The sequence below is a fragment of the Indicator indicator genome, chromosome 23, assembly GCF_027791375.1.
Source record: "Indicator indicator isolate 239-I01 chromosome 23, UM_Iind_1.1, whole genome shotgun sequence".
NCBI classification, from domain to species: Eukaryota; Metazoa; Chordata; class Aves; order Piciformes; family Indicatoridae; genus Indicator; species Indicator indicator.
Genome location: NC_072032.1, coordinates 7,336,059 through 7,407,028, shown reverse-complemented (window position 1 = coordinate 7,407,028; position 70,970 = coordinate 7,336,059). Strand labels below are relative to the sequence as shown.

At 44.1% G+C, this 70,970-nt stretch overlaps 1 protein-coding gene and 1 non-coding gene across 2 annotated transcripts; both read left to right on the top strand.

Moving 5' to 3' along the window:
- The first annotated feature begins 11,445 nt into the window (after positions 1-11,445).
- Positions 11,446-69,681, top strand: NSD2 (nuclear receptor binding SET domain protein 2). The gene is made up of 22 exons (XM_054391503.1): positions 11,446-12,042; positions 22,167-22,332; positions 25,011-25,177; positions 26,780-27,271; positions 32,893-33,037; positions 34,193-34,270; positions 35,721-35,839; positions 39,157-39,238; positions 40,256-40,380; positions 53,348-53,479; positions 54,599-54,722; positions 55,738-55,938; positions 57,584-57,763; positions 59,070-59,226; positions 60,324-60,529; positions 61,538-61,641; positions 63,178-63,447; positions 63,546-63,662; positions 66,110-66,251; positions 67,525-67,631; positions 68,034-68,238; positions 69,416-69,681. The coding sequence occupies exons 1-22, from the start codon at positions 11,446-11,448 to the stop codon at positions 69,679-69,681; spliced, it is 4,182 nt and encodes a 1,393-aa protein (XP_054247478.1).
- On the top strand, positions 65,207-65,337 carry LOC128974944 (small Cajal body-specific RNA 23). Its single transcript, XR_008489323.1, has one exon. It is a non-coding gene; the product is annotated as a small Cajal body-specific RNA 23 (non-coding RNA).
- Positions 69,682-70,970: the final 1,289 nt, after the last annotated feature.

Genomic DNA, 70,970 nt, shown 5'->3' with positions numbered 1-70,970 from the left:
TGTATTACTGTGCTCACAAGCAACTCTAAGCTTTAGCACCAGATAATCTATTGACATTCTGGTACATTTAAAAAGTTGCTTCTGCTTGAGACAGATCATAGGTTAGACCATAAACTGATTTTTTTTTTTTTTTTTAACACATTTTGTGTTTGATAAACAAATACCTGTTAAGGGTGGCTGAACCCAAAGCAAGCTCTCTACTGTCCATCTTGCTAATGTAAAGAGATAATGCCATTACATGGCAGTTGTGCTGATATTACAGGTGGGTGATGAGTTACATGTGGATAGGAGAGGTTTGAAAATTCTTTTTAATGCTTCATAGCAATCCAATTGAATGTCCTAAGTATGGAAAAGTGAAGCACTATCCCATACATACTTCAGAGTATTTTTATGCTAGGCAAAATCACTTGGCCCTGGGGCACCATTGGTGTAGGTTCTCATATTTGACATAATATGAAAGTAATAAAATATTTAAGTGACTTAAGCATGATTTAAATCACAAGGGTTAGTCAACAGGTGATGGCTCAGTTTCTGGTTTTATCTCCATCCTTTTAAGTTGTCCTATTTTTATCTTAGTGCAAGACAGCAATTTGATCTTGTTTTGAACTTTGGTATTCACCTCCCCAGCACAAATTGGAGCTGCTTTATATTTGTACATATTTAGACTTATAGAAATAAATTTGTTTTGAAAAGCCTTTTAAGATCATCCAGTCCAACCATTCTCTAACTCTTATCAAGGCTGCTGCTAAGCCATGGCCTTCAGCACCACATCTCTGCCTCTTTGAAACACCTCCGGGGATGGGGATTCAACCATTAACCATCAACCCATGTGGGCCAAGGATCAATGTGTGGCAACAGAGTCAAACTACAGTGTGATGTGCTAGCAAAATGGACTTTCACAGAAGTTTTAACATTTCTCATCAGTTTTCTTTGGGGCTCTTTGGAGAAGCATGAGGTGATCTTGTTCTGTTTGATGACAGAGATGGACATCTAACTGTCTTTGTAAAACCTTCTTTGGCCTGTGCCTCATATCAGGCTACTAAAATACTAACATCTTGCATCTGTGCTAAAAGACATTAAAAAAAAAATGTCATCTTCAAACATCCTTGGCCTTGAGGGCTAACATCAGAATTCCACATTTCCATTGCTGTAGTCAGAAACAGAACAGAGAGTGAATGTTGTCCTGTTCCCCAGGTGCTGCCTTGCTAAATAAGCGATACACCGAAGAGCAAAGCTTACATATTTTGTGATAACAGTATTTTAAAGAGAGCAGGCTGAAGTTAGGGGAAGATTTTATTAGAAATGTGATCTAAACACCATTGGAAATGTTTTGAACAGCTACTGTTAAAAGAAGCAACAGAAAGGAGATGCAATGGTGCAGGCTCCTTTTGTGGCATTTGGGACCCACTGCATTTATTTCTTCGTTACAATACGTTGGAGTATAAATGTTCCTGCTGTGGCTTGGGGTAGTCAGTGGAGCTAAGGTTCCCAAGAGCCTGTATCAGATCAATCAGTTGTGGAACTTGCCAGCCTTGGGGGTTGCCACTGGAGCAAAGAACCTGGCTGCACCAGCACTCAAACATCTAAAGTGGGGAGCTGTCTCTCTAGTGAAGAACGCCTAGATTCTAGTCTGATAAGAAAGCCAGATGGATTTAAGCCAAGGCATGAACCTTGGAGAGGAATGTAGGATGAAAGATATGAATATGGATCATTTGGCTGTATGGAGAAGTTGCCAAGAACTTTCAATCAGATACTTCAGAGTGAAATTAATGTTGTGACTTTTCTGTGGATGCAAAACGCAGGCCATCAGAAGCTGTTTTGTAGTAGCACTTCTCAACAAACCAGAAACAAATGCTGTGATTACATGTGGAAGATGACTGAAATTCAGCCATGGTGCAAAAAACTTTAAATGTGTAGCAGAAAGTGTGTGTGTGATAGCTGTTCATCAAATGAATGCTTGGCTTCAAAATGGTAACGGCAACTGAGTCCACAGAAACTCTGCAGGTAAGGAATGCAACTACAATTCCTTAACACAACTTATTTCTACAGTCAAAAATCTAGATTTCCTCATAAGCAGATACAACAAAAGACACCAAGCTGTGTGGGCTGGTTGACATGCTAGAGGAAAGGGATGCCATCCTGAGGGACTTGGACAGGCTTGGGAGGTAGGCCTGAGCCAACCTTGTGAAGTTCAAAAAGGCCAAGTGCAAGGTGCTGTACCTGGGTCAGGGCAATCCTAAGCACAAATATAGGCTGGGTGAGGAGCTCAAGAGCAGCCTTGAGGAGAAGGACTTGAGGATGCTGGGTGATGAAGCTAACTCTGTCCTGGGCTGATCCCCAGCAGTGTGGGTAGCAAGTGGAGGGAGAGTTTTCTGCCCTTCTGCTCCACTGTGCTGAGACCCCATCTGGAGTCCTGTGTCCAGCTTTAGTCCTCAGCACAAGAAGGACACGGAACTGTTAGAGATACAACAGATAATCTTGAAGGTCCTTTCCAGCCCAAACCATTCTAGGATTCCACATCTAATGTTGCAAGTCTTGGGCCTTGTTCAGGTCTTCTTGGCAAATATCTGCCAGTTGTGTGGACAGTATATCTCAGAATGAGTAACATAGTTGCATGGATGTAGTTACAGTCTGTGTTCAAATAGCCCAGGATCAGCAGTTTGGCCAGGATTTCATTCTGGAGATAGTTACAGTGATCAGATCTGTACAGCTCTTCAGGAAAGCTGCAAGTCTCTGCGTTCAGTTCCGTAACACCCTTGAGTCAACATTAACTACCTCTGAACTTTACCTTCCAGCCCTTTACAAAATGTTATGGGATGTGAAGTTGAATGTACTGGCCTAAAGGACTTGCATTTCTTTTTACATGTTACCTGGCCACATCAGAGAGCTGCATTATCACTGCAATGGCAAGCAAAACACAGGCCATGGCCAAATGTTGCTCTGTAGGAAAGATGATGCTCTGCTACGTGTACATCTAGATGGGGTGTGAGACTATTGACCAGGCCTCATATGGTACCAGTGTCACAAATGCTGCTTTGCACAATGATTCCAACACACTGAGTGTGCCTCTGGCATCTGCATCCACCCACCTGGGTGAACTGATTGCAGTGCCATGATAGACAAAGACAGCAGAGTTGTAAGGTCCTGTGCAAAATGATTGACACAAGTCAATGGCACTAAGCTAGGAGGCAATGTTGGATCTGCTTGAGGGTAGTGAGGCTCTGCAGAGAGATCTGGACAGGCTGGATTGATGGGGCAAGGCCAGCTGTATGAGGTTCACAAAAGCCAAGTGCTGTGTCTTGCACTTGGGTCACAACAACCTCATAAAGGCTCCAGGTTTGGGGCAGAGTGGCTGGAAACTGCCAGCAGAGAAAGACCTGGGGATGCTGGTTGACTGCTGGCTGAAGATGAGCCACTGTGTACCCAGGTGGCCAAGAAGGCAGCATCCTGGCCTGGATCAGCAGTAGTGTGGCCAGCAGGACCACAGTGATTGTCCCCCTGGACTCGGCACTGGTGAGGCTGCATACCTTGAGTACCTTTGCCCTCAGCTGCCAGGGTTGGTGGGGAAAAGCTTTTATTGAGGAGGAACGAAAAGTTGAGTCCAGTTTTGTAATCTTGCTTTGTGCAGCAGCAAGGAACATTTAGAGTGCAGAAGTTCTTTACTTGCCATTCTAAATTTCTTCGCTCTACAAGCTGGTATTGCCAGTTGCCTTCATGAAAAAAGCAATAAATGCTTCTTTGGGCTGATAAAAATACAATTAAGTAACAAAATTACAATTAAGTAGCAATTAAATTCTGAAATTTTATCCATTAGATGGGGGGGGGGAAGGAAACCCAAAACAGATTAGAAAAGATCAATACTAATTTATTTCACAGATACTGGGTTGTAAAGAAGTGTAAGTACAACTAAGTTTATTAACCTTTTTCACACCATTCTCCATGCTTGATCTTTTTGTGCAAACGTATATTATGTGTCTCTACAAATGTTATTTTCTACTGAAAGTGTGAGGAAGTTGTCAGATACTCATTTAAAAATACTTTTAGGTCGGTCTTGACAGCTGACTGGTTTGTAGAATTCTAGAATCACAGGCTGGATTGGAAGGGACCTTCAAGGTCATCTAATTCCAACTCCCTGTCTCGGGCAGGGACACCTCCCATTAGAGCAACTTCCTCAAGGCCTCATCCAACCTACCTTTGAACAGGCATGGAGCCTCCACAGCATCTCTGTCAACCTGTTGCAGGGCCTCACCACGCTCATGGGGAAGAATTTCTTCCTTGTGTGTCATCTAAATTGAGCTGCTTCTCATAATTGTATGCTATTTTAAAATTATTTTAATCTCCTACAAGGACAGGCTGAGGGAGTTGGGGTGGTTCAGTCTGGAGAAGAGAAGGCTCCAAGGAGACCTTAGAGTAGACTTCCAGTACCTGAAGAGGGCTACAAGAAGGCTGCAGAGGGACTGCTTGCACTGTGGTTATAGGATGGGAGGCAATGGTTTGAAATGAGAGAAGAGCAAATTTAGATTGGATTTCAGGAACAAGTTTTGCACCATGAGGGTGGTGGAACACTGCAACAGGATGCCCAGGGAGGTAGTTGAGGCCCCATCCCTGGAGATATTCAAGGTCAGGTTTGACAAGGCTCTGAGTAACCTGATCTAGTGGAGGATGTCCCAGCTGACTGCAGGGGGTCTGGACTGGATGACCTTTGGATGTTCCTTCCAACCCAAACCATTCTATGTTTCTGTGATATTTAGGGGGTTTATCCAAGCCAGTGCACGAATGTTCAAATGAATTAGCAAGAAAGTTGCTTTACTCATCTCTTCAAGTCTTTTGTCTCATTCTGATCTGAAAATAGGAGCAACCTTTGGTCTTAAAGTCTTCTCCATTCTCCCCTCAGCTTTAGCAGAAAGTTGTTATTGCAGGAAAGAGCATCAGCCACCTCTTAGCTTTTTCAGTGCCAGCTGAAAGCCTGATCTGTAGGTATCAAAAATAGCTTTTGTGGATGAAGTTATCTTACTGTGAATTTGTATTCAGGTGAGGCATCTTCCTTCTATTCACCCCACTCCCCTGAGTAATTCACCTGAGAAATGGCTTGAAGAAAACCCTTAGAACAAAACTGGTGTTTAATAGTGATGCTTGTTGGTTACTGCTTCTGTTCAGTTCCTTTGGCAGAACGGGGCTACTTCATTATTTGTGACACAAGAAAAGCATCTCTGAAATTGCAGGAGAATAAATACCACAGAAATGGTAGTGGTCTGGGGAGTGAAGGAGGAATCTGGCATGCACGCTGTTTGGCTCATGACTCCTGTTAGGTGATTTACCTTCTAGTCATTAACAACTTGATCAATAACATTAATAACAATTTGCTTGCTGTAGAACCTGTGTTTTTCCTATGAAAAGCCATTTGCAAGGTTTGTCCATTTGTCTTTGTCCAGTTAAATTATCTAGAGACCTTTCTCCGATAATCATAGACCTCCAAAGGTCATCTAGTCCAGCCCTCCTGCACTAGATCAGATTGCTCAGAGCCTTGTCAAGCCTGATCTTGAATGTCTCCAGTGCTGGGTCCTCAACTATCTCCCAGGGCAGCCTGTTGCAGTGTTCCACATCATCATCTTCTTCCAGTCTTCTGCTTCCTGAGAACTATTTGTTCACCAGCCAAAACACCACGGTTATTCAACAGACTCCTTGGCTGTTATGTTTTTTTTCTTTCTGTTAGGGCAAATGGTTCTTGTTGCATCACCAGACAGACAACATGGGATGATAGGAGCTTAAGCTCATTAGCTGCTACCAGTGTGTGGTGCTTTTGTCCTTTTCCTTTCCCCACCTTCCCCCAGTTTCCTTTTCTATGGATACAGAGTTATTTTAGAAAAAGATAAGGGATTGCTTTTGCTTCTCTGTGATATGGTGATCTGGCATGAATGCACTTAACTACCAAATCTAATCATATGCTCAGCTGCTTCAAGACCTTACTCTTACAACTCTGATCAACCAGACCTTGTCTGGGAGCTATCACACTTCATTCTTTCATGTCCTGTCTTCCAGATTTCCTTGCATTAATTCTAAGCTCCTAGTCCTGCTTGGTTATCTGGTGCTGATCATTTTCTTTCCTTGCCTCTTTTCTTCTTTGCTGCTCTATTGTTCTCTTCTCACAAAGAGCCTCGTCCTTTTCCTTGCTTATGGTATTGTGCTGCCATGAATTTTAGATAGCAAAGGTTGTGCAAAATTTAACTAGCATCAATTTTGCCCTTCTTTGTTGAAACCCTTTGTTATCCCTGCATGTAGATTTGCTGCCTTCCATTTAAGTGGTTCCCACACATAGCTTATTTTTCACGGGGAGAACTGAGATGCCTATCAGCAGCTTTCCCTCTCTTGGTTGTCCTAGAGATGGTGACTGACCTGCAGGTTGCTCTCTACAAGTCTCATCTCTCCAGTGGGATTCTATTTGCTTGCAGGTGCTCACACATATTATCTTTGCCCATTATGCTGCCTCTTCCTTTAAGCCTCTTCTCATCTGGCTCCATTAAGTCTTCATACAAGCACAGTCTGTTTTCCATCTTCTGTAACCTGCTCTAACAATCTGACTGTCTCAAATTTCTGCCTTTGTCTGCATCTCCCCATTTATTCTTGGCCTGGGTACTCTGGCTTCATTTTGCCCCTTGTATTCCTGCATTTGTTGTTTCTCTAGGCTCCAGAGATTTGAGGGGCCTTCTTCAGGGCTTTCATCTGGTTTTCAGTGACCTGTATTAGTGAGAAGCTTCACTCACTGAGGTTCTAAAATCTGTATGCTCTGTATCTTCAGATGTCTGAGGTAAATCAAGATAACCCCTAAAAGATTAGGGTCTTGCATGGTGTTACTAGTCTTCAGAGGTAATAGCCAAGTACAGCCACTTTGCTTTACAGGACCTGAAGGGGGCTACAAGAAAGCTGTGCAGGGACTTTTTACTTGTAGTGACAGGATGAGGGGCAATGAATGTGAGCAGGAAAAAGGGAGATTTAAACTGGAGATTAGGAAGAAATTCTTGACAGTGAGGGTGGGGAGACACTGTAACAGGTTGCCCAGGGAGGTTGTGGATGCTCCCTCCCTGGAGCTGTTTGAGACCAGGCAGGATGTGGCCTTGAGGAGCCTGGTTGTAGTAGAAGGTGTCCCTGCCCATGGCAGTAGGTTGGAACTAGATGATCTTTAAGGTCCTTTCCAACCCAAACCATTCTGTGATTCTATGATCCATGTCTTTGTGACATGGAGTTAATACCTTTAGGTTCATCAGCTAGAAAGAAATAACTTGATTTCTGTAATTTAGGCCTTTCCACTTATTTATTTGCTGGGCATTGTCTGGAGCAGGCTTTCAGCAGCTTGATCTGAGTTGGCAGAGGGGTGGAATAGATGACCTGAGGAAGTCCTTTCCAGCCTGAGTTATTTTGGGACTTGGATGATTTTTGTGTTCTGAAATGCTTAAGCTATCACTTTTTTTTTTTTTTTTTAAATGCATCCAGCATTGGGATTGAGTGTAACAGTAACAGTCTGATGGGATTATTTGGTGCCTTTTTTGAGTTGTACTGCTCTGGCTCATGCTTGATGGCTTTCTGGCTTGAAGAAATAAGTGATGAGAGGAAGAATTACTATTAACAGGACAGCCTCCCCCCCACACTTAGTAGAATGAAGTTGGGCAGGAGTGTTGATAGCTGGGGGTGACTTGGAGGTGTTGGTTGAAAGCCAGCGGAAGATGAGCCAGTGTGTGCCTAGGTGGCCAAGAAGGCCACAAGCATGCTGGCCTGGATCAGCAATGGTGTGACCAGCAGGATCAGGGCAGTGATTGCCCTCCTGGAATCAGCACTGGTGAGACCACAGCTAGAGGATGGGGTTCAGATTTGTGCCCCTTGCTACAAGAAGGACATTGAGGGGCTGGAGCAGGTCCACAGAAGGGCAATGAAGCTGGTGAAGGAGCAGCTGAGGGAACTGGGGTTGTTTTGTCTGGAGAACCTTCTGGCTCTGCAATTCCCTGAAAGGAGGTTGGAGCCAGGTGGGGGTTGGTCTCTTCTCCCTAGTAAGAAGTGATAGGGTGAGAGGAAATGGCCTCAAATTGCACCGGGGAGGTTTAGGTTGGACATTAGAAGAAACTTCTTCTCTGAAAGGGTTCTCAAAGACTGGAACAGACTGCCCAGGGGGGTGGTTGAATCCCCATTGCTGGAGGCGTTTCGAAGAGGCAGAGCTATGGTGCTGAGGGCCATGGTTTAGCAGCAGCCTTGGAAGAGTTAGAGAGTGGTTGGACTTGGTATTTTCCAGCAAAAATGATTCTATGAGTCTGTGATTCTAACTATGGATTAAAGCAGAGTTACAAACTGCAGATGTCCCAGTCCAGTCCCTGGCAAGCAGCTAATGCAGTCACATTAAAAAGCATTTCCTCAGCTGCACCCTGTGGTTGATGGCCAGGAGGAAGTGAGAGAGTCATTTTCGGTGCTGGCCCTGCTGGGAGGAGCTGTGGCTAGCAGCAGCCTGGCAGGCAGGGCAGGGGCAGCTGTTGCCCTGGCAGGGTCAGGCTGCCACTGGAGGGCGTCTGCAGACCTGGGAGAGCTGCTTGAGATGGAGGGGGTTGGATGCCCAGATCTCTGCTGGGCATTCTGGTTTGTTCTGCTCAGAGTCTGTGGGAAGGCAGTACAACAATTGAGTGTTTGGGGTGGTTTGGTTTTCTTTCTGTAAGGCATTTTGCTGTCATCTCTGTAGCCGTCAGTGTCACGTGTTCCGCATCAGGTTTGCCTTTTGCCTAGAGATTTGTAGAATTTGTCATCAGTTGTTGCTTAATATAAACCTGATTTCAGTTAAATCTCCTGAGTCACAGCCTGAAACATTGTCATACTATTCATTGGGCTGAGAGTGTCTTGGAGAGAGCTGGTGGAAGTACATGAGTTCACTTTCGGTTTGATGAGATCTTCTGTTCTCTTTCTGGTGGAGCTTTAAGTTTCTTTTTACTTCTGACTCCTCTTCAGAAGGGTTAACACAATTGGGTGGGTTTCCCTCATCTTACCAGAGACTTTATTGGTAACTCAGACTTCATCTGGCTAAAGAAAGACTAGAACCTTTCCTGTCACAGATTTGCTTGGAGTTCAGGTCAGCTTCTACCTCTTACCTTGTTTAATACCAGCCTTTCAGGCTGCTGTTTGTTGCTGGAGGTTTTTCATTTCTCAGATGAGTCTGCACAGAGATTCATAGAATCCTAGAATGGTTTGGATTGGAAGGGACCTTGAAGATCATCTACTTTCAACCCCGCTGCCACGGGCAGGGACACCTTCCAGTAGACCAGGCTGCTCAAGGCCTCATCCAATCTGTTGTTGAACAGCTCCCCAGAGGGGGCATCCACAACCTCCTTGGGCAACCTGTTCCAGTGTCTCACCACTCTCACTGTAAAGAATTCCTTCCTAATACTTCCCTTTAATCTTGTAGGTACCTTAGAGCAGTACCTTGGGGGGCTGAGAGCATTTGCCATTCAGTGACTGAGTTAGGATTTTAAAATTTATATTTTTTTCTCCCTGCATTTTTGTGCTTGCCAGTTGCTTTGAATTGAAGCTTGACACCCTTAAGAATCTTTGCCCAGCTGGCAGAATGCTCAGTTAGCAGCATTTGTACATTTCTATTCCTGATTTAGAGGTGGCAAATACACCAGTTGTAAGCTGTGGGCATTAATAAACAAGGTGGTGAGATTCAGAAGAGATTTCTTCCATAGCAACTGGCAATTCAATAGTTATTCATCATGGTTTTCAATGCACTTTCTTGGGAAGTATATGAGACTAGATTTGATGAATTTCTGATTCAAGATGACAGTTCTTGGACTTAATCATATCTGAAGTTGGTTACCTAAAGCATGGATATGATGATTTCTGTCCTGAGCTTTCACAATATCTATGGTGGTGGATTTCTCTATATCATGTCTACACTGGATCTGGTAACAGGAAGTCTTTGCTTATGAATTCTAAAAATGAAAACAATCATCTTGCCTGCTCTAGCAGCATAGAGGAGTCCTTCTGTCATTTGCTTATTTGCTGTGATAGTTAAATGTAGAGATAGGGAGGGTTACCTTTGTAGAACCTTCACAAAACCTGTCCAGGGCAGATGATGGTGCAATTTTAGCTGTGTGCCTTCAAATTTCTGTGGGAAAATGAGTGTTAGATGATCACAGAATCCCAGTGTGGTGGGGAATGGAAAGGACCTCTGGAGATCATCCGGTCTGACCCTAGTCCAGGGACACCCACAGCTGGTTGCTCAGAATCACAATGTCCAGGTGGATTTGGAATCTCTCCAGAGAGGAGACTTCACAGCTTCTCTGCACACACCCTCAAAGTGAAGAATTTTTTCCTTGTGTTTACATGGAACCTCCTGGGGTCCAGTTGGCACCTATTGCCCCTTGTCCTGTCATTTGGGCACCACTGACAAGAGTCTGGCCCCATCCTCTTGCCCCCATCTCTTAGCTCTTGCTGAGCACTGAGAAGATCCCCTCTCATGCTGGTCTTTTCCAGGCTTAACAGCCCCAGGTCTCTCAGCCTTTCCTCCTCAAAGAGATGCCCCAGGCCCCTCAGCATCTTCATTGCTCTGTGTTGGACTCTGTCCAGTAGTTCCCTATCTCTTGAACTGGGGAGCCCAGGACTGGACCCAGGAATCCAGCTATGGCCTCACTAGGGCAGAGTAGAGGGAGAGGAGGACCTCGCTTGACCTGCTGGACACAATCTTCTTAATGCACCTGAAGATACAATTGGTCTTCTTAGCCACATACCCTATATCTGTCGTGACTGAGGAGATCTTATGCCCAAAAATAAAATAAATACAGCAGTGCCCTGTTCACCTCAGGGCAGACTACAGGGAGAAAGCACAACACAAGTGCTGACGACAGCAGGAGCTCCCTCTCTATTCCCATTTACTCCTGCAGTGATGGAAGGTCGGGGCCTGTTAGTAGAGCCAGAGAGAGAAGCTGGTGGTGCTGCTGTCCATGGTGTAGGTGCTACAGCAACACAGCCTGTGGGGGTTTGACTCTGGCACAACCTCTTAGAAATCATCTCTGTGTGAGGTTGTTATTAATGATAGTTTCTTCCACCTGACTCTGACCTGTCTTAAACAGTGCAATACCTGTGAGTAGCTAGTGTGGGTATGCCTCCTGCTGTGGGTTGTTAACGGATTGCTGAAATGAAAGCTGGAATTTTGCTCCTTGCTTTTGCTCTAAGAGAGCTGAAGGTTCAGCAAGCTATTTTTCTTGACCTTTTAAAATGAATATTAAGAGATGTTGAAGTGTTTTGGTTATGAAGTTTTGTAAGCAGCACTTTAGAGTAAAACTGGTGTGAAGCGCACTGAGTGTTGCATCAAGGGAGGCATCTGTCTGAATTCTCAGTAGCTTTCTGTGTTATTAAAACTGTTCTCTACCTTTTTGTCTTAAAACAGCAGTGTAAGACTGGAAACATCTGGGCTGAATGGACTTTAGCATCAAAAGAAGTTCTCAACTCTTAACTCGTAAAATCAACTACATCAAAATGAAGCAGGTGCCGGAGATCCTTGGCAATGCCAATGGGAAGACTCAGAATTGTGAAGTGAATCGGGAGTGTTCTGTCTATTTGGGCAAAGCACAACTTTCTGCCACCCTACAAGATGGGGTCATGCAAAAATACAATGGCCATGAGGGTCTTCCATTTATTCCAGCTGACAAGTTGAAAGATCTCACCTCTCGTGTGTTCAATGGCGAGTCCGGGGCCCAAGATGCCAAGCTGCGCTTCGAACCCCAGGAAATAAAGGGAGTTGGGACACCACCCAACACGACTCCTATCAAAAATGGCTCTCCAGAAATCAAGCTGAAGATCACCAAAACCTACATGAATGGAAAGCCTCTCTTTGAATCTTCTATTTGTGGAGACAATGGTGCTGATGTGTCTCAGTCCGAGGAAAATGAACAAAAGCCAGCACACAAGGAGAGGAGAAGCAGAAAAAGAAGCATAAAATATGACTCCTTACTTGAGCAGGGTCTGGTTGAAGCAGCCTTAGTATCAAAGACTTCAAGCCCCACTGAAAAGAAGGTAGTACCTTGTTTTACATTTCTCCTTCTCTTAGCTTTGTAGTTTGTGCTGAGATCTCATTTGTTCATGTGCTAACCTTCATTTTGGGTGTTTCAGTTAATGATTGCCACAGACAGGTCAGACACACTCCCTTGTCTCAGTAGGGGACAGATGCGCTCTAGTTCTGTCCTTGTTCCTTGCCTGGGCTGGGAATACCCCCTGAATCCTGTTTCCATACAAGTGAAATAAATCTTGAGAGCAAATCAGGGCATGTGGTAGTATGGGAGGTATGAAACAGAAACTTCTTCCAGACAGGAAGCCAAGACCTAGTGGTGTGCACCTGGGCAAGGGAGCAAGGAGACTTCTGAATTTAGAGGTGACCTTTAACTGTTGGAGCACGAGATATTCTGGCTTCCTGTAAGAACCAGATATTTCAGGAGAAAAACAAACTACTTCTATAGTCCTGGTTCTGAATTAAAGAAAAATGGACACAGCTGTCAGTTGGCTGATAAGCAAGGCTTTTCACCTTCAGATTCTGGGAGCTGGAATGTTGTCCCTACCCTTATTTTTCATCTGGAAAGAGTTGCATTTCCTTGCTATAACCTAGGGAGTTGTATTCATTGAAAATAGCTAGATAATTTTGTTAAATGTTGTTAAGTCTTACGGTCATGCTTTTTGCTTCTTTTAAACATGGGCAGAAATGGAAATCTCACTTTTATTTTTTTGTTTTGCTTTCCCAAGCTGTAAATAAGAACACTTCTGGGAGGCCTTTTCCCCCTTTATTTAGTTGGTGTTGCTAGTCTCCATCTAAAGGAATGTGGTTTGCAATCATTTTGTCTTGGAGGAAGAAGCTTAGGTCACAGGGATGCTCTGTGTTTCTCAAAGTTTAATGCTGTAGAGCAATGGTAAGCGTTAATGAGGGCTTTGGGTAATGAACAGGTGCTGGTTTTGCAAACCTTAAACCTGAAATGGTGTTAGAATCACAGAGCAGATCAACCACCTGCTTGATCTCAGGCTTTGCAATATCCTAACCCTTGTCTTTCCAGAGCACTTGAAGCAGGGTCATGCTTCTGACTTATTTTTTCTTGCCTAGTGCACTTTAAAGCACAAAGGGCAAAAGGAAAAGTGTTTGAAGGTCACAAGATAATGTTTTATGATCTAACTCCTTGACTGTAAATGCCTGGGATCGAGAGAACTGGGGCTGTTCAGTCTTCAGAAGAGAGGGCTGAGAGGGGATCTTATCAATGTCTATAAATAACTGAGGGGTGGGTGTCAAGATGAAGGTGCCAGGCTCCTGTCAGTGGTTCCCAGTGATAGGACAAGGAACAATGGCTACAGGCTAGAACACAGGAGGTTCCACCTCAACTTGAGGAGAAACTGGAAGGGTGCTGGAGCCCTGGAACAGGCTTCCCAGAGAGGTTGTCTCCTTCTCTGGAGACTCTCAAAACCCACCTGGACGTGTTCCTGTCTGACCTGCCCTGGGTGATCCTGCTCTGGCAGGGGCATTGGACTCGATCTCTAGAGGTCTCTTCCAGCCCCTAACATTCTGTGAGTCTGTCTTTCAGGAAGGGTTTGCGACTCTGCACGTTTCAGATCAAGAAAGAAAAATGTAGCAGTAGGGAACATGCTGAAGGAGGTTTTTCAACTGTTTGTCCACATGGACACTATACATGTGTTCTCTGGTCACGGCTGTGGTGTCTTGATGTCAAAGATTCATAGAATGGTTTGGGTTGGAAGGGACCTTGAAGATTATCTAGTTCCAACCCCCTGCCATAGGCAGGGATGCCTTACACTATTACAGATTGCTCAAGGCCTCATATCCTGTTCTTGAATACCTCCAGGGAGTGGGTATCCAGCATGTGTCAGTGTTCTTTGGTTTCACACCCCTGCTCTGGCTGTTATTTTATCACCAACATCCAAAGCCTTAATGTTGATGCATCACACTGTGGTTTTCTGTAGCTGATTGTGGCTGCGAAGTGCAAGTTAGAGAAACAGACTTGGAGTAAAATCTGATTAATTTTGCACTTGGTAATCTCTTTATTGTAGGTTACAAGTAAGTGTAGAACCTGTTTGTCTGGTTTTATTTCTGGGCTGGTTTCTTTTTGTCCAGGCTCTTTCTCTTTTGATTGAGCAAAAATTGCCATGGTTCAAATGCTGCTTTTTGTGTAAGGTAATTATATCTCTGCTTGATGGACACAGCAGATTGCTATCTTGCTGAGGTGAGAGGCAGATCGTTTAACAAATGTTCCAGTGCTCAGTTGCTGGCTTGTCCTCTTGTTTGGGAATGTTTTGTTAAAGTCAGAGAAGGCTGTTTTAATCCTTATCTGTAGCCAGAGTGTGGCCAGCAGGACTAGAAAGGTGATTGCCTCCCTGTACTCAGCACTGGTCAGGCTACACCTTGAGCACTGGGTTCAGTTTTGGGCCCCTCACCCCAAGAAAAGCATTGAGGTGCTCGAGTGGGTCCAGAGAAGGGCAGTGGAGCTGGTGAACGGTCTGGAGAACAGGTCTGGTGAGGAGCACCTGAGGGAACTGGGATTGTTCACGGGATTAGGTTGGACATGAGAAGAAACTTCTTCCCTGGAAAGGTTCTCAAAGGCTGGAACAGGCTGCCCGGGGAGGTGGTTGAATCCCCATCTCTGGAGGTGTTTCAAAGAGGCAAAAATGTGGTGCTGAGTGCCACGGATTAGCACCAACCTTGGTAAAGTTAGAGAATGGTTGGACTGGATGCACTTAAAGGGCTTTTCTATCTTTTCTTCTATGATTCTATGATGTGCAAGACACCTTTTAGTTTGGAATGACTATGGTCTGCCAGCTATGAGTTGTAATTCTGTTGATAACCACCACCTTGCTCAGGCCTCCAAGAAGCAGTTGTGCTGCTTTCACTTTCCCAAGGTAAAGGAATGGAAGTGGCACAAGCTGTGGCTGTTTCCTCCCTCCTGTCCTGCCTTTCACCCTTCTTCCCCCACCCCTGGTATCTCTCCACCTGAGGACTTGACTTTACAATGTAGGCCTCTTCTGATAAGGCCAGGGTTAGCAACTTACCTGCCAAGGCACTACGCTGATAGTGGTGTGACACCACCTCCCAGTGTGCTCTGCAATTGGTGGTAGGTATCACATGTCAATGTTTGAGTCCATGCCAAACCCATGGGCACTTGATAGTGCAGCTCATGGGAGGGGCAGTGGACTGGTGGCTTTAGCACTAGATTCTGTGGTGGCTGGTTTTTGATTTGCTGCTTTTGTCACTTCCAGCTTCCAGTTAGGACTCTGAGAATCCTAGAATGGTTTGGGTTGGAAGGGACCTTCAAGATCATCCAGCTCCAACCCCCCTGCCATGGGCAGGGACACTTTCCACTAGCCCAGGTTGCTCAAGGCCCCATCCAACACGGCTTCCGGGGAAAGTGCATCCATAACTTCCTGGGCAGCCTGTTCTTTGAGGTCTTTCCTAGAGTTTTCTCACCTGGAGCTTTTTTTAGAAAGGCGACAATCCTGTCTGGAGGAGGATGGCAGAGGTTTACCTCAGCTACTGATGTGAAGCAATCCAACTCTGATCTCTAGAGCAACCCAGAGTTTCTGAATGGGAAATAAGCACACATATCTGCAACTCTTATGCTGGTGGTCCCAAAGGAGGGCTGTGCTCTCTAACCCCAAGACCAGCTCAGTCTGTGACACTGGCACACTTTAGCTTGTTCTGTGTAAGCTGGGTTTGGCCTGCAAGTGGCACTTTGCCCTTTGGCATGGTTTCCTGGCATGATTCCCCAGCATGGGTGCAGTAGCTCAGAAACGCAACAATGCTATGTCTGGGACAAACCTGAAAGTCCACACACTGCTCTGCTTGCTCTAGGGATTGCAGCTAAGGTGTAGGTGATCCAAAAGCTGTGCCCTCCACATAGGTTCCTCTCCAGTTTTGTTGTAGCCTTCTTTCAGTATGACAGCAGAAACTTGGCAAGTTGTGACTCTCTGCTTGGTGCAGCCTGTAATGGAGTGGTAGTGGAGTCACTGTCCCAGGAGGTGTTCAAGAAACGTGGACATGGCACTTCAGGGCATGGTTTAATGGCCATGGTGGTGTTAGGCTGATGGTTGGCCTCAATGATCTTGGAGGTCTTTTCCAACCAAAATGATTCTATGACTTCACAGCAGCTACACAGGGCCAGTTGTAAGTTCTTGGAGAAGTTCCACCAGTCCTTACATGTTTATATTATTTCATCTTCACAGAGGAAAACTCTTCTGGCCAGCTCCACTCTGATACCTGCAGAATGTTGGAGTGCCTGTCCCAGTCAATGGCAATTATTTCGACATCCACTAAGGGTGGAACAGAAGCAGTCTGAGGATCATCTGCTTTTTATGCTTCTGTGCTAACAAAATACAGGAATATGGGGACCACTGAGGGTGGGGATGTTGCTTTGATGCTTGCATCTAATTGGTAGAAATGAGCAGAAATTAAGAACTTGCCTGTGTAAGATTGGAGAGCTGTGCTGAACAAATGTTTGATTTTCCTGTTACAGCCAGATCCTCAGGTGACTTGGTTTAGTTTCAAAAGAAGCAAAAAGTTAAAAACAGAGTCAAATAAATGTGCGTTTTTCAGAAGGAGGATGTGCTTGATTGTTTTTCATCATCAGTTATTAGGAATTGCTCAGGGAGGTTGTGGATGCCCCCTCCTGGAGGACCAAGGCCAGGCTGGATGAGGCCTTGGGCAGCCTGATCTAGTGAGAGGTGTCCCTGCCTATGGCAGGGGGTTGGAACTAAATGATCTCTAAATTCCCTTCCAACCCAAACCGTTCTGGAATTCCATGAATTCTTGGTCATAAAATGCTGAGCTGTCATGGGAATCAGGATCTGTAGAGTGAAATGAACTTTGTTAATTGGCTGCCCTTGATGTATCAGATCCTTGACAGGCAAATGATAACAGACTGTGAGTGATGTCACCAGAATCCCAAAGGAGTAGGAGTAACCCTGAAAACCTCTTCTGGGTGATCCCTTCAGGAAGAAGACAAATATCTTGTTATGCTTTTTGGAAGGGTTTCTGAGCTACTGTTCTGCCTGAGCCATTAGTAAAGGATTCTGTTTAGCAGCACCTTGGAAACTCATTTGTGCTCAGCAGTTTCCAAGGAGCAGCTGGAGTTGTGAACCTGGAACCTTAAATTGTTTGTTCTTAACGCCTCATTGCAAAAGGATCTGAAAGAACTCCTTGTAGGTTGAGAAGCACCACAAAGTGTAGACAGCCTCAAGAGCAGCTTGGTTTTGGGGGCACTTGAGGAAGCTCTGAGTATTCTCAGAGTGGCTACTAAATTAATTACAGAAAGCTGAGGTATTTGTGCAGTGCTCTCCATAGCAGGCTTCTTGTTCTTGGATGGAGAAGGGGCTCAATTAAGCACTTTTAAATGGAATGTGTAAATACTTTTCCCCCCCCCCCCTCTCTTCATAAACACACTAGTGGGAGAATCCAAATCAAGTGTGTTGAAATGCTGACAAAAATGCCTGGTGAGAACAATTCTACCAAGCTGGATCAAGGACCCTTTTAATTAAGCACCTCAGCCTGGGGCTGAGGTTACCTAATGGAGAGCAGAGACATGGCAAACCATGGAGTGATGCTTGCTTTGAGAACATTTCAGCCCCCATCAGTTTGTGACTCACAGGTTTCTAGAGCTGATGACTTTGTGTTTAATAACTGTAGATGGCTAAATTCCTGGAATTCAGTTTCTTTTGGAGTCAGTGTCAGCTCTTAATGCCATGAATGCAGCAGAGCAGCTCTTTTTCCTTTCCAGTTTCCCACCTTCTTGTTTCACTTGATTCACATAATCCTAAAATGCAGGGATCATGAACAAACATCTGCCACTGATAGTTTGATAGACTTTTCACAAACCTGCTCAGGTTTTGATTTCAGCTTGAAGAGTCCTGTGTGGTGTTCCACATACAGAAGCCATTCATAGAATCCTGGAACAGTTTGGATTGGAAGAGATCTTCAAGACCATCTAGTTGTAGCCCCTCTGCTATGAGCAGGGACACCAGGTTGCTCAAGGCCCCATCCAGCCTGACTAAATTTCAACACTGCCAGGCTTGGAGCCTCCACAGCTTCTCTGGGCAGTGGAGAGAAACTTCTCTGTTTCAGTGCCTCACCACCCTCATGGGGACTTTTTGGGTTGTTTTCTGGTTTTGTTTGATTTGTTTGTTTGTTTTTCATTTAATTTTGGACACTAGGGGACATGCCAGATCATACGAAGTGATGGTGAGCAGGCCATCTTCTGGAAGAACTAACTTCCCTTTCTCTCAACAACAGATTGTGCTGTTACATAGTTGAGAGGTTAAGGATGCTTTGGGGTTTAGTTGGGATTTTAAGTCGACCAGATTTATTCTTTAAGACTTTAGATGTGGTGCTGAGGGCCATGGTTTAGCACCAACCTTGGTAGAGTTAGAGTGGTCGGATTGGATGATCTTAAGGGACTTTTCCAACCAAAATGATTCTGTGGTTCTGTTCCTACTCTGTTAGTCTTATGATTGATACTGTCATCTCAGCATCTCCTTTTTACATTCTGTTGGCCAGTACTGATTGGTGTGGCAAGGAATTTGTTCATTTTCACTGCTGTTCTGTGCAAGGTACTGTGAAGCTTTGCTGCTGCTCTGCTCAGTGTTCTCCTTAACCCCAGATAATGTCTGTCTGCCATGCGTAGCTGAGTAAGAGCTGCAGTTCAGGGTTATGTTACTTGGACTCATTTACAGGCAGATTTTTGGGAAATCAGTGATCTGTCCCAGATGTCATTTCTGGCCCCTAGTGCCCCCTTTTGTCAGGAAAGAAGGAAGCTTTAGTGTAACCCTCAGGCAAAGTAGCAAAAGCAAAATGTTTTGATCTGTATTGGAACAGTGCTATCAGCCTCCTTTACCAGTTCCCTCGTTCTGGAGGGGGTTTCATTCAGGGCACGTTAACTTCAGGACCTCCAAGAGAGCTCTTTGCTCACAGTAATTTTATCTTTGTCTATCACTATGGTACATTATCTTCCTATTATAAATAAAGAGGCCATCATCTGGACCCCACTCCAGCAGCTCCATGTCTTTCCTGTATTGAGGGTTCTATAGCTGGACACAGCACTCCAGGTGAGGTCTCAACAGAGCAGAGGGGCAGAATCACCTCTCCATCTGCTGGCTATGCTGCTTTTGATGCAGCCCAAGCTGCCACTGGCCTTTTAGGCTATGTGCCCAATGTTGGCTCATGTCCAGCTTCTCATCCACCAGCACCCCCAAATCCTTTTCTGCAGGGATGCTCTCAATCTCATCATTCCCCCAGCCTGGATTGATATGGAGAGTTGCCCTGAGCTAGGTGCAGGACCTTTCACTTTGTCTTACTGAACCTCATGAGATTCTCCTCCGCCCATGTCCCCAGCCCATCCAGGCCCCTCTGGATGGCACCCATCATGTCCTTCAGACTTATCAACCACACCACTCAGCTTGGTATCATCTGCACATGCAATATGGGCAGTAGACTAGAAGTGTGTCCTTCTGATTTAGCTTTCATTCTGTTATCCTACCTGAAATTCATGTGGGAATGACTCTGAAATAGCTGCTTCCCATGCCAAACCTCCCCAGGGCTCTACAGTTAGGGTATTCCAGACTTCTGTACCTTCTACACATATTTAGATACTGCATCAAAGGTTTTATGGGGGTGGATGAAGGTTAGAGAAGTTGGATATGCGTGGAAATCTTTTTCTAATACTCAATATCAAAGCAGGTTTCATTCTTTCTGATCGAGCCTTATCTCATTTAAGCTTCTGGAGTGTGGAACCTTTCAATAGCAAACCAGTAACTCAGAGTTTATGAGGTCATCTAAATGTAAATGCAGAAATTCAATAGAGCAGCTGAAAGAAACTCCTCTTCACATTTTCAAGTAAGATGGAGAGCTGGGAAGTGTTCCAGGACTTGCATCTTACTGGATCTATCTGTTAATGATCGGATCTGTTTCTCTTCAACTCTTCAAGCTGGAAAAAGATTGTGTCCTACTTTACTACAATACTGCGTGAAGTTTATTTCTGAACTACTTGCTCATCTAGTGTTTGTGTAAAGGAAGGTTGTGGGTTTGGGCAGATTTGTTTGAAAATGTAAAAGCATCTTAAAAAATATTCTCCTCCACTGAAGTCTTGCTAATGAGGGAGCCAAAAAAAAAAATTTAAATGTAACCAGAAACACAAATTTGAGGTTATATCTGGTTTTAAGTGAGCTGGGGGTTGTTTAGTCTGGGGGCAAGGAGGCTGAGGGATAACTTCTGGCTCTCTGCAGCTCCCTGAAAGGAGCTTGGAGCTGGGTTGGGTCTCTTCTTCCTGTTAGCAAGTGATAGGACAAGAGGAAATGGCCTCAAGTTGCACCAGGGCAGGTTTAGACTGACACTAGAAGAAAATTCTTCCCTGAAAGGATTCTCAAAGACTGGAACAGGCTGCCCAGGAGGGTGGCTGAATCTCCATGCCTGAAGGAGATTCAAAGAGGCAGAAATATGGTGCTGAGGGCCATGGTTTAGCACCAGTTAGAGAATGTTTGGACTGGATGATCTTAAAGGTCTTTGTCTGAAGACCATGTGTTGATTTGTCTTTTGTCAAATGAAATTGTTGAATTTTCCAGGAAGGGAGAGCATCTCTAGGAGCAAAATTGTGATGCTGTGTTTTCAAGGAAGATACACTGGAATTGTCTTTAGACATAGTTTGTTTGCTTGTTTATAGTGTCTTGAATTCTTGGTGAATTCAAGTGACTAAACAATGTTACAAAAATAATTCTTCTGTTGCTCCCTTTTCTCTGCAGACAAACCTAGTACCTCTCCTGAACCTCTGAAAGGAATGGAGTTTGTTTTGCAACCACTTCCCTAGTTCGTTCTCTTTCCTGCTGGAGATGCCAGAGGAGACAAAACATTTTCACTTTTATTTTTATTACACAAGTCTGTGACAGAAAACAGGAGTAGTGCTGGATGAAACCCAGCACAAGTAGATAGCAGGAGCTGAAGTATCTGTGGTTGTGGTCAGCAAGTGTTGCTATCTTCACAGTGAAGAGACATGGTTGAGTGCCTGAGTTTGCGTGCTCCAAGTATGATTCCAGACACATCTTCATAGAATTTCATTGTATGGTTTAGTTTGGAAGGGACCTTCAAGATCATTCAGTTCTAACCCCCTTCCATGGGCAGGGACACCTGCTAGACCGGATTGCTTGAGGCCTCATCCAGCCTGGCCTTGAACACCTCCAGGGAAGGGGCATCCACAACCTCCCTGAGCAACCTGTTCCAGTGTCTCACCACCCTCACTGTCAAGAATTTCTTTTAATGGCATTTAGTTTGTTTAGGGACCTGGATTATTTTGTTTTCATTTCTTTGTAAGGTTTTGTTTTGTTCTGGAGTCTAAGTGGATCTCCAGCCGTCTGTGTTTGTAGTGTGGCTGCCTATTGCAGTGCAGTCCAGTTGAATCCCTGTCCCTGGAGGTGTTTCAGGAGGCAGAGATGTGGTGCTGAGGAACATGGTTTAGCACCAGCCTTGGTAGGGTTAGAGAATTGTCAGACTTATCTTGGAAATCTTTTCTAGTCCAAACCATTCTATGCTTCTTGAAACTCACAAACTCTTACTGCTAGAACTGGAAGAGAAAAATATTTGCAGAAGGGTTGGGGAAGGGCTCATGACACGAATCCTCAGTGTGAAACAAGACAGCTGAAAGCTGTAGAGTTTGGGGCATTAAGTGGTTATTTCTGTAGTTCCTACTCAAACATGAAGGCCCTGTTTCAGTCTGGTCTAGTTTGAGGGGGGTGTTTCATCTTAAATCTAGGAACACATTTCTGTGTCCAGTGTTTAACTTGTCGAATTATATTCAGTACAGAGGGAGGTTGGCTCTTCCGTAGTTCCAGTGGTTTAAATCAAAGCAAACCTTCCTGATGTTCAAAATGATGACTTTAAAGCTTTTACTGCACATGAAATATAATTATTGCTTGTTAAGCAGTTTATTCTGGTCAACTATTTCTGATTTCCCTCCTTGTGTTAGCAAGCACTCTGTGGATTTACATCTAACGAGAATGTTTCAACAGAATACAAACTGTTTATTTTTGTGTGCTCTTTAGTAATCCCAGTGCATATCTGAAGAAACATGGTGATAGCTCTTTGGGGTTTTTTTCCCCTTTTTTGTTATCTCTTTAAGGTTCCTGCTAAGAGAGATCCAACTCAAAGCACAGTCAAAGAAGACAAAGTCCATCTGTTGAAGTATAACATAGGAGATCTCGTGTGGTCAAAAGTGTCTGGTTTTCCATGGTGGCCCTGTATGGTTTCTGCTGATCCTGTTCTCCATTCCTATACTAAACTAAAAGGTATGTCAGTGGTGCTGCAACCATGCAGATTTCCTCAGGTACATATGACTGTTATGTTGGGAAACCTCTGTTCTTCAGTTTATCTCCTCAGTTGTATCAGCAACTCAATCAGCTCCTTGTTGTCAAGAGGAAAATTAAAACCACATAAACCCTCCTCTTGAGCATGTAGCAAACAGAACACTTCCACAGTATCTTTTTAACTCTGAGCAGTCTCTGGAAGATATCAAAATTGAGATCTCTGAAACTGTGTGGAGTCTTACTAAAACAAAATTATCTGATGGTCTTTTCTATTGTTTTTCTGGAGATACTTAGACAAGTGATATGGGCTAAAAAACTTATTGAAAGCTAATAGAAATGAAATACTCCTGGGGATGATGTTTTACTGAAAGCAACCCATAATTCAGACAGCTAAACTTGCTGGGGTTCACAGAGTCAGTGCTGTTATATGCAGACAGCATGAGCTGATTTTAACCGCAGGGACCACCAAGTGTTAATTAGATTTTTAAGCAAAGTCTCCACAATTTCTTAATCTCATTTGCAGCTTTGTACTCTGCTCTGATACCTGAAATTGTTGAGGTTTATCTGTGCTGGTTGTAGAATGATAAAGTAATGTAGGTTGGAAAGGACCTCTACAAGTCATATGGGCTCCAAATAAGACCAGGTTGTCCAGGGCCTTGACCAGTCAAATATTTCATGTTTTCAGGGCTGGAGAATTTACAGCTTTCCTGGGCAACTTGTTCCGGTGACTGGCAGGCTTTATATTATATTCCACCTACCATTTACTATTGGGGCCCTATCAAAAGTTTCCTGTTCCAAACAGAAAAGTTCTTTATCTGAGAGTTGTAGAAACACTCAGCTAGGGCTCTGTATTTCTCATTTCTAGGATTAAGATCAACAGTGTTTATAAATAATCTGAGTTTCTGGATACTAATCCTTGATTTCATCATTCCAGCTGGTTAAGCTTGAGAAAAGTTTGAAAATTTCAACTTGTGGGGTGTACAATTTCATGTAAGAAGGCCTGTGCTAAGTCAGACTAAAGCTCCAACTCATTCAATCTACTGTCTGTGGTCAACCAGGGATGCTAGCATAGAGAAAAAGACAAATAATGGTGGTGGGTCCCCAGTACGCTCTCCCACACCTTCAATAACAAGTGGTTCCACCATTCCATGAACCAAAACTCCTGGGTTTGTCTAAAACAACCCCTAATTAATTCCATTATTTTATCCAGGAGCATTGATAGCCATTCAGCCCACAGGATCTATGAAGATTCACAAGGAGGTTCAATGATTGTAGTGGCAGGCACTGTTATTTAGACTCCTTAATTAGGCAGTTACAGCTCTCCAGCATGATATTGTAAAAGTAATGAAGTGTCTGTGCCTGCTTGGAGCTGGGCTGTGGGCTGCTCTGAGGTAGATCTTTACAGGTGGTTGTAAATGCAGTCTGTGCTGTCTGTCTGCAGCTAGGACATCCTGGTAAAATAACAAAAATAGCCTTTATTTCATCTTTGACAGACAAAGTCCTCAAAGCTCAGTGTTGCCTAGATAAGCAGCAAGGACAAAATAATTACTGTGCAAGACAATTTGCTCCTGAACGTCCTTGGTCTCTTTTCCCAAGGATGAGAGGAAATGGCCTCAAGTTGCACCAGAGCAGGTTTAGGTTGGACATTAGATTGGACATTAGGGTTATTCAGCCTAGAGAAGAGAAGACTCTGGGGGGACTTTAGAGCTGCCTTCCTGAAGGAACCCTACAGAAAGGCTGGAGAGGGACGTTTCATAAGGGTGTCTAGAGGCAGGACAAGGTGGAATGATTTGAAGCTGAGGGAGAGCAGGGTTAGACTGGATCTTAGGAAAAAGTTCTTCAGTATGAGGGTGGTGAGACTTGAACAGGTTTCCCAAGGAGGTTGTTTACCTCCTCCCTGGGGCTGTTCAAGGCTGGGTTAGATGAGGCCTTGAGCAGCAGAAGCTAGCTGAGAGATACCCCTGCCCATGACAGGGAGGTTGGAGTAGATGATTTCTGAGGTCCCTTTCAACCTAAGCCATCCTAGGATTAGAATAAACTTCTTCCCTGAAAGGGTTCTTAAAAACCAGAACAAGCTGCCCAGGGAGGTGGTTGAATCCCCAGCCCTGGAGTTGTTGAAAAGAGGCAGAGATGTGGTGCTGAGGGCTATAGTTTAGCACCAGCCTTGGTTAGAGAATGGTTGGACTCAATGATCCTCAAAGGTCTTTTCCAACCAAAACAAGTCTATGAGTCTCTAAAGCTGTGACTGCTGAAGTGTTTCTGTTCAACAATATGAATAGACAAAGTTAGGAGGATCAGAGGTGAGGCTGAGTGCACAGGCTACCCAAGTTTGGCAACCTTTTCTAAACCTGGTATTTTTAGGAACATCCAGGCCTTCATATGTAAGGTATTACACATGGGAAGCACAGACATTATTGTAACCTTCACTTAATTTAGCAAAACACATCCTTGTTCAGAACTAAACCATCATGCTTTTGTGTCAGGCCTCACCTACTACAGCTCAGAGACTTTCAGGCTGGTTAAGTGGGGTTCTGAAAGGTTAACCAGTTATGTTGTGCTTTTGTCATGAAAACTAAAGCAGCTCACAAAAGACTTCAAGTCTGACAGTGCAGAGAATAAGCTGAGTTGTATCTTAAATACATTTATGTTTGAATTTTCAGGACAGAAAAAGAACTTCCGTCAATATCACGTTCAGTTTTTTGGAGATGCCCCAGAGCGAGCCTGGATATTTGAGAAGAGCCTTGTGCCCTTCAAAGAAAAAGACCAATTTGAACAATTATGCCAGGAAAGTGCAAGGCAAGCCCTCACTAAAGCAGAAAAAATAAAGGTAAGAGTCTGCCAAGTCAGACAAGATTTGCAGCTTTTGCTTTTACTGTTACAGAGATGTACAGATGGGAAGAGTTCTACTAGAAAGCTTTACAAACAGCTTGGTTTACAGAGCCTTTTAGTCTTACATTTCGCTTGCAGATGCCAAGAATGTGATGATTTTACCACTGTTACTAAAAATCAGTACTCTTCTGCTTTGTCATTGATTCATGCATGGTGTCAGCACCATCACACACAAAATCACTACCAAATACAAGATCACTGCCAAATAAAAAAACCACTGCCACATCATCGCCATCAAACCAAAATCACTCCCAAATACTATATCACTACTCAATCAGCACCATCAAATGCAAAACCACTCCCAAATACAAAACCACTGCCACATCAGCACCATCAAATGCAAAATCACTCCCAAATACAAAACCACTGCCACACCAGCACCAACAAATGCAAAACCACTCCCAAATACAAAACCACTGCCACATCAGCACCATCAAATGCAAAATCACTCCCAAATACAAAACCACTGCCACATCAGCACCATCAAATGCAAAACCACTCCCAAATACAAAACCACTGCCACATCAGCACCATCAAATGCAAAATCACTCCCAAATACAAAACCACTGCCACACCAGCACCATCAAATGCAAAACCACTCCCAAATACAAAACCACTGCCACATCAGCACCATCAAATGCGAAATCACTCCCAAATACAAAACCACTGCCACATCAGCACCATCAAATGCAAAACCACTCCCAAATACAAAACCACTGCCACACCAGCAGCAACAAATGCAAAACCACTCCCAAATACAAAACCACTGCCACACCAGCACCATCAAATGCAAAACCACTCCCAAATACAAAACCACTGCCACATCAGCACCATCAAATGCAAAACCACTCCCAAATACAAAACCACTGCCACATCAGCACCAACAAATGCAAAACCACTCCCAAATACAAAACCACTGCCACATCAGCACCATCAAATGCAAAACCACTCCCAAATACAAAACCACTGCCACACCAGCAGCAACAAATGCAAAACCACTCCCAAATACAAAACCACTGCCACACCAGCACCATCAAATGCAAAATCACTCCCAAATACAAAACCACTGCCACACCAGCACCAACAAATGCAAAACCACTCCCAAATACAAAACCACTGCCACACCAGCACCAACAAATGCAAAACCACTCCCAAATACAAAACCACTGCCACACCAGCACCAACAAATGCAAAACCACTCCCAAATACAAAACCACTGCCACACCAGCACCAACAAATGCAAAACCACTCCCAAATACAAAACCACTGCCACACCAGCACCAACAAATGCAAAACCACTCCCAAATACAAAACCACTGCCACACCAGCACCAACAAATGCAAAACCACTCCCAAATACAAAACCACTGCCACACCAGCACCAACAAATGCAAAACCACTCCCAAATACAGTTCCACTTGAATGTCTGAGTTCCAGTTATCTGTGACACTGAGTGCCTTGGGAATGTTTTGTGAGGTTTGTGGCATTTTGAAGTCCCAAGTGGCCCTGTTTCTCACCCCTTCTGGGCCTTTCTCTTGCAGATGTTAAAGCCTGTTTCAGGGAAGCTGCGGCCGCAGTGGGAGATGGGTGTTAAACAAGCAAGTGAAGCAGTGAGCATGACAGTGGAAGAACGGAAGGCCAAGTACACCTTCATCTATGTTAGGGACAGACCTCGCCTCAACCCTCGGGTGGCCAAGGAGGTTGGCATTGCTGTGGAACCACTGGAGGAGATGGATGAGGCATCGTTCTCCAACGAGGAAAGCGCTCGAGAGCTGAAGTCAATGAAGGAGTCTGGCATTCCTACCAAGAGGAGGAGAAGGACATCAAAATTGTCTGCTACTGATGATACACGAGAGAGCAGTCAGTTGGGGACTAAGAATGCTACTCCTCAAAAGTCATCTGAACAGGCAGAATCCAAAAGAGGGATAGGCTCCCCTCTCAGTAGAAAGAAAACTGCAGCGTCTACTCCACGAAGCAGAAAGGGCGACACAGTATCTCAGTTCTTGGTCTTTTGTCAGAAGCACAGAGATGAGGTTAGTCTCTTTCAGCTCTAAGTGTTGTTGATGTCCTCTTCTCATGTCTGTACCTCAAGAAACTTCTTGACTTGACAAAAACTAGGTGTCACTGGAGAATCAGTAATACTCTGGGCTTGAGTAAGTGTGCTTGCATCAAATGTTAGTCTAGGCAGGAACAGAGAATGAAGGGAACATAGATGAAAAATATAAACAAGATGGTGATAAAGCCATTGCAATTCTTAGTAATGCCATTGTACTTTAAGCAAAAGTCGTGTTTAGTATCTTTGTGTTAGGTATAATATTTATTTAATGTACCTAAAATATAGTAGATAGGCACACCCGTAATCAGACAAATAGAACAAAGTTATGCTGTTGATGGCAAATCTGCTTATAGTTAGTTTGTTCAGTCTCAAGATGTGTCTCGGTTCCTTTGGTGTGTTCACTTGACTTTGAGCTCCTCAAAAACAACCTGAGACACTTGAATAGGTTGCCTAGGGAGGTTGTGCATGCCCCCTGCCCTGGAGGTGTTCAAGGCTAGGTTGAATGGGGTCTCAAGCAGCCTGGGCTAGTAGAAAGTGTCCCTGCCCATGGCAGGGGGAGTTGGAACTGGATGATCTTGAAGGTCCCTTCTAGCCCAAACCTTTCTCTGGTGATTTACCTACTTGGAGTAAAAGAGGAGTTTCAAAAGCAGCTAGTTACTCAAGCTTGTTAAAATTGCTGTCAGTGTGCAATGTGTTGGGACAGAAGTTAGGTCCTCTTGAGAGGAATAAACTCCAATACAAGGTAGAATAAATAAATACCTTAGTATCAACGCTTCTCTTAGAATATAAAAGCAATACTGCTCTTCTAGCTCATTACTTTAAAATCATTACCATCATTTTGCTTCCTTTCAATCTCCTGTTCCACCTGCAGTCCAGTTCCATGCACTCAAAGAAGCACTAGGTGTCATATTTGCTTGGAGTTGTACCATAATGCAGAAGGAACAAAGAAGTTAGTGGTGACTTCACCGCACTCTTTAGCTACTGAATGGTTGATATGATTAGATGATGTTTGTGTTAGAAAACAGGAATAGACAAGAACTTTGTATAAAAGACTTGAAAAGCAGATTCTGTTGTATGGAATTCGATTAGTTGTGGTTCAATTTAGGATCATTTTAGAGCTTAGGCTAATAACGAGACTGAAAATAAACACAGTGTTACTTGGACCTCTTAATGGCTTTGGTTAAACTGAGAAGAGCACTGCCAGGTCAGTCTGCTGGCTCCAGAAATGAAAGAGGTTTGTAGCCAGGCTATTGAATATAGATGTTGATACATTTATTATGAAATGTTGTATGGGTAAATCATTTGTCTCACGTTTGAGAGACCAGAGATCTATTTCCAGTTTTTCTACAAGTGATCTTCTCTCTTGGATAATTGCAGCAGGGAGTTTCCTTGGCCTTTAACCTAGGCAGCAAAAATCACAGAATAGTAGGGGTTGGAAAGGACCTTGAAAGATCATTCAGTCCAATTCCCCTGCCAGAGCAGGGTCACCTAGGGCAGGTCACACAGCAACACATCCAGGTGGCTTTTGAACGTCTCCAGAGAAGGAGACTCCACAACCTCTCTGGGCAGCCTGCTCCAGGGCTCCAGCACTCCCACGCTGAAAGTTTTTCCTTATGTTCCCATGGAACCTCCTTTGCTCCAGCTTGCACCCATTGCCCCTTGTCCTGTCATTGGACATCCTCGAGCAGAGCCTGGCTCCATCCTCCCAACACTGCCCTGCACATCTCTGTAAACATGAATGAGGTCACCCCTCAGGCTCCTCTGCTCCAAGCTGCAGAGCCCCAGCTCCCTCAGCCTTTCTTCAGCAGGGAGATGTTCCACTGCCTTCAGCATCTTTGTGGCTTTGTGCTGGACTCTTTCAAGCAGTTCCCTGAGTTCCTTCTTGAACTGAGGGGCCCAGAACTGGACACAGGATTCCAGATGCAGCCTCACCAGGGCAGAGCAGAGGGGGAAGAGAACCTCTCTGATGGGTATTCTAGGCACAGCCCTTCTGATACACCCCAGGATGCCATTGGCCTTCTTGGCCACAAGGGCACATTGCTGGCTTATGGTCATTCCTTTATCCACCAGGATCCCCAGGTCCTTTTCCCCAGAGCTGCTCTCCAACAGATCAGTCCCCAGCCTTTGTCTTGTGCAATACTGAGCAAGGTGAAATTATTTCTGTGGAAGAAATGAGATGAGTATGTCTGGGCTTGTGGACTCGTAGCCTAACATTTTCCCACACAAGAGAGATGCTGAGTCTCTGGTATTGTGTTTTCATTTTCTGTGCTAGTTACCAAGCTTCACTTCCTACTGTGGTTATACTACAGCTCTTAAATTAAGAGATGGAAAATACAAAGGTTATGGCAGTATTGACCACTGAGGAGTTGCTTTGTCTTTGGTGTCATTTTGGGAAGCTGCAAATCTTGAAGATCTCACTGATGGTAGGGGCAAATATTACAGAGTTTAAATAGAAGGAAGCAAGAGAACGTCCTGCCGTTTCTGCCTGGGGACCTTGTCATAAGATCACTCCTAAAAACCCAGATCTACCTGATGGTGTGATCCATTCCCATAAGGACGGAAGCACTTCTGTGGAGAGAACAGAGCAAGGTTTTGAAACCTGCAGGTACCAGGGAACTGCAGATAACAGTCCCTCAAACTGATCAGGGCAGCAAAACCTGGCTTGTCTTTTCTCTTGCTTTGAAGTTAACTGGCAGAGTGGGGAGATAACTGTTTTATATGTCCATCCTTCTTGTCCTGAGCCTGAGTGGCATGAGTTCATTTAACACTAATAGCCTGTCATGGTGCTTTGCAAGTGGCAGGTTTCTGCCTTTGGTGGAAGATGGACACTGAACTCAAAGTAGGATTTGGAGTTTCACCTTCTGTTTGGTTTATTTGCTTCGATTTGCACGGTTTGCTTTCCATCCAGGAGTTTGTTTTGTTGCTGTTGGAAGTGTTTTGATGCTTTAGGAGTGGTAACACCATCTGAAAGCCAGACCTGGTTTTGAGCTGCTTGGTGGCATCTGAGAGTTTAGTGTGTGGCCACTGTAATATTTGCTGTTACTTAGAGGAAAGGCAAACTACAGTCCCAGAAAAGGCTCTCTGACCCCCCAGACTTAGGAAGGGATGGAAGTGAATGGCAAGGAATGACTGAAGACTCCTCTCAGGAGCCTCTAATAATCACAAACTGCTCTAGAAGAGCTGTTTCTGCTGTGCCTTGTGTGGAGTCTGACTTTGTACAGCAGGAGTCATCTGTCAGTTTGCTTTACTTAGTCACTACTTTTTGTGCTGGTTTTAGGGGGGGATAGGAGAGTGAGGAATAGCTGGGAGTTTTGTAAATGAATGATGGCTGCTGGAAGAGTGGATGAACTGCTGGCAAATGTTTCTAATGATTTAAGAGCCGAGCTTCCCTGAGGGAGATGTTGAAAGCTCGGAGCACTTTGGTGGTCTAGCGATGCATTAAGTGTTTTGTGCTGTTACCAGAGGAGTAAAGATCTGTTATGTACTACTGGAATTGTTCTGGGCTTCCTCTGGGGAGTCTAACCAGAGGAATCACTGGAAGGGGGTGTCTGACTCGAGGTAAAAGTGAGTGGCAGGCAGCTCTGCTGATATTGATTCATTGATGTGGGCTTGGCATCTGTTTTGAAGTAAATTTAAGAAAGACATTCACTAGCAGGGTGTGCAGCGGAGGATTGCCATATGTGTAGGGAGCTGGTGAACATCAAGACAAGTAAGAGTGATGGAAGTATGCTTAGCTTGGGTGAGCCAGGATGTGCCTGGTCGGATTGCCATGTTTTCCACACCTACAGGGATGTTAATTCCCAGATCCAAGAAAACGTCTTCCATGTGTTCCATAGCATAGTTAGAATAAGGGCCTGAGAGAAGTGCTTGATTTTCATGCCCATCCAGACACCTGAGACATTATTTCCAGTAGGTATCCTGGGAATTGATTTTGGAGAATACTGCGGGGCATTTTCCGTGGAGATTCATAGAATGGTTGAGGTTGGAGGGGACCTTAGAGATCATCTAGTTCCAACCACCTTGCCATGGGCAGGGGCACTTTCCACTAGACCAGGTTGCTCAAGGCCTCAAGATATTGCTCAAGATCTCTTTCACAAAGATCAAATGTGGTTTTCCTTAAATAAAAGTAGGAAAATTAGGAGCTATCGGAAGTTTGGAGGTATTCCAATACCTGAAGGGATCCTATAGGAAGGCTGCAGAGGGACTTTTCATCAGGGTGTCTAGAGACAGGACAAGGGGGAATGGTTTGAAGCCAAAGGAGAGCAGGGTTAGACTGGATCTTAGGAAGAAGCTCTTCAGTATGAGGCTGGTGAGACTCTGGAATAGGCTGCCCAGGGAGGCTGTGGGTGCCTGCTACCTGGGCTATTCAAGGCTGGGCTGGATGAGGCCTTGAGCAGCTGAGTCTAGTTGAGAGATGTCCCTGCCCGTAGTGGGGAGGTTGGAGTAGATGATCTCTGAGGTCCCTTCCAACCTCACCCATTCTATGATTCCTAATTTATTTTTAATACTGCTGTTGAACAAACCTCTAGCAGCTCTCTTAAATCCCATATTGATAGCTTCAGTGTGTCATTCTCATATTCTAAAGAAGAGATGCACAGCATTTTGAGTTCCTGATGTTCATACACATAGTATGAAACGATGAGTGAAAACAGGAGAATGTTGCATCAGATGTGTGCTTGTAAATCTCTCTGTTAAGCAAAGAGGTCTGTGTTTAAATGAGTTCTCCAATGAACTGATAGGTGTTTTTACAGGCAAGCATATCTTCCAACATTGCTTGTTTGCCTTTTGTGGTGTAGATTGCAATTTCATCAAGAAATAATTCTTTTTTTTTTTTTAAGGCCACAAGACAAGATTTACACTTAGTCCATTTCTTTCTTTGAATGTTAAAAGGCAAATAGGTGCTTCCAGAATGATTCCTAATGCTTCTGAATATGCTGATAGGTTTAGAGAGACAGAAGTGGTTATTCAAACTGGGAGAGAGTAGAACATCTCCCTGCTGAGGGAGCTGGGGCTCTGCAACTTGGAGCAGAGGAGCCTGAGGGGTGACCTCATTCATGTTTACAGAGACGTGCAGGGCAGTGTTGGGAGGATGGAGCCAGGCTCTGCTCAGTGATGTCCAATGACAGGACAAGGGGCAATGGGTGCAAGCTGGAGCAAAGGAGGTTCCATGGGAACATAAGGAAAAACTTTTTCAGTGTGAGAGTGCTGGAGCCCTGGAGCAGGCTGCCCAGAGAAGTTGAGGAGTCTCCTTCTCTGGAGACATTCAAAAGCCACCTGGATGTGTTGCTGTGTGACCTGCCCTAGGTGACCCTGCTCTGGCAGGGAAATTGGACTGAATGATCTCTAATATTCAGTGAAATAGATACTTCCAAACTTATTTTTAATAATTCTGACTGTGCTGGTAGATTATTTATTTTAGAGAGAGGGAATTGGTTATTCAGAGAAAAACTGGGTACGGAAGATTTGAATCTAGTTGTGTCCGCAGCAGAAATGAGAGCTGGCTTGCTTGCACCCAGCTTTTTTCTAGAGCAAAAGATTGTACACCTTTTCAATGGTCACCTCTCTTTTTTTAATACAACCCTATTTCTGCATGTATAGGTGGTTGCTGAACATCCAGATGCTTCAAGTGAGGAGATTGAAGAATTGCTGGAATCACAGTGGAACATGCTTAGTGAAAAACAGAAAGCTCGCTATAACACAAAGTTTGCCATAGTGACCTCTCCCAAATCTGAAGAAGACTCTGGTAAACGTAAAACTGTGCTAGTGTACTCTAACTAAATTTGATATCCCTAGTGGTGTTAAACTAAGCACACCTTGCAGAGCTGTAGGGAAAACAGCTTTCCCTGTTTTCCACTTTTAATTCTTGGTGGTGTTTGTGCCAATAGCAAAGGAATGCCAATGGTTACAATAAACGCAACCCTTCAAGTCTACATTTTCTTGCTCGTTGTTCTGAAAAGTTGTTCTATGTAAACCTTCTGCTGTTTAGAGATTGCTGAATTCTCATTCTTCTTCTGCCCATAAGCAGCTGCCATTGCATCCACTGCCTGTTAGGAGTGGATGGTGGGAAAGGAAGACCAGTAAAAATTTGAGTTGTTTTTGGGTTTTTTTGTTTGTTTTTTTTTTTATAGAATAGTCAGGAAATGGTTAAAAAGTTGAAGCAGTGCTCCACATTCAGATCTACCCAAAGTCTATTACCTCCTGTCACCATCAACTCAGGAAGAAGTATTCCAAACTTTCTTCACAAACTTTTGATCTGTTTGGCATTTTATTGTGCTGCTCAAAGTTTTTAGGGCATTGTACAAGATTGCAAATACCTTTCTTTTACCTTCTTTTCAAATACTTCTTTTTTTTTTTTTTTGTCTTTTTTTTCCTTCCCCTTTTATTTTTTTGGTTGCTGTTGTCTAGAGTTTGGTTTTGCTAAACAGTCTCAATTTGCAAAATATTTGAGGGGGTTTGGAGTAATTTATTTGAGAAAAGGAGGAGGGAGATAGTTTGGCATTTGCATGATGAACTTGATCAAATTTAAGTAGCTATAATTTTTCAAATTGCAAATAGCTTTATGGCACTGTAAGAGGATGTCCCTGCTCACTGCAGGGGGGGGCTGGACTAGGTGACCTTTGGAGGTCCCTTCCAACCCAAACCATTCTGTGATTCTGGAAGAATTAGAAGCCAACAGGTGCTGCTTTGGGCAATGACAAGAATGAGAGGGAGTGTTTGAAAGTTTGTGAGACTTGGAAAAACTTGTATAAAAATGGCAGTCAGTTTTGTTAACTCTGTGTGTGTGCGTGTGAAATAACCTCATTTTTGTGGAAAATTGCAAAGTTTTTAACTTTTAAAGTGTCAAATATTTGGATCTCAGTTTTAAAAACATCCCCCCCCACGTTCTGTATCTCTCAAGGTTCATCATTGAAGAATATTGGAGAGGCCAAACGTAAAGTGTTTCAAGACTCACCTAAAAGGAGATCAAGATCCAGAAGTAATTGAAATTTGTGTTGTGTGCAAATAGTTCATCATTATAAGTAGCTCTTGAGTGTATTTTTTGACATGTAATCACCCACCTATCATAATCTCTTTCTTTTCTCTCAGCTGTTGTCTTCCTTGACGTTAGAATTTTAATGGATCCCCAATTAAATATCTAAACGCTGTAGTGCTGAATTTTGTTCACCTTCCTCAGTGTCATATTGCAAGAAATTGTAATGGAAATTGTACCTGTACCAGGTGTTTCTAGTACATATATTGTGTACATTGATAAAAACATCTCAGTTCAATCATTCCCCTACCCAAATCCTCTTATCTTAAACTTGGAAGCATATTGTGGGAAGTTTTTTTTTTTTTTCTGCTGGCTTTTCGTAAGTAGCAGGTTCTCCTGGAGCCATTTCAGTGGGTTCAGAATCTGATGGTAGAATCTGTCCTAGATCATTTAGATAAGAATGTTAATTTGAAAGTGATCCCTGTTTCAATTTGAAAATGATCCCTGTTTTCAGGTTGCTCTAGTTTGAATCCTGACAGCTATTTGTTCTCACTGGAACAGAATGCTTGTAGATGTTAGGGCAATTTTCAGTTAACAGATTTGTGCCCTTGGAGCTTGTAATCTTTGTACTGCTGAGCTTCAAAGTGTACTGGAGAGCATAATAATGTTATGATTTCATCCTGATTGAAACAGACCACTTCCTAAACCTTCACCTGGCTTTTTTGAGGTAGAGTGAGTGCAAACAACCTGTGGAAGGGGTGTGTTAGGTCACTGACCTTCTGCAGTTCAGCAGCTGCTGAACCTGACAGTGGACAATTGTCAAAATACCTGAATAAGTCCATTGGTTTAAAATGACCAATGTGATTCTGTTCTTAGGATTTTGGTTCACAAAGGAAGGGGATCTTACAGTCTCCAGTAAAATTAGAAGTAAGCTTGTTGTTAGAGTCTGGAACTGCCATACTGGAAAGAGAAAATTAATCTCCACAGTTGGTGATATCCAGAGGCTCCTTAATAGGTGTTGCAAATACCTTCATGTGTGTCATTTGGAGAACTTAAGGGAGGCTTAAGGAGGAGACTTAAAAATCCATTTTAGTGCTAAGTCACTGTTCCAGAGTGACAGGAGAGTTAAAAGCCCTATAGGTCAATCATGTGCAGCCTGCCCAGACAAAAGAGCTGTTGGGCAGTAATGCTCAGATCCTAAACTAGTGCTTAGGTAGATTCATCTTTCTAAAGTAACTCATATAAAGCAGTTGATGTGTTCTAGAGTTAGTCTTCAGCACCAGAAACCAGACCCTAAGCATTAAGAGGTCATCAAACTGTTTTAATGTTTAACCATGTTTTTAAAATAATGACTGAAAGCAAAGTAACTTTTAACTAACTAGATCAGTTCAAAAATAATTTGAAAGTGGGTTTTAGATTATTTTTCATGTAAGTTTCCCCCATCCCCCATCCCAAGGTAACTTACATGGAAATAAAAGAAACCAAAAAAAGAGGACAAAGGAACCTACAGAAGATTTTGAAGTTCAGGAAGCACCTAGGAAAAGACTCAGGATGGATAAGCAGAATAATCGGAAGGTAATTATGTCGTGGGTTTGTTTGGGTTGATTTATAGCAGCACCAATCACATTGCTGTAGTTAAGTTTGTCAGCATTTCCATTTTCAGGAGTAAAAAAAAGTAATGTCTTTGTGTATCAAACCAAAGTGTTGGAACTATTCAGAGGTACGTGTGAGCTTGTTGCTGGGGGGAGGCAGGGTGGAGGTGTTTAGTGTGGAGGATGGAGCTATGACAAGTTGCACTTTGTTGCTTAAATTGTGGTGAAAATGTGTGCTGAGGAATCTGCGTGTGGAAGGAATGTGCAGAGGCATCACCTTTCTGTGTTCTTGTGCTTTGCAGTTCTTATAGCTCTCAACTCCAGGAGGAAAGATTGCAAGAATGTTTAAAAAAAAAAAAAAAGTCATATCTTTAGTCAATACTTTAGATACAAGGAGGGGGAGAGATGCAAGCAAAGCAGAAACCCCAACTATTTCCCAGCTGGAAGCCTGTAGGACATGTGAGGGTGGCATGCTGACCCATTTCTTCAGTTAGGAAACTGCAATGACTATTACAGCATATTTATTGCCCAACTCACAGGCTGCTTCTCACTGCAGCTGGCTTGTGAGAAAGACTTTTCCTTCCAGAGGTCACTAAAACTATGGATATGGACACAGCTTAGGTGTTGTAGAGGTGCAAGTGTGGGTTTGCTCAGTTATGCCTAGAGAGCAGTGAACTTCAGGGATTTTGCTTGTGTGGAAAGCTTAGGTGACAGTGTTCATAAGCTCTGCTTTGAGAGGATCACACTGCAGTGTGAGTATCCCAGGGCTGGAGTGGTGCAGCAATGAAATGAACCAAGGAAAGGTGATGGGGTTGGCTTCTCAAATCTGTTGCAGAGCTCACTTTGATAGCTGTCAGTTTGTTTGGTAGGCTGCTTATTTTAGTAGCTCTGTGGATAACTGCATATTCAGGCAACTTGGTTAGAGTTCAGTATAAAAAATAGAGTTTCAGATTGTCAGGCTTAATGAGCTAGTTAGCAAGGGGCAAGATTAGTCCTTAGAGAAGTGTTGTTTACCTTTGTCAAAAGACCAGAACTGGGTTTTGCACTTCTTGCTCTAACAGGTTAGTCATTGAATATTAATCTTAGGTTGTAGGAGAAGGGTTTAGACCATTTTTTAAACTTGTCTAATTGATCTAAATTAACACCAGGTCCCTGGAATAATTAAGTTTGCATCATGTAATTAATTCTTGCTACAAAGTTCTTGTTCTGTCTGTCCCTAAAGTTACTTTCCTGTCCCACCAGTGTTTCTCCACAGCCATTACCCTACGTTACCCCAAGTGGAATGAAAGGTGGTTGCAGAGGAGGTTCTGGTGTCTGTTGCTGTGGTGCAGTGGATATTAACAGGGAAATAAATAAATGAGAGGAAGGATTCCCATAAGATCCATACCACTAATAACACTGATTTACTAAGGTGCATTTGAGGAGTGCTGTCCTCTCTGGGATTTGTTGAGCAGAACTAGTCAGAAGGAGGCTGCTGTGTGTAAATATTGGGGAATTTGGGAACTCTAAACGCATGGAGCAGTGTTTGTGTTTCTGAAAGGACAGGTGGTGTAGAGTGGTTGCTTCTCTGCTTTCTTTTATGAATTATTTCTCAGTCTTTTTCCTGCCTTTACCAGCCCAGAGTGCTCGTAGCTGTACATGCTGCTGCTTAATGAAACAATGGAGGGAGTGACAGTGGGAATGTCTGCGTAATGATTCAAACAAGCAAACACTAACCCTACACCTTCCTTCTGCTCTCCCCAGCTTACCTGCAGGCTTTTGTTACCATCAGTTGGGTTAGAAGGAGCTTTAATGCCTTTATTTTTTAACAACATTTTACTTCTTGCATGAGAGTTGTGCCTTATCCTCTTCTTGCTTACAATTCTTTGTCTTCTTGTTTACAAAGTCAGAATGTTTTCACACAAAGTAACCTTAACTCACAAGTACCCATCTGGAAGCTTTGGAAGACTAATTCAGTCATTGGGTGCTTTCAGGATGGGTGTAAAGTGCTGATGAAATTAGAGAAGAAAGAGTTCATTTAGACTGGTCATTAGGAACAAGTTCTACACCATTAGGGTGGTGGAACCCTGCAGTATATTGCCCAGAGAGGTAGTTCAGGCCCCCATCCCTGGAGATATTCAAGGTCAGGCTCACCAAGGCTCTGAGCAACCTGATCTAGTGGAGGATGTCCCTGCTGACTGCAAGGTGGGGAGTGAACTTAGATGACCTTTGGAGGTCTCTTCCAACCCAACCCATTCTGTGATTAACAAAATGGGGGTTGTAAAGCAGGCTTTGAGTCAATTAGGCTGTAAGTTTTCTGTCATTTTAACACAGCAGGATAACAGAAATCTTAAAAACTGATCTGGGAAGGCTCCAGTTGCATTAGTGGTGGAACAGTTTAGCCTGCTGAGAAGGCAAAGCCCAGTGTAGCACGTCTGTAGCACATCTGTAGCACAGCAGCCGTTCGTCTTGGCTAAGGCAAGCAGTTCTCTGGTCTTTGAGGTGCACACCATTTCTGAACCTGAGTGTCAGATGAAGAATCTGAAACCTGGGTAAAACCTTCTGTTGGGTAGAATTACTGAGCAGGTGAGCATTTGTCAGGGTTAAGCATTGTGGGCTACACTTTCAGTGACTTGAATGAGTTTGTGACATATAAAAAGGGAAAAGAAAAGGTGGGATGTGTAAGGAACAGCATCTAATCGTGACAAAAACTTCCTTGGCTTTCTGCCTAAGCTTGTAATGAGAAATTCTGAGTCTGGAGCCAAGTGTATCTTGTGGTTCTGCTCCCTTGGAAACAGTGAGGTTCACTTTGGAAATGCTGAAACAACCTTAACCATAGTAATAAGACCAAAAAAATGGCACTGCTATAAGTTGTGGAGTTGAGAGCCAAGGCTCTCTGAGCCTTAAAAATCTGGAGAGGGTTTATTCTCAAATTTCTTCTACTAATTCTGCAGTTTAATAATTGAAGGGTTTGACTCAACCAGTTTTAGCCAAAGAATAGCAAGGATAATTTACATGTTTTGTGTTCATTTAGAGCTCCCCTTTTTTGCTGTGAGTTTGGGATGGGTAAGTGGGATGCTGCAAGAGTGGGTTCTTTAGTTTTCTTCTCATTTATTGATGGGTTTGTACCCTGTGCTGTAAAAAAAAAGAAAAAAATCACTTAAATGGGTTTAGTTTAACTACATTTCCATTCAGATAATTGTAAAGACAGCTTTCTTTTGACTAATCCAGAATTAATTACCAGTTTTATCCAGCCACTCATAAATTAGGAGGGTTTATTTTTTATTATTTTTTTATTATTATTATTTTTTTTTGTGACAGAGGGAGACAAGCAATGACAAAACAGCAAAAACAAACTCTTCTAAGGTCACAGAAACCTCCTCTTCACAAAAGAACCAGTCAGGTAATGTGGTCAGAATAAGTTTTAATGTAACTTTTTCAATTCAGTCATCTTCAAATAAACAGGTTGTCTGAGACAGCAGGCTAAAATTCTGCTGGCAGCCACCAGCTAACAGCCACTGTGCCACAGACTGGGAGGGGGGAGTGTGCCCTCTTCCCTCACTATCACCATTTGGCGACCTTTCTGCTCAGCTGAAGTTGTGCATTGCTGATTTCAAGCAGCAGTTCACAATTTCATCATGTGATGGCACCAAATTCAAGCTGTTGCCCTGCAGGGATAACAAATCCTGCTGCTCCACTTCCTCCTTCTGCATCAGCCCAATAAAACATGAGTAGTGCCCATCCCACGTGATGGGATTTTAGCCCTTTGCAGTGATGCTTGGTGGGAGGCAGTGTGGAGAGCGAGAGGGGGATTCGAAATAACCTCGGATCAAAAGTCAGACTTGTTCATGATGCTCAAGTGTAAGGTAACTATATAAGAGCATGTCTCTTTAGGTCGTAAGAGGAGTCAACTTCAGCAAGTTCTGCTCAATATAGAAGTGGTGAGGTGCCAGAGGTACTGTCTGGTACCTGGCTCCTGTGTGTCCTGTCTCTTAAAGTGTTAGTGGTGCTCAGATTGTGATGAGGAGATAACTGTTACCTCTGCCTTCAGGAGGTCACAAGTTGTTTGGATTTTAATAGAAAATGAGCCAAAAAAAAAAAACCCAAAGCCAAAACCACCAAACAAAAAACCAACAACCCACCAACAAAACCCCCTGGGCAAACATTCCTTAGCCAAAAGAACCCCCTGGGCAAACATTCCTTAGCCATTTGTAGTCTGTATTTGATTCACAGAAACCTCATGATTTTTAAAATCAAGCCAAACCAAAACTTCCTGTTCTCTCAGCCCTACCTAGGTGGCCCAGCAGACCTTACCCTAAATCATTCCTTCCTGTGTCTGAAGGAGTAATTTCAGTGGCTTCAGGGAGATGACTTTTTACCAGTTCCCAACTTCACTTTGTAAACCCAAATTATTTTACAGCAACGAAAAATCTGTCTGATGCATGTAAACCTCTGAAGAAGCGAAATCGGGCTTCAGCAGCAGAATCTTCAACTCTTGCTTTTAGCAAGAGTTCATCTCCTTCAGCTTCCTTAACTGAGAATGAGGTAAAAAACAAAAAGTGGTGTTTGCACACAGCCATTTAATGACAGAAATGTTCAGGTGTGAATCTTGTTGCAAAGCAGAAGTCCCAAGGTGAATTCTCTTAACGTTTGGTGCTCTAGACAAGTGACAACTTTTTGGCCTCTGTGGAACCTGTTGATGTGTGCATTGCAAAGTCATTTCTTGTAATCCCAGGGTCTCCTTTAGGGGACCTCGAGGTATTCTTGTGGTTGTTTGTTTTTTTTTTTAATGTATTTACCAACAAAGTTTTAGAATTGTAACCTCCTCTTAGAGGCAAAGTAAAATGCCAGTGTGTTCTATATTTTCTTCTCCAGACTTTCTGTGAGTGTACTGCATTAGTTACATGATGTAACTCAATATTATTGTCATCTTGCCAGAGCTTTTTCTATTGAAGCAAGTTTCTTAATCCTCTCTTTAATCTAGAACTGGACAGTTTTCTGAGCAGGGAGCCCCTTGAAGCTTAAATTTAGTGCTATTTCTTTGTGATGCAAATAGCTTCATCCCCAGGAGAGTGGAACAGGCAGTGAAGGCTGTATCTTTTGGATACTTACTAATCATAGTCTTAGCTCTGCATATCTTGAACTGTAATTCTGCTTGATTGACACACAATAAATGAAGTGGATGTACCAGAAGTGTATCCATCCAATCCATTAAACCATCCCCCCCCAGTCAGCTACACCTCAAACCAGTCAGCCAAAGAGGGTGAAGTGAGCATGCTGGTTTGCAGGTGGGTTCAGAAAGGTGGTTGACAGGATTTAGCCAAACTTCCCTGGACAAACAGCTTCAAGCAGTTTGTGTTAGAAAGCTGCAGAGAAAATACTTGCCTGCTAAGAGGGGGGTTAGGCTTCCAGCTGTCCTAGAGGCTTTCACCTCCTCTGACAAACACATGAGGTGCTTAGACACTGCAAGGAATGCAGTTAAAGTATCCTGACAGTGTTCAGTAGATGGTAAAAGGTGGCATGTTAATGGCTCTGTACCCTGCTGTCACTGGAAAAATAGCCCAACCAGAACAGATTCTCCCTCCTGTATCCCAAAGAAACAAGCAAAGGCAGTCCCAGAGAAAGTAGTGTCCATAGCAGCAGCCAAGTGAAGTGATGTTGGCTCTCTCAGTTGAGAGAGAACTTTTGGCCCTTGGTAAGTCATCTGTTGGCTCTACTGGCTTCTGCTCTTCTGGCTTGACTGCTGGGCCTGGCTGTGTGTTTGGGACCATCTATCCAGCCAGACCAGCTTAAGAAACATACCTTTTGAGCCCTTAGGCATCTCCAAATATTGTCATTTCAGGAGAAAGATTCTTCTGTTTCAGACACTGTGTGTAACGTGAAATCTCCAGAAATCTTTCTCCAAAGACTCAAAAGTTTGTAGGATTTAGGGTTGGGACTTAAAGGTTCAAACATTAAAAAAAAAAAAAAAAAAAAAAAAGTAGTTAACACAGGCTGGGATGAAAAGGTTAAAACTTAGCTCTTCATTTCCTCAGCTGCTGTGGAACAGCAAAGGATGTGAGGAAGATTACCACTGGACACTGCTTCCAGAGCACAGATACGCAAACTAGAAAGAGAATTGATTGTTTTCAAGTGTTTAAAAGGTTTTAAAATAACAAAACAATCCCCATCAACAGAACATAAAATATACCCTGGTAAAACACAGATCTGGGGGGACTGGGTGCAGGTAGGAGTGGGTTAGTGGGCTGGATCCTTAGTTTACAGTTAAATTGATCTGAGCTTCGACCAGCTAAGGACTGGACCCACTTTGTTTCTTATGCTACTAGATACATTTTGTCTTTAAAACAAAAATATCAGGCACCTGTTTCTGAGCTTCCTGTTGAGCTATTGTACCAACTAGGAAGCTGGATAAATCATTTGGGATTGTGAGTGACTTTCAAAGCCCTTTTCCCTTTTCTGTTACTATTCAGCACTTGTCTAAATGGCTAAATATGTGGGAATGTTGATCTAGAGAGACACCTTCTCCAGAGTGTTAAGGGAAAGAGTTTCTAAAGCAAAGCACAACCGTGCAGTGCTGAAGGCCTTGCCCAGCTAAGGGGATAGGATCTGATTCTTCTCAACAATGAGTGCACTTCTTGACTAACTTTTGGATTGCTGTGTTCACTGTAGGACTTCTAAATGCTGGCTTAGATGCTCTTAAAGCAAAAAGTCTGTGGATTCTACAAGCACACACGCCTCCACAAGCAATACTGAGTGGATTCTGGCCTTTGGGTCTCCTCCTTTCTTTTCCCACCCAACACTTTTTGTGTGGTTCCAGAATGAAGCCTGCCTATGCCTGTTGTTTGCAAAGGACTCTTGCTAGCTGCACAACTCTCCCTTAAATGTCAGCACATTGCAAACAAGGCCCAGGAAAAGGTGTGTTCAGCAGGAAGGCTGTGCTCTGGTTTTTCTTGCTTGAAAGGTGCACCTTCTTTGACCTTTTGGAAAAGATATTTTGGATGCTTTTTGTTGTTACTTGGGATTTTTTTTTTTTAAATGGGGTTTACTTGAAATGTCATAAAATCAGTCAAAGCCAACTTTTTCATTGGTAAAATATTTTGGGTATGGAATTCCTGACAGTAAGGGTGGGAAGATACTGGGTCAGGCTGCCCAGAGAGTTTGTGGATGCCCCCTCCATGGATGTATCAAGGCCAGGCTGGTTGAGGCCTTGACCAATCTGGTCCAGAGGAAGGTGTCCCTGCCCATGGCAGGGGGGTTGGAACTAGATGATCTTGAAGGCCCATTCCAACCCAAAACACTGTAGGATTCTATGAATCTACAGGTGTGGGGGTGTGGATGCCTTAAGACCAAACCAACCAACATTGGTAGACCTGCCTATTTGAGATTTCAAGGCTGCCTTTCCCTCCCTACAGCAGACTGGGCTGTGAAGTTGTTTTAAGGTGGATGAGCAGAAGCAGTGAGGTGATTAGAGGTGAATACATAAATTCCATACCTGCATTTAATCTTGAAACAAAGTAATTTTACTTCTAGGCACTTGCCCTCAGTAATCATTTCCTCCAGTGCTCAAGTGAGATGATTTTTAAAATTTGGCTCTTAATGAGGAACTGGTAGGACCAGATGTGAGGAAGATACTCAACATTTCCAAGGCTGCAAAAGCTTGGAGTAGTTTCTTCCTGCCTGTGTGAAGATTTGGTGTAACCATTCAAAAGCTTATATTTGTGAGAAGAGATACAGGTGGTACCTTCTCATTTCTTTTTTAACCTTGGCCCTCTTCCACCTCCCAGTAATGTCAGAGGTGCCAGTAGAGCAGAAGCAGTATAATTTACCTAATAAAAAAGGCTTTACGATTGCAGCACTGCTGGATTATTGGCACACTCTTGGGTGCTTGCATGAAATAAGATCTGCTTTAGATTTTCAGGTTTTGTGGTTATTGGCTGGCTTCATGCAACTGGATGGATTTGCTGACAGCAGCTAAGTGTCTCCTTAAGATCCTATTTCTGAACTGTGTCAAAGAAATTGGAATTATTTTCCTAAGAGAGGACAAAATGAAGACCATGTGAGACTGTAAACTCTTAGCTAGCCTCATTCATCAGACCTTCCTGAAGTATGAGCTGACCAGCAGATGGCACTTGAAAGAAGCCTATGAGAGATTTTGAAGGTGTTGCTTGTATCCAGAGTTCCTTATGTCTTCTCTAGAGGGAGTTGTTCTTCTTTCTTTGATCCAGAGGCAAACCAAGCTCAGATGCTGGTTACAGCTACAACTTCTTGCATTCCCAAGGCCTAATAATACAAGTTAGAATAATGCAAGCCTTAAGTTTTGTTCTTCTTCTGCATATTAAACAGTTGTTTGTTTGGTTTTTTTCTCATGACCAATTTGAGGCAGATGTTTCACTGGGTGTTAGGATGTAGATGCAATGGAGAAAACACTTTCAGTTCTTAAAAGGTAAGGTATTTGATTGAGGAGGCAGTCATGTACAACTTGCAGCTAAAAATGTCCCTCAGCTCCATTTATCGACCCTGAAGCCTAGTTGTCCTGCAGTACACAACTAAAATGCTCTAGGCATGCACACTGAAGGTAAAAATAACTGTCTCTGAGATCCTCAGAACAGGAAGGGAGAGGAATTCATGTTGGTTTAAACAACTACTGCCTTAAAAAGAAAAATAGTTGAACTGGAACAGGCTGCCCAGAGAGGTTGTGGAGTCTCCTTCCCTGGAGACTTCCAAAACCTGCCTGGATATGTTCCTCTGTGACCTGCCCTAGGTAACCCTGCTCTGACAGAGGGGTTGGACTGGATGATCTCTGGAGGTCCTTTCCAACCCCTAATGTTCTGTGATTCTGTGAAGCCAACCTTGCAGGTTGTTAAACAGTCAGCGTCCTTCTAGCGTTTCAGTTTAGCTCCCTTCGAAGATCATTGTCTCCTCAAAACCATCCTTAAGGATAATTTCATAACCTAGTGCCACTTCAAATCCTCTGGCTTAGCAGACAGTTGTTGTTCCCTGTGTTGTGTTTCTGTATGCCTGTAAGATTTGGGTTGTTTCCCCCCGTTTCAAATCACCAGTGAGCAGTCAGGGGGACGGTTTTTGTGCAACGCTGCGAGTAGCTGGACTTGTTTCTTGCTAAACCTCTGCTAAAGCCTGAAATGACCTGCATTGCCCACCAGACCATACAGTTTTGTTCTGAAGCTTCCACTTTCAAATGGAAAAACAAAGTTCTAGGCTTGACTCTTGTTTGTTGGCAGCACGTTCTGTGTGGAAAATGAAGGTTCTGATGTAATTTTTCTCCTCTTGTGTATCCCTTAGGCTTCAGAGTGCAGAGAATCTGTTGGACTGAATGTTTACATGCTGTAGCTTTTTATTCCATATCCCCTACCAAAGTCTCCTGAGTATCTGTAGGCAATTTTAATCATGTTTTAAAATGTTCTCAAGAGTTTTAATTAACTTTCCCAGCAAATTCAGGAATGCCAAATATTCTCATCTGAAACCTCTGCTAATAATAATAAAAATTAAACTTGTCCCAGGCCGCCTTTTTTTTTTCTTTTTTTTTTTTTTTTCTTTTTTGCTCTTATAGTACTGTGTACACTTGTGGCACTGCATTCTTAAAAGAATTTCTCTAGTCTAGCAGTATGGGCCAAAATATTCTTCATTCAGTTGAGGAATTCTTATACTGAAATAAAGGAAATGTTAACTGTAACTCAATTGGCTCTGTCAGTTCTTCTGTCTCCGTGTGGGTGCACAACAGATTGTCTTTGGAATACAGTCTGACCTGTTGTTTGCATGTCTTGTACTGACTTATATAAAAGTTGTCCTTAGGGTGGAAAAAAAAAATCCAAACCCAACCCTCTGGCTGCTGAGATTTGGTCAATAAGGAGGGGGAAAAAAAAAAAAAACAAAAACAAACCAAAAGGCAATTGGGGTTTGCCTGTAGAAAGACTGAAAAGTTTGCTTATCAGAACATGCAGGCTCTGAGCTTTCTAGAGAAAGCTCCTGGCTAAACCAAACCAAACTAAACCACTTCCTCCTGGATGGCTGTGGTGTAGCAATCACCCACTCTGAAATCAGATCAGGAAGTCTGAGGTTGCAGCAGTGTCCTTAGTTTGTAGCAAAGTGAAGCTTGCTAGCCAGCAGCATTCAGAAGTCATGGAAACATGCTTCTCAGATGCTTCTAAGATGCTGTGTAGCTGTTAGAAAGAGCAGATGACCTGAGAGAGCATGCCCCTGAAGCCAGTGAGTGTCTTCAGACAACTCTGAAGGAGTGGTAGGTCACTCTTTGTGGGTCCTTTCTTTCCTGGATCCTGCTGTAGAGGTGACTTATCTTCCAAACAAACAAAGACTTTAGTTCCCTTTGCTGCCATGCTTTGTTTTCATTTCAGATAGCCCTAGCTTCCCAGTAAGGATGCATCATGGAATTTGTTTCCATTGATGTCCTACAGCTGGGATTCTTAAACAAGAGATGCTCAAGTGAAACAAGGGGAAGTGGGAGGGTTAAATTTGCTTTTGGGTCTAGAAAAAAATTTGCCCTTCAGTTGCTTTTCTAAGTGCTGAAAGCACAACACCAACAGCACATCATTGTCTCCAGTGTGACTAAGGCTAAAGCTTGGCTTCCTAATGCTTAAGAAATGCTTTTGAGTGAGTAATAGAAGTGGTTTTGTAAGACTGAATGAGTTAATCAAGTGGGGTTTCTGAGGAAGAATTCTTTTCTTCATGGAAGTTGCACCTTGTTATCTAGAAGGGTCTGAAAAGGTGTGTGACTGGTGGAGGAGTTTGGAGCCTGTTCCAGTGTGGGTACCGTAAATGCATACATGTTAGCAACTTTGTCACTCAGAATTTCCAAACTCATTTTGAACCTTGAAACAGCAGGCAGGAAAAGCTTATCTGAGCTGGATCTAGGAGAGGAGAAGTCCTAGTGAAGCTGAAAAGCACAGAAGTGTGGCTGTTGTGCACTGTGCAGTTGCTAACACACAGTGAGTAGCATTTGAAACTTGCTTCTGCTCCGAGGTACCAGGTTTTACCTTGTCAAATTCTGATGCTGTAGCCCTTCAGGACATCCTTGAGCCAGGAGATATTTATAGGGAAGGAAAAAAGGCACCACCCCTTCCCCACCCCCAGATCTGAGCCACAAAGATGCTTTCATAGATCATCTTTTTAAAATGAAGACTTAATCCTAAGCCTTAAACAAAAAGTACATTTAATAACCAGGTCAACAGCTGATGAGGGCCAGTCTGGACAAGGAGAGCAGTTGCATTTTTATCTTCTGACTGTGGTAACTCCTTGAATTCTCAGATTGGATGAGAGCAGCCATTTATTTTCTGACCTAGAATTGCTGAACCTCTTTTTCCTTGGATTTACAGTTTAATGTTTTTGATGGCACTGGTGTTAACTGTTTGATTTTTGGAGCTGTCAAAGTAAGTAGAAAATTTTAAAGGGGGAGGGAAATAAATGTTTTCCTCAGGTGACTGGGTGGAGCAAACATCCATTGGCAGGGGGGGTGGACTGGATGAGCTTTCAAGGTCCCTTCCAACCCCTAATATTCTGTGATCCCCAGAAGTGTCTGATTTCACCCTCCCCTGTTTCTGTTAAACCCAGCATCATCTGAATTTTTGAATTCCAGGCTATCCTTTCCTGTGTGTGTAGCAGTACAGTTGGATGCCAACTCAATGGCAGTGCCGTTTTTGTCTTTAAATAAGTGAAATTTCAGCCATCCAGATGTGGAACTAAGGATACCATTTGCAAAGTTTTCACCCCTGTGACTCTAGAAATGTGTAGGCTGAGTGTGCAGAGCAGCTTGCATCCAACTGCAGGCCAGAGGGAATGAAGCATTGGCTCACATTCCTGCTGAGGTGTGTGGCTGGGACTGGCATCAGGTACCTGCTTGCCAAAAAAGTGCTTAACAAGTTGTTGTAGAGTTGAACTTGACATTCAGATGTGCTGAATGCTGCTGAATGTTTCCCTGTCAGTGCTTATCCACTGGGACCTTAGAGCTGCCTTCCACTACCTGAAGAGATCCTACAGGAAGGCTGCAGAGGGACTTTTCATCAGGGTGTCTGGAGACAGGAGAAGGGGGCATGATTTGAAGCTGAGGGAGAGCAGGGTTAGACTGGAGCTTAGGAAGAAATTCTTCAGTATGAGGGTGGTGAGACTCTGGAATAGGCTGTCCAGGGAGGTTGTGGATGCCTCCTCCCTGGGGCTGTTCAAGTCCAGGTTGGATGAGGCCTTGAGCAACTGAGTCTAGTTGGGATAGATCTCTGAGATCCCTTCCAACCTCAGCCGTTCTGTGAACCAGTGGTGCAATAAACTACCAAACTACTCAGTGTTGCAGCGAAGTCTTGCAGTAAGAAAGCATTTGAGAAGTGATTTTGTGCACAGTGTTTCTGCCAAATCATCTTCCTACCCCTGCCGCCCCTTGGTCTTTTTAGAGAGCTTCAGTCAAAAGGCAAAAATCAGAATACAAGCATAAAACCTCACAAAATGCATGGAGCTGACTCAGTTTGATTTCTTGTCATAACCTAGTGTCTTAATTCTTACTTTAAATGTATGGAGTTGTACGTTTCCTTCTCTTTTCTTACTCTGCCCAGCAGCCTCCACCAAAATTCTGTACCCAGCATCACCATGAGCAGGACCCTCTGTTACTCCATGAACAGTCCCTGTACCTCCTGGATCCCTTTTTGCACAAAACAGGGAGAAGTAGCTGGGGAAGCAGTCAAAAAAGAGTAAATCTTGTTGTATTTAGCAATTCAACCGTCAGCCAGTGTTCACTGGTGGCTGCTGGTGTCATCTGGCTTCATACAGATGCAAAACATCTTCATTCAGTGAAGGGTTGCTTTTGGAAGCATTATTCTGTAGTCTTTCTAAAAATAGATCAGTGCTCATCTGTAAGAATCCATGAAGCCCTTCTTTGGGTTATTGGGAACACGGAATTGTAGCTTCTGGTTCAAAAGAAAAGTCAAAATGCTTTGGGGCTACCAAGTGTGGATCTGCTGATTCCTGCCACCCCTGCAGACCTGAGGAACCACTGACAAAAGTTGTGTTACAAGGTGGATGATCAAAACCAGCTTGAGATGAGTTAGATGTGGCACTTGGTGACATGCTCTGGTGGTCATGGAGGTGTTGGGTAGAAGGTTGGACTTGATGATTTTAGAGGTCTTTTCCAACCTTAATGATTCTATGGTAGGTTAAGCTTGGACTTGATGATCTCAGAGGTCTTTTCCAACCTTTATGATTCTATATGAGAAGGCTCAATTCTTAATGATCCATTGCCACAATTTGTATCTCCTCACAGATAAAATCTAATGCTAAATCCAAGGAATTCACAGTCATGGCAAAATGTTGTCCCAGTTTGGTTCAGTAACAGATGTTTTTCCAGTGAGGAAGCTGTTGAGGACTTGGGAGGATGCAGTGATGTGTCCTTGCACGTTCCCTTCCAGTCCTACATATGTGAGTAGTGAGTAAGCACTGGGACAGGTCAGAAAGGAAGGATTGTCCTGGGAATCTGACTGAGTCTGCTCCTTCTGCAAGTTGCTGTATTCTCAGCCTCTGCAAGCCCTGAAATGAGTGCTGGCCCAGCCCGAGTAAAGAGCAAAGCTCCTCACGTTTTGCTTTTCAGGACATTTTTCCCACCTTTCACTTGTGTGCAGTTTGCAGTGGAAAGAGCTGGAAGGAGTTTGGTTGCTGGAACAGCAGCTGGGTGCTGAGCGGGTAGTGCAGTGTGAAAGCTTCTCCAGGCAAGTCCTCCCAAAATAATGGTGTGATTCAGTGACTGAAGGAAAAGGGGAAGGAAAGCCTGGCTGAGGTGTGAAGCTGGATGGTGCTTGTGGTGACACTGAGGTCAGCAGGAGAGGGGTAGCTTTTGTGCTGCAGCAGCGCTGATCGCTGCTGAGGAGTGAAGATAATGGTAGAGCTCTGGTACCATTTCGTTGCACAAACTGGTCACTTGCTGCAAGTCTGAAGCGAGCAGCCTTGGCCTTTTTTGCCCCTGAGTTTGCAGTCTTAAAAACGGTGGCGTGCTTTGATGGGAAAAAGAAATTGCTCAAAATGCAAACCAGAATAAACCGGCAATTGCTACAAATTGCTAATTAACTGGGTTTGCCACACTCATCAAAGTGTTGATTGCTTTGAACCTTGGCCTCAATATCAAAAGAGTTAATTACATGCAGTTTACTTTGCCAAGGAGATTATGTTGCAAAAGTCAGGACAAGACAAGCTCTGGCATGATCACAAGGGAAAGATTTACGTTTGTAACTCAATTAAAGCAAAAGAAAAAGTCTCCTAGAACCTGTGCTGGTTTCTGTGGGATGGTATGGTTTGGATCTTTGAGCTTCCAGTATGGAAGGTTGTGTTGGATTTTAGAGGTGGTCATGGTTTGTGTCAGCATGAGCTGATTTCCAGCAACTGTCTTGTAAATCATCTCCAGTTAGTGATTTGTTTCCATCTAAAGATGGTGTTGCTGTGACCCACAGCCGAGCCCCACTGCAGCTTGCTTGGGGCACAGAGATACTTTTCCCAACCATCTCATGCTCTACCTGTCATGAAGTTGTAAGTTCTCTCTGAGAAACATCAGAAGAAGGTTGTCTCAGCCTCTTCTGCACAGACCTGAAGGGACAGATGCTCATTTCACTTCCCTGGCTAGCCTTTCCAGGATAACTTCAGGAGCTGAGTTGATCTGTCTCTCTTCACAGAGAGAGCTTTCCCAAAAGGTGGTTGTGTAGAGCAGGGGTTCTCTGGAAAGAGAGGTGGCTGCTAGAGAGTTTTTCAACTTCTACATGGTGTAAAAAACCCAAAGTTAGGGTCACACTCTGAATTATCCTGGATAATGGAAAAATCAGAGTTTGGGATGCTTCCCTCTCCTAGAACAGGGAATCTGCTAAGCCCCCTAAAGTTAGCCAGTGTGAAAGTTCTCAGCTGATGGAGTGGGTGTGAGCTGTGCATGGGTTACACCTAAGGTGGGTGCTGGGTGTGCTGGCCAGACCTTTGGTTGTGGCAGAAGGCATCAGGAGATGTGCTCTGCAGTAGCAGCAGCCTGCATCAGGGGGAGAGGTCTGAATGCAGAGGAGCTGCAGCCAGCACGAGCAGCTACCCAGGTTTGGCTGTGCAGAGCAAAGCTGGTGGCTAACAGAACATTGGAGTTGAGAGGTGTGAGGCTCCTGACAGCTGCAAAGGAGAGATCTTGTAAGATCCTCTGTGGTAGCCACTCAGTTGATGAACTAAAGGTGCTCTGTTGGTCCTCCGTCTGTTGGTAGGTGCTTGAAACCCAGCACTGATCTATATCTGGTTGCCAAGTTTCATCTTGAAGGGGCTGCTGGAGTATTTGGGGTTTGTTGGTTGTGTTTGTGGTGTAGGGTTTGATTCTTGCCAGCACTGTTCCTTTTTGGCTCAGTCACCATGTGAGGTAATCAGAGGGCTTCTGCATTCATCCTGAGGCAGCAAATCTCAGTCCTGTAGGAAAATGTCAACTTCTGGTTCACAAATGGCTGGGATTTTGTGACCTGCATCTAAAGGGGGCTTTTGAAGAGCTGTCCCCTGCCCATAGGGTTACCTTTCCATGCAGAGGTCTGCATCCTTCATGTGAACATTTTAGACTGTATCAACCAAAGAAAAGCTAAGAAACCACAGCTTTGGAAGCAACCTTCTTCTCTTGTGACTGAATGGATTTGTCACTGAGTAGGTTCAGAAGCAGTGAGCTGGGAGGGAGGAGTGCTTCCCTCAAGGGCTAGACCATAGAGCTTTTGCTGCTGGAAAGAGACCATCTTAACTCTTAAGGTGTGCTGCAGAGCTGGCTTTTCTCAGGGTTTTAGCTACTTTGGTGTGGGGAAAAGAAAAGATGGGGGACAACTGTAATGCGAAATTACTAAAGGACTTTGCTTGTTTTGTTCCAGCAGAGAGTAATTGATTTCTTTTGAAGCAGGAAAGGAGTACAGATCTAAGGCCTTCCAGCTTGCTTATATTTTGTTTTCTCTTTTCTAAACATGGCTAATTTAGGCTAGTTGAAGCAGGAACATAATGAGGCACTAAAAATGTTAGAGCAGCGCACTGCTTACGCTAATTAATGTTCTGTGGGAACAGTTAAAGCAGAAGTAAGGACGTGTGTGAGCTCACTTAAGCCACAAGGGGAAAGGGGGTTGTGTTTTTGCTGAACTCTCAGGCTACCTTTCTCGGTCTCCCTCTCCCCAGCAGGAACTGCCTGTTCCTGGCCGTGCATTCAGCTCGTGTTTGCAGTCTGCTGTTTGACAGCTCCTTCCAGGGGACTGAGATTTCCTGGTGCCTGAGCAAAGCAGTGATTTTACACCTGATTTCCTTTAACTGCTTCTAAAGTAGCGGAGCAGAATCTCCAGATCACTGCAGTTGTAGAAATATTCAGTGGCATGGCGCAGGTCTGAAGGACTTTGACAGGCTGCATTTGCAGAGAGGAAATTCATTTGCCTGTTGCAAGTACACTGTGGGGGGGGGGGGGGAAGCCCCCCACAACCAACCAACAACTGTCAGTCTGCTCCCATTTACAAAATGTGTTCAGACAGGCCCAAGAAAAGCCAGGCTGAAGTGGAGGAACATGAGCAATGGTGAGAAGAAATCACTCCAAACCAGTGCTGCTAAAGGGAGGTTATAAAGGCTAATGCTAGACCTGGTTTAACTTTACATTTTTCTCTCTGATTGCAAAACAAATCACTTCTAATAAGTTTCCATATGGCATGGAGGTCAGCCAAGGGGGAGGTTGCACCTAGTAGTTGGTAGGCTGGGCCATTTCTAATAAAACATGTTTTGCCACAGAGAAATCAGAGATCCTGTAGCTGAAACAACAGGCAAATGCTTCATAGAAAGTGGGGAATCTGTATCCTGACAAACGGCTGTTGGCAGGATGAGCCCTGCAGTGATTTACAGTGGCTTTCAGAGACTTGGGGAGATCCTCACAGAACAGAAGAGAAGCAGTGAGGAAGAGCAGCACGTTGGTTTGCTTTGGATATTGTACTGAGGAGACTTGAAATGGGCTGTTGCCTTCAATCCTCATGTCCCATTTTTCAACAGCCTTTTTAAAGTACAGATTTAAAGGTTTAGGGAAGACCCACCAGAATTCTCTTAGGGCTGGCACCCAGAGAGTTGTCTTGGTGCTGGCACCCAGAGTTTGAAGGTATCCCTGTGTTGCTGTCTAGCTAACTGAGTTACAAAAGAGGTGGTAAATAAAATGCCACCTTGCAAAGCTTTGGTGGCTTCTTTTGGCTGCTGTTGAGTTGGTGATGGTTCCCTAGCCAAGGTGGTGAGGGGGATGGTTCCCTAGCCAAGCTCTGGTGAGCTTGATAGTTATGTAGTCCTGTGGATGGGACTTCCACAAGTGCATACTCTGCTTTTATTCAAGCTGCCTTTTTTTTTTTTTTTCTTTTTTTTGAGGTGAGGGAAACAAAACCAAAAGAGTGCAGCCTCCATCTGCTGGTCTGAATCGTGGCCTGTTTTCCTCCTTCAGTTGATAAATCTCTGCAAAACTGACCACCCCTGAGTGCTTTCTCTAACACCTCTCTTTAACCTTCAGATCTCGGATGGCCAAGGAGATGAGCGCTCCGAGTCTCCCTATGAAAGTGCGGACGAAGCTCAGACTGAAGTGTCCATATCATCCAAAAAGTCTGAGCGAGGAGCAGGAACAAAGAAAGAATATGTGTGTCAGGTGAGAGCATTAGCTGCCCAGAGCTGTGTTTCCTGAGCTTCCCTAGAAAAGCTCTTTTTGAATGTGATCATAGAATCCTGGAATGGTTTGGGTTGGAAGGGACCTTCAAGATCATCTAGCTCCACTTCCCCCTGGCATTGGCAGGGCTGCCTCCCACTAGACATGACAGTAGCAGGCCAGAAATAGGTTTAATGATACCTGAGATGTCTGTCAGCGACCAGGGTGCCATGCCAGTAAAAGGAATTCCTCATTCCTGGTGAATTCTTTTTTGTCTTGACTTGCTGCTTGAGTTTCCAGATCTCTAAGATAAACAGAGTTTGTGCCTGAGTGTTGCCAGGTAACTAGGGAAATGATAGAGAAGAGCTGCTCACTCCTCTGGTGATAAAGAGGAGCAAGTAAAGCCCAGTGGGCTTTGTGTTTCTGCGTTCAGCAGAGGTTGCAGTGGTGCCATGGCAGCAGCGTATGGCATGGGACCTGAAAGCTAAAAGCTTTCTTCTAAAGCATTCCAGAAGAACCCTTTGATTATGAAATGCTCAGCCAATACAAGAGGACAGCACAAATTGGCTTCCAGGAGACTGAGCAAGCAGTTTCCTTTCCATTGCTTGTGCATAGTGCTGATGAGGTTATTATCTATCTTGAAATGCTGTCCAGTCCCTTCAGCTCTGGCAGCATTATTGTTTTCAGTCCTGCATGTGGCACTGCTAACCAGACACAGAAATCTCCTAGTGCCACCTAGGTTAATGACCTTTTGCCAAGGAAGAGGAAAACAGGGATGCTTTTTAACCATACTCAGATGCCTCAGTGTGCACAAGGCAAAATTCTTAAAGCTTTTTTGTTCTTCTCTTTTTTCCTGCCAGGTTGTATCTCCTCATGAGCTGTAGCTCTGTGAGGGTTACTTCCAGCAGTTTAATGGCTTTGCCCCATTCCAGCTGTGAAGATAACTTGGAAAGTGATCTTTCACTTGTTATTACCTTTCACTTGTTCAGTTTGATTTCAACAAGGGGGAAAGAGATTTTTGAGGAGCAGTGTATTGAAAAGGAATAAACAGGGTTGGGGTTTTTTTTTTGTTTTCCACATGTGAGTTTTTGTTTAACATTCCCTGCCTTTGTGTTGTAAAAGCTGTGTGAAAAAACAGGTGATCTCCTGCTGTGTGAAGGACTTTGCTATCGAGCTTTTCATCTAAGCTGCCTTGGGCTCTCTGGAAGACCAGCAGGAAAATTCATTTGTAGTGAATGTACATCAGGCAAGTTTGTCCTTTTTTATTTAACAAACCAAACAAACCCCACGTTGTAGTTGCCCCATAATGCTGGTGTAGGAAATCCTCCTGGACAGAGTGTGTCTCTTTGGAGGAGCCATCTTTATCCCTTGGTGCCTGCCAGGCTGGGAGGTCACACAGTACCACTGGTTCAGAAAGCTCACTGTATTTTCATGAGAACTCTCTTCTAACTTGGCTGCTTCAGTCTGAATTCCATTGCTTTAATACCTGTGGAACATTTGCTCTCTGATTACAATTTAATCTGTCACAAAGACTTAAGAAATCCTAAGGAATAAAAGCAAATGAAGCATTTTAAGGCCTTTTCCAGTCCTTTGTGTGTCTATAGCAATCTTTTGCTTTTCCTATTAAGAGACTGCCTTATTGCTATTAATTTCAATTGATTTTAATCCTATAATAACTGCATGGAAATTCTTAATCTTAAAGCTGCAGATGAAAGATTTGTGTTCTTGCTCATAAGCTCAGGTCACTACACATGGTAAACTTTGTTGGAACAAGACTGCTTCAAAACAAAGCTTTTCCAAACAGCCCAGAGAGATTAGAGGTTGCTTGTCCTTGGTTTGTGAACCTGCTTCAAGTTTCACAGGATCCCAAAGCACCCAGTGACCTATTTCATTGCTTTAAAAATGAAATGAAACTCACAGTTGTCCTGAGGCTTATAAGTAGGAGTGTAAAAAGAGGTTGCTGAGGCTTTGGGTGGTGGTGTGTGCACTTCAACTGCAATGGGTTTGCACTGCAATTTGATTTTATCTGTAGCTGAGCAGGTTAATATTTAACACCGAAGATTTCAATCATCAAACACTAGATGTGTTGATCTGACTGCATCAAACACTAGATGTGAATTTGAGTTTGTTTAAGAGCACCAAACCCACCACAGAAAAGCAACTCCCCCACACGTAGCAAACCAACAGAAGTGTTTAAAATTCACCTGCTTGGATTGAAAACTGAGTTACATTCTTGTTGTTGTGTTCCTTTTTGTCCCCAGGTGTCCATACCTGTTTTGTGTGTAAAGAGAGGAAGGCAGATGTGAAGCGCTGCGTCGTGTCCCACTGTGGGAAGTTCTACCACGAAGCTTGTGTGAAAAAATTCCACCTGACTGTCTTTGAGAACAGGGGGTTTCGATGTCCTCTCCACAGCTGCCTGAGCTGTCATGTTAGTAACCCCTCACATCCACGAATTTCAAAAGGTAGTTTCATTTTATGTTCCTATGACTGATGAATTAAGTCTGTCTGTGGCGTGGGAGGGTAAGGAAGCTGCCCACATAGGAGCTGCTGGCTGCCATTTTTCAGGGGTGGGAGGACTTGTGATTGCCTCAGAAGTTATTTCAAAGGATAATGATTGAATAACTTTTAGTCAACCTTAGGTATTTACCCTGTTTGTGTTCTTTTTTCTTCATTAACTTTCAATTATCATAGGATTCTGTCTTAAGTGGCAAGAGGAAAGGAAGGACGCTGTTAAGAAACCCTTCTTCTAGGATCTGGAAACAAATATTTGGAGCATTATGTTGAATCAGATGATAGAATCCTAGAATGGTTTGGGTTGGAAAGGACTTTCAAGATCATCTAGTTCCAACCCCCTGCCATGGGCAGGGACACCTCCTACTAGAGCAGCTTGCTCAAGGCCTCATCCAAACTGGCCTTGAACACTGCCAGGCTTGGAGCCTCCACAGTTTCTCTGGGCAACCTGTTCCAGTGCCTCACCACCCTCCTAGGGAAGAATTTTTTCCTCATGTCTTATCTGAGTCCAGCTGCTTCCAGTTTAAAGCCATCACCCCTCATCCTGTCACTCCATGCCTGTGTACAAAGTCCCCTCCAGAATTATCTGTAGTTAACCACGTTAAATCTAGAATGCTTATGTGATGAGACAGGCTGAGCAGAGTGAGGGCAAGACCTGTGCATGCAGAACTGCTGCAGCAGGGCTCCCTGAATGTGGAGTCATTTGGTTCTTTGCACATTTTTAGCTTTGGCAACATCTGCAGACAAAATCAGACAACTGAGGAAAGCTTGTCTGCCCTGGTGTGCGTAGCTGGAGCCTTCACAGTTACAACCATAGAGTAATTAAGGTTGGAAAAGACCTCTAAGACCATCAAGGCCGGCCATCAACCCAACACCACCATGCCTACTGAATATGATAGTGTAAAAAAAGAACCACTTTGTTAATTCAGTATCACAGAATCATTAAGGTTGGAAAAAGACCTTTAAGATGATGGAGTCCAACCATAACCCAACTACCATGACCACTAAACTATATCCTGAAGCACCACATCTACAGCTGCTTGAACACCTCCAGGGATGGTGACTCCACCACTTCCATGGGCAGCCTGTTCCAGTCCCTGACCACTGTTGCAGCAAAGAAATCTTTCCTAATCTGTAACCTAAACCTCCCCTGGCAAAATTTCAGACCATTTCCTCTCATTCTATCACCTTACTAGGGAGAAGAGACCAACCCCCAACCTTACCACGACCTCCTCTCACGGAGTTGTAGACAGCAATGCAGTCTCCCCTCAGCCACCTTTTCTCCAGACAAAACAACCCCAATTCCCTCAGCTGCTCCTCACCAGCCCTATTTTCCAGACCCTTCACCAGCTTCACTGCCCTTTGAACCAGTCTTAATTGCTACAGGGAGTGTCACTAATTTAAAGGTGCTCTGATTTGAGTCGTAGAGTCACTAAATGCAGACTTTGAATGCATAACTGATATTTTCTGGCATTTGCATAGGCTACATCAGGTGACAGGTTGGGATTTGGGGTTTGTTTTGTTGTTGTTGTAGTTTTAGCTCAAATAATGACTCATTTTGTTCCCCAGTAACATGGCAGTGTTCTGCTTTGCTAGGAAAGATGATGCGTTGTGTCCGCTGTCCCGTCGCGTACCACGCCGGAGACGTGTGCATCGCGGCGGGGTGCGCCGTCATCGCTTCCAACAGCATTGTCTGTACCAACCATTTCACTGCCATGAAGGGGAAAAGCCATCACGCCCATGTCAATGTCAGCTGGTGCTTTGTGTGTTCCAAAGGTAACTCTTCGGCATCAAAACCCAGTGGCCAAAATGTTTTCTTCTTCAGTTTGCCTTTCGCTTTGCTGCTTTGCAGAGGGTCGCTCGAAACGTGGTGCTTCCTAGAATCCTAGGATGGGTTGGGTTGGGAGGGACCTTCAAGATCATCCAGTTCCAACCCCCCTGCCGTGGGCAAGGACGTCTTCCACTAGACCAGGTTGCTCAAGGCCTCATCCAGCCTGGCCTTGAACAACTCCAGGGAGGGGGCATCCACAACCTCCCTGTGCAACCTGTCTCACCACCCTTAGGTGAAAAGACCTCTAAGGTCATCGAGTCCAACTGTCAACCCAACACCACCATGGCCACTAAACCATGTCCCAAAGTGCCATGGCCACAGGTTTCTTGAACACCTCCAGGGATGGGGACTCCACCACCACCCTGGGCAGCCTGTTCCAATCCCTGACCACTCTGGCAGCAAAGAATTTTTTCCTAATCTCCAAACTAAACCTCCTCTGGCACAGTCTCACACCATTTCCACTTGTCTTATCACTTATCACTATGGAGAAGAGATAGACCCCCACTTAGCCCCAGCCTCCTTTCAGGGAGTTGCAGAGAGCAATGAGGTCTCCCCTCAGCCTCCTCTTCTCCAGACTAAACATCCCCAGTTCCCTTAGCTGCTCCTCATCAGACCTGTTCTCCAGACCTTTTGACAGCTTTGTTGCCTTTTGAATCAGTCTTACTGTTACTGGGAGTGTCACTAAGGGTATTGTGGTTTATGTTGTACACAGATTTCTTTCTTACTGACAACCCCAAAAGGCAGAGGGCTGGTTAAACTGCAGCAGTGCCAGTTTCCTTGATTTATGAACACATTCACATGCAGCAGAGCAGCTTTTAAGCTGCAGCTGACTTCCCACTTGATAAGTCATGGGGAAAACTCACCACCTCTTTCCCTCTCCCTGCCAGGAAAAACATGATAAGAGCAATGTGTGGTTGCTAACATTTAGCATGCAGTGAAATAAGAGTTAAGTTGTTGTCATTAAAGTGAAGCAAACAATCCTGATTTGCTGTGCATTGTTCTGCCTTTTTTTCTCAGTAGCTTCCTTGTTGGTTTGTGTGTCTTGCTAATCTGAGTCTGCCAGGCAGACTTACAGTGTCTGTCCACAACCAGTTTGTGTCTGTTGCAGGCCACCACGTGTTAACTGTTTCTTTTCCACCTGAACCTATCCTGTGTGTATCACGCTGCTTTGAAGGGGTTGGGATGCAGAGCTTTGTTTTTCATCTTGATGGTTTTCACCCTCTTTATTGTGTTTTGTTTCTCTCTCTGAAGGAGGAAGCTTGTTGTGCTGTGAGTCGTGCCCTGCAGCGTTTCACCCAGACTGTTTGAACATTGAAATGCCAGATGGGAGCTGGTACTGCAATGACTGCAGAGCAGGGAAGAAGCTCCATTTCCAGGATATTATTTGGGTTAAACTGGGAAATTACAGGTCTGGTGAACAGATTGATTTTTGGCTTGCATTATTGGCATGTTTAATTAAGGATCTTGCAGTGAGTTGCTTCTGTAGGCCAGCCTTGCTCCACACCAATCTCTCATTCCTCTGTGAACTAGGGACCCCAAATGCTTGAAAGCTTCAGGTTCACAGTCTTGGAGCCTGAGTGTTGCTCTCAATCAAGTCCTAATCCATACAAAACTCCTTGTAGTCTTCTGACACCATAGTATCACAGACTGGTTTGGGTTGAAGGGACTGTTCCAGCTCATCTAGTCCCACTCTCCTGCACTCCACAGGGACATCTGCAACTAGAGCAGGTTGTTTAGAGCCCCAGAAACCAGACCAGGTGGGGCACCTGCCACCTCTCTGGGCAGCCTGGACCAGTGTCTCACCAATTCTTTCTTCTCTCCAGTTTGAATCTCCTTCTTTTAGTTGAAAGCATCACCACTGCTCCTGTCACAACAGGCCCTGTTCAAAAGTCTGTCCCCAGCTTTCTTATTCAGCCCTTTTAAGCACTGAAAGGCCACCAGAAGGTCTCCCTGGAGCCTTCTCCAAGCTGAACAACCTCAACAGCCTGTCCTCCTAGAAGAGCAGGCTCCAGCCTTCAGATCATTTTTGTGGCTTCCATTGTATGAGCCTTCAACCCCTTTTGTTTCAGAGAGGACTTCAAATGCTGAAGCTGGTGTGTAACTGGCAGCTGGCTCAACTGCCACCTTGCAGGCTGGGAGATCAGCCACTCTGGTTGTCAGTGTTTCACCCTTCCTTGAGCTTTAAGTGAGACAGAGGTGGGTGAGGTTTATCCTGGGAAGCTCTTGATCTTTGACAATAACAGCAAGGCTTGTTGATAATGGTTCTGCCAACCAGATGCAAGCAGCTTGATGTCTGTGTCTCCTTGCAGGCAGGAGAAAGTCCCATGAAGTCTTCTCCTGTTGCCTAGTGGGGTGGGGGGAGGGTTTTAAATCCACTTGGATCTTGGAAATAGCTATCAGTTACTGCTGTTGAGGGTGATTTTGTTCAAGTGTCTTTTGTAACTAAAAATGCTGTGGTGTTTTTTTGTTGGGTTTTTTTTTTTTTCATTTGTCCTTCTGTGCTAGATGGTGGCCTGCAGAAGTTTGCCATCCGAAAAACGTTCCCCCAAATATCCAGAAAATGAAGCATGAAATTGGAGAGTTTCCTGTGTTTTTCTTTGGTTCCAAGGATTACTACTGGACACACCAAGCACGGGTGTTCCCCTATATGGAGGGAGACAGAGGGAGTAGATACCAGGGGATCAAAGGAATTGGAAAAGTCTTCAAAAATGGTACACAACTAAAAATAACAAAATGAATCTTTTCATATTCGTGGTTATATTTTCCTTCACACATCACTTTGGGACTGTTTTGTGCATTTCTTTTACAATATTGAAGTTTAAAAAGTGATTTGTTTGTGCTGGCAGCAGTCACTAAAGATTTACCTTCATGTCTTGTAAAGAACTAGTAGCTCATTGGGATTATTTCTGATGATTCTGCTGTTTGGGAAAGGAAATTTTAAGTGTAGCTGGGAGAGAGAATAGAACAGATCCATCTGTTAGGAGTACTAACACTGCAGAAGCATTGTTAGCAAGAAAATTGAATGATGGGACTAGGATATAGGAGGTGAATCTTTGCTTAACACAAAGAATCATAGAATTGTTTGGATTGGGAAAAAACCTCCAAGATCATCGAGTCCAACCATCAACCCAACACCACCATGTCCCCAGGTTTCTTGAACATCTCCAGGGATAGTAACTCTACCACCTCCCTGGACAGTCTGATCCAATCTCTGACCACTCTGGCAGCAAAGAAGTTTTTCCTAATCTTCAACTTAACCCTCCCCTGGCACAATTCCAGGCCATTTCCTATTGTTCTATAACCTGATACTAGGGAGAAGAGACCAACCCCCACCTGACTCCAACCTCTTTTCAGGGAGTTGTAGAGAGCAAATGAGGTCTCCCCTCAGCTTATTTTTCTCCAGGCTGAACACCCCCAGTTCCCTCAGCTGCTCCTCACCAGACCTGTTTCTCCACACCCTTCCTCAGCTTTGTTGCACTTCTTTCCAGCACCTCAGTGTCCTTGTAGTGAGAGGCCCAAACCTGAACCCAGTACTCAAGGTGTAGCCTCACCAGTGCTGAGTACAAGAGGACAATCCCTTCCCTGGTCCTGCTGGCCATACTGTTGCTGATTCAGGTCTTGGCTACTTGAGCACACTGCTGGCTGGGAATGTGCAAGTCAAGCTGGGGGGGGATGAATCCTCTTTGTGGCATTTCTGTTGATACAACAATCTTTTGTAGCTTTGCAAGAGGCTGAAGCTCGATTTCGAGAAATAAAGCTGCAGCGAGAAGCCAAAGAAACGCAAGAGAGTGAACGTAAACCTCCACCATACAAGCACATCAAGGTAAAGCTGGAGGAGATTACTCTGGATGCTAAGCCTCATGCAGCACTGGAGAGGATGTGCTGCATGGTGAGATGGGGAGGAGAGGGTGTAATGACTTCTACAGCCAGGATGTTGTCCCAGATCTGGGTTCCTTACCCAGCCTGCAAAATCCAGGCTACACACAGAGTCCTGATAGTTGGGTTCTTCCAGTTCTGAGCAGAGAAGGGTGCTGGGTGGGGATCCACAAAGCCAGCACACCAGTTACAATTCACAGCATGTGTTTACAGTGAAGTGTAGTAGCTACATCTGATGTCCACACACACTAAGTAGCCACGGGTTAGTTGCTTTCTTCCTTCCTCTTCAATTCACCAGGCATGCTCAGAGGGTGAGGGGCTTCTTTAGCTAGGAGATGTGGGGTTTTCACATTACAATGATATTATAATGATGCAATTCAATCTCAAGTCCACCAGTTTGGGGGACTTGGAGGACTTTTCAAAACAATACTAATCTTCATGGAGATACATCCTCAAAATGTTGTTCCAGAGCTAATTATCTCAGCACATTCCTATATCAGTGTGACTTTAAACCACCCATCACCTTCTCCTCTTTCTGAGTCTAGCTTATCTTGTGGTTACCAAGCTTGTATCATCTTTAATATCATACAGAATCATAGGGATGTTTTGGTTGGAAAAGATGTTAAAGATCATCAGGTCTAACCATCAGCCAAACACTACCATACCCATTAAACCATGTCCTGAAGTGAAAACAGTTTATCACCAAGACAGATTCACAGAATGCATTGAGTTGGAAGGGACCCTCAAAGGTCATCTTGTCCAACCTGGTTTCAAACAGGCCTGGTTTCAAGACATGTCAGCCAAACTGTGACCAACCATTTATCAATGAGATGATGAGGAAATTTTCTTTCTACTGGAATATCTTGTGGTAGTTTTAGGCTGTACCTTTAAAATTTTCCACAGATCTTGAACAGAAAGTAGTGAAAGGTAAATAAGTCACTATTGGGTGTAAAAAAGGAAAATAATGATAATTCTAAACAATCCCCTTGGTGAGATATCTACCATAAGAATTAGCTGGGTAAGCTTTCTGGCTGTCTTTTGTCTTCCTCGCTCTGTGAGACACTCACTCACTTCTCCTTGACCTTGGCTGCATTGTTTTGCTAAGTTCTAACATCTCTCTGCTTTTTCACTTGTCCCTTTGTGTCCAAAGGGGCAAAGAGGGGGGCAGGGAGTGGGAAGCTATTAGCAGCTCCCCTGGTTTTTGGCCAGGGGGGTTCTTGTGCTGTTTATAAATTGTAAATACTGTATATTTTGTACATATTCATTGCATTTTATTGCAGATTGTAGTTTTTGCTTGTAAATACAGCTTCATTTGCTTCCAACTGGGCTGGGCTGGCAAATTTAATGTTGGGGGTGGGGAAATTTTCAATCCACCACACATCTAGTGTTGGAAAACCGAATCGGTAACCACTCTAATAGCTCTTACAGTAAAGCCAAGTGTTCCAAAAAAGTGACTTTTGAACTATTTTAATGTATTGCTCAGGTGAATAAACCTTGTGGAAAAGTGCAGATCTACACTGCTGACATTTCTGAGATCCCCAAGTGCAACTGCAAACCCACAGATGAAAACCCTTGTGGCTTTGACTCCGAGTGCCTAAATCGGATGCTGATGTACGAATGCCACCCCCAAGTGTGCCCAGCAGGAGAACGCTGCCAAAACCAATGCTTCACAAAGAGGCAGTACCCTGAGACCAAGATCATCAAAACCGACGGGAAGGGCTGGGGTCTGGTGGCTAAGAGGGACATCAAAAAGGTAAGGATCATTCCTGCCTGGCAGAGGAGAGTTTGGTGCCTTGTGCAGTTGTTTGTGGTTTGCTGCATACTTTACTAGTGATGCTTGGTGTCTTTCAGGGAGAGTTTGTCAATGAGTACGTGGGTGAGCTGATTGATGAAGAGGAGTGCATGGCAAGGATCAAGTATGCACATGAAAATGACATTACCCACTTCTATATGCTTACAATTGATAAGGTACAGTATTTTACTTCTTTCCCCCCCCCATTATTTAACATTATCTTGATCTCTATATCCCTGCAATTGATAAGGTACAGTATTTTACTTCTTTTTTATTTTCCTTCCCCCATTATTTAATCATTATCTTGATCTCTATATCCTTGCAATTGATAAGGTACAGTATTTTACTACTGGTTTTTTCCTTCCCCCATTATTTAACATTATCTTGATCTCTATATCCCTGCAATTGATAAGGTACAGTATTTTACTTTTTTTTTCCCTTCCCCCATTATTTAATCATAACATTATCTTGATCTCTATATCCTTACAATTGATAAGGTACAGTATTTTACTTCTTTTTTCCCCCCATTATTTAACATTATCTTGATCTCTATATCCTTGCAATTGATAAGGTACAGTATTTTACTTCTTTTTTTTTCCTTCCCCCATTATTTAATCATAACATTATCTTGATCTCTATATCCTTACAATTGATAAGGTACAGTATTTTACTTCTTTTTTTCCCCCCATTATTTAACATTATCTTGATCTCTATATCCTTGCAATTGATAAGGTACAGTATTTTACTTCTTTTTTTCCCCCCATTATTTAACATTATCTTGATCTCTATATCCTTGCAATTGATAAGGTACAGTATTTTACTTCTTTTTTTTTTTCCCTGCGCCCATTATTTAATTATAACATTATTTTGATCTCTTTTCCTTCTGTCAATCACATTTGGTAGGGCACTTTTCTACCTTTGATGTTCCCCAGCTAAATTTAGATCAGAGGAAATTCTTCTCCAGGAGGGTGGTGAGGCACTGAAACAGGTTGCCTAGAGAAGTTGTGGAGGCTCCAAGCCTGGCAGTGTTTAAAGGCAGGTTGGATGGGGCCTTGAGCAAGCTGATCTGGTAGGAGGTGCCCCTGCCTATGGTAGGGGATTGGAACTAGATGGTCTTTGAGGTCCCTTCCAACCCAAACCATTCTAGGATTTTATGGACAGAACACATGTTTGACTCTTGCTGTAGTCAATAAATGCTCAGTGTGGTTCTGTCCTGCAGAAATGCCTGTGCCATGGTGAGCTGAGCTGCACATTCATTTGGAATGGCTGGATGTAGGTGCACATGGGCATCACAACTGTACATGTGCATTACAAAAATCAGTTAGGAGGAAGCTGCGATTTAAAAAGGTCGTAGCTAAGCAAAGGGTTCTTCAGCAGCTCTGCAAAGAAACACAGCTCAGACTATTTCAAGACTTCGTTTTGTTCGTATTTGGTATGTTTGGTGGAGATAGAAATTAAAAGACAGTTGTGTACAGGGATAGGGTTGGGGTTTTTTGAGTTTACCAACAGCTTGAGTTTAAACTGGGCTGATTTGGGCAAATCAAGCTGGTGAGAAACTGGTAAGCTCTGCAAGTTACCATACAGTGAGCTGGTAAATACCACAGCAGGGTGTTTGTTAATGCACCACAACTTTGTGAACCCACAGTACAAGCTAAATGGACTCATTTTGAGTTCTGAGGCTGTCTGGAGGGGACGGGGTTCTTTAAGCTGACCCACCACAGTGCTCACAAGAACACTTCTCCTGCCACGTGGCAGTGATGGGTGCTGGCAAAACGTGAGCTAGAGCATGAGTATTGCTTTGGGAGTGTCACATTCCAGACCACGTGAGACACTACAGTTTTCAATACAACATCTACCACCAGTTTGCTTACATGCTCCTGGGTAGCAACACCATGTCTGGTTTGAGTCCAGCCACTGAATCAGTTATGGAATTTATGCTGATCGAGGCTGGGTGTCAGGAGGATGGGACCAAGCTTTGTCCACAGTGCCCAGAGAAAGGACAAAGGGTGAGAGACATCAAGGCTGGGTGTCAGGAGGATGGGACCAAGCTTTGTCCACAGTGCCCAGAGAAAGGACAAAGGGTGAGAGACATCAAGGCTGGGTGTCAGGAGGATGGGACCAAGCTTTGTCCACAGTGCCCAGAGAAAGGACAAAGGGTGAGAGGCATCAAGGCTGGGTGTCAGGAGGATGGGACCAAGCTTTGTCCAGCAGTGCTCAGAGAAAGGACAAAGGGTGAGAGGCATCAAGGCTGGGTGTCAGGAGGATGGGACCAAGCTTTGTCCAGCAGTGCCCAGAGAAAGGACAAGGGGTAATGGGCACAAACTTGAACATAAGCTCCACCTAAACGTGAGGAGGAACTTCTTTAATGTAAGGGTGACAGAGCACTGGAAAAGGCTGCCAGAGGGGCTGTGGAGTCTCCTTCTCTTGAGTCATTCCAAGTCCATCTGGATGCGTTCCTTTGTGACCTTCTCTAGGTGAACCTGCTATGGCATGGGGGTTGGACTCGATGATCTCCTGAGGTCACTTCCAACTCCTAACATTCTGGGATTTTGTGAATTTATTAAATTTTGCCTTGGGAGGGAGGGAGAAAGCCCACTCAGTGTGTTGCTGGTTTGCTCTCCAGGACCGTATCATTGACGCTGGCCCCAAAGGAAACTACTCACGGTTCATGAATCACAGCTGCCAACCAAATTGTGAGACTCTCAAGTGGACAGTCCATGGAGACACCCGGGTCGGCCTCTTCGCTGTCTGTGACATCCCTGCAGGTAGAGCAGCTTCCTGCTTTGGCTTCATTCCCTCAGCTGAGCCTTTGGCACGTTAGGGGTGGTCATGGTTTAACTGATACATGGCAGTGAAGGTGATCGGAGGGCTGGAGCACCTCCCCTGTGGGGACAGGCTGAGGGAGTTGGGGTTGTTCAGCCTGGAGAAGGCTGCAGGGAGACCTTAGAGCAGCCTTCAGTACCTGAAACGGGCTACAGAAGAGCTGGGGAGGGACTTTTTATAAGGCCTTGTACTGATAGGATGAAAGGCAATGGCTTTGCACTTGAGGAAGGCAGGTTTAGTCTTGGGATTAGGAAGAAATTCTTGACAGTGAGGGTGATGAGGCACTGGAACAGGTTGCCCAGGGAGGTTGTAGATGCCCCCTTCTTGGAGGTGTTCAAAGCCAGGTTGGATGAGGCCTTGAGCAACCTGGGCTCAAGTCTCTGGCAATGGCTGAGGGGTTGGAATTAGATGATCTTGAAGGTCCCTTCCAACCCAAACCATTCTATGAATGGTCATGGTTTAACTAATTCAGTGCAGAGATCTTTCTCTAGAGCTCAGAACACCACAGAGATGCTTCATGGTCTTTTACTTTATTAATAGAGTCCCATGACTGCTTTTTGTTACTTCTAGGGGAACACCAAAGAGCTCCTCATGAGTGTCCTTGCACTCACTTTGTGTTGTAGAGATCTCAAACAGTACTTCTGCCTCTTTACAAGTGAAGATAATAAGCTCACGGTGTGGATGTAGGAGGCTGTTTAAAAGTCTCTCTGTTCTGGTTTGTCTGCACACCCCTATCTGCCTACCCATAGCTGTGTAGATACAGAGGTACATCGTGTGTGTGTAGACCAGACACATGCACAGTTTTGTGAATTCCAACTAATGTCTTAGGGGATGGAGTGACCATCCCTGGAGGTATTCAAAGACACGTGGATGTGGCGCTGAGGGATGTGGGTTAGTGGCTGCAGTTTATCAGCAGGGGTGGGATTCTGAGTTCTAGCTGAGCAGTTGGATTTGATGATGTCAGAGGTCTCTTCCAACCTCAACTGTTCCATGATTCTATAACAAAATTGCTCAAGCTGATGCTGTCCTGGCATCTAGCTAACCACTATCAGTGCTTGTGAGCAGTAAAGAAGGGGAGAATCCTGTGCTAACAGATCAGCAAGCAAGTACAAAACCAGAACTGGGGTTGTGAAACCTTCACTTGTTTGTCATCGTGTTGATAGCCTCTGTTGCTTTTGTCCTTCATAACAAAAGGGTCTGTCTTCTCTCCCTCAGGGACAGAGCTGACTTTTAATTACAACCTTGACTGTCTGGGCAATGAAAAAACAGTCTGCAAATGTGGTGCCCCAAACTGCAGTGGATTTCTTGGAGACAGACCAAAGGCAAGTAATAATCCATCAAGATTTGATGGTGTCTTGTCTATTAACCTGGAGTTTTTTCCTTTTGGCACCCTCTCAGCGGATCAGTTTTTGTGTTAGGATAAAGGGTTAATGATGCTTGGAGAGATGCTAGCTGTCCTCTGAGGAAATGCTTAGCTGTTTCCTTGGCTGGCAAGATGGAAAACATTCAACCAAACACAACTTTGGTGCTAAAGAATGTATTTTTATGCTGTCATAGTTTTTATCAGCACAGATGGGTATGGTGAGGCACAGGACAGCTCTGCACCAAGCCATACTTTGCTTGTCCACATGGTCTGCCAGGAGTGCCAGCGGTTTTCCTAGGCCCTGTAGAATTTTTCCCCTTGCAAAACTGACACTGACAGGTTTGCATCTGAACTCTTTCAGAATTCTTCCACTAATGCCTCAGAAGAGAAAGGCAAAAAGACCAAAAAGAGAACAAGGAGACGCAGAACGAAAAACGAAGGGAAGAAGGAGTCTGAGGATGATTGTTTCCGCTGTGGGGATGGAGGCCAGCTGGTGCTGTGTGACAGGAAATCCTGCACTAAGGCTTATCACCTCTCCTGCCTTGGCCTGGTGAAACGTCCTTTTGGTGAGTCAGCTTGCCTCTTATGGACAGACACAACCTGTGCAGGTACCTCACCTCTTGCTCTAAAACCCTGTCCAGAGTGGCCTCTGGAGAACATTGGCTGTGTGTGGTGAGAGCTTCCTGCATCATAGGAGCTCTTCAGTATGGAGATCAGCAGTGGCCTTTCTCCTGCCTCTCTGAAGAGCCTTTTGTGTTACAGCTGTAGGGAACTGAGTGCAGCACTGGGCAGGAGTACTGTGGCCCTGTCACAGGAACCTTGATTCTATCTAAGAAATGCATGAAGCCAGTTGAGTTCAAGCCAAAAGAGTAGCAGCAGCATCTGGAACAAGGCAAGCAGGAGAATGTTAAGGGCAGCAGGAGTTAGCTGGTTCCAGTCAGCAATGTCAGGTTTAATCTGGACATTAGGAAGAAATTCTTTACTCTGAGGGTGGTGAGGCACTGGCACAGGCTGCCCAGAGAAATTGTAATACCTTATCCCTGGAAGTGTTTCAGACCAGGCTGGATGGCACCTTGAGCAACCTGGTTAAGTAGGGGAGGTGTTCTTGCCCATGGCAAGGGATTGGAATTTGATCTTGAAGTTTCCCGTCAAGCCAAACCATTCCAGGAGTCTATGAGATGGGAAGTGGAACAGACAAAGCTTGCTCTTCCAGGAATGAGTGCAGCTATGACTGGTGAAAAAAGCTGGGACAGAAGAGCATCCGTAGGCAAAGCAGCCCAGATGTCCCGGAGCAAAACCTGAAACAGGCAGTAGTTGGCTGGGTGTTTGCATGCTCTACAAGCCTGGAAGTTCTGTAAAATGCTAGTGAGTAAAGCCTGAGTAATTTCTTCTAGCTGGACTCGATGTATTTAAATGAAATGATGTCAAGTGTCCAGCCCTGGAAGCATTCAGAGGCAGGCTGCTTGGGGCCTTAAGGAAGCTGGCCTATGGCAGGGGCTTGGAACTAGGTGATCTCAAAGGTCCCTTCCAACCCAGACCATTCTAGGATTCTGTGTAGTCTGCTACTTCCTGCTGTGAGTTGAGCTTTAGAAGTCTGATGAAGCATTTTGATCTGAGAGGAGCTGCAGCAGTTGCTCCCTCATCTCGCTCTGTTGTGCTTTGTTCAGCTGCTGGAGCGCAAAGCTTTGAAAGCCAACCCCAGGTTTTACCCCCCTGTAATGAGCTGTTTGTTTTTGATGGCAGGAAAGTGGGAGTGTCCCTGGCACCACTGTGATGTTTGTGGCAAGCCTTCTGTCTCTTTCTGCCACTTCTGCCCAAACTCTTTCTGCAAGGAACACCAAGATGGGACAGTACTAAACTCCACACTGAACGGACAGTTATGCTGCTCGGAACACGTTCTTGGGGTGGATTCTGTTGAAACTCAGAAGACTGAGAGACCCCGGAAAAAACTGAACAAGTTGAAGCCCAAGAGAAAGAGGAACAGATGGATGAGAGCTGAATGCAAATAATCATGGACTGCAGTTCCTGCTGCCAACACTATCTTGTAGATAAGTTGTGAATATGACCAGGGAAGGACACAATTTTACATATATTCTGTAAAGGTTACATGGGGAGGGAGTGGGAGGGAGGGAAGGAATTGGGGAGGGGGGGGGGTTGTTTTGTTTTGATGAATCCACTGAGCCAACCACAGCAGTCTTCTGCTGCTTCTGCACTGATAAGGAACTGCATAGTTCAGAGCATTTCAGGACAAGCCAAACTGATTCTCCTCAGCATTACAGTTACACTTGAATCGTGAACGAATGTAAAACCTGCCCCCCAAAAGGCATGCAGCTTGGAGGTGGCTTAAAGTCAGCCCAGGGAGGTGTAAGCATAGGGGTTTGAGATTAGTCTTTGTCTACCACCAGTAATTTAGTGTATCCTTGAAAGAAGTTTGTAGCTCTCAAGTCCTTTTAGCTAAGAGGTCCTTTCAGACTTCCTACCTAAAGGACAGGGTAAGTCCTTTTAGGTAAGGAATAGCTTGGTCTGTGGTCCCAAAGAGATTTGCTTGCCCTGTGTGTTTTGGAGCAAGTGCTTGAATGCCACCCATCAGCCAGCTGTGTCCCTGGCTGTCACCACACATGTGACCATTTCTTTCTGCTATTAGCTCTTCCCCAGTCTTTTTTAAACAGAGATGGTTTTAAATACCCTGCCCCCAGGAAGTGCAGAGTGGTGGGAAAGGCACAGCCTGTACCAGGGAGAGGAAATCTTACCTCAGAAGAGAGGGTTTTTTTCTATACTTTTTTTTTTTTCTGTCTTTTTTTGTAGGAACTGGGGGGTCTTGTAGGAATTCAAGGGATTGTATGGTCAAGATCTGGTTTCAGATGACCTTTCACAAGGATCAAGGTGGAGTTTTCATCAACACAGATGGGTATGGTGAAGCACAGGACAGCTCTGCACCAAGCTTGTCCCTACAATCCCTACAGTCCCAAAGAGCAGTGGCTTGACCCTGCAGAGCTGTGCAAGTCAGGGTTTGCAGTCTAGCCCAAATACTCTAGGATCTTTGTGTTTTAATACAAATAAATCTTAAAAACCCATTTTTTGCCCTTCCCCCCTCTCCCAAAATTACCTTTTCTTTTAATGCCAAGTAAACCAGAGAGGCAAACTTTTCTTTTGGAATGCTTCAAGTCCAAGCATTCCCCAGAAGGAACAAAAAAAAATAACCCCATGGCTTGAACAAAAGGTGAAACTTGACTTCAGTGCTAAAACTAACTTCAAACCAACTAATTTGAAGTGAGGTGGAGTTTTGAAGAAGCACATA

Excerpts from the sequence above, each read along its gene's own strand:
- NSD2 (XM_054391503.1), top strand. The coding sequence starts at position 11,446 with ATGGACTTTAGCATCAAAAGAAGTTCTCAACTCTTAACTCGTAAAATC. Across the intron at positions 25,178-26,779 it reads CTAAAGCAGAAAAAATAAAG|ATGTTAAAGCCTGTTTCAGG; the intron begins GTAAGAGTCTGC and ends TTTCTCTTGCAG. Across the intron at positions 33,038-34,192 it reads CAAATCTGAAGAAGACTCTG|GTTCATCATTGAAGAATATT; the intron begins GTAAACGTAAAA and ends GTATCTCTCAAG.